The 69,231-nt window shown below is 42.8% G+C and overlaps 4 protein-coding genes across 11 annotated transcripts; 3 read left to right on the top strand and 1 right to left on the bottom strand.

The window, feature by feature from the left end:
• The first annotated feature begins 19,121 nt into the window (after positions 1 to 19,121).
• Positions 19,122 to 28,641, top strand: POLB (DNA polymerase beta). 3 transcript variants are annotated; one of them, XM_021535929.3, is made up of 14 exons: positions 19,123 to 19,458; positions 19,536 to 19,593; positions 19,668 to 19,734; positions 20,047 to 20,121; positions 20,637 to 20,695; positions 21,369 to 21,418; positions 21,826 to 21,877; positions 22,853 to 22,907; positions 22,993 to 23,065; positions 23,549 to 23,619; positions 24,364 to 24,450; positions 25,354 to 25,418; positions 25,964 to 26,103; positions 27,301 to 28,641. In XM_021535929.3, exons 1-14 carry the CDS (start codon positions 19,398 to 19,400, stop codon positions 27,393 to 27,395), a joined length of 1,008 nt encoding a protein of 335 aa, XP_021391604.1. In that variant the 5' UTR covers positions 19,123 to 19,397; the 3' UTR covers positions 27,396 to 28,641. The 3 variants fall into 3 exon arrangements, with proteins under 3 accessions (XP_077645400.1, XP_021391604.1, XP_077645401.1); XM_077789274.1 differs by lacking the exon at positions 20,047 to 20,121 and having other exon boundaries at positions 19,122 to 19,458; XM_077789275.1 differs by lacking the exon at positions 19,123 to 19,458 and having other exon boundaries at positions 19,554 to 19,593; positions 19,673 to 19,734.
• Positions 28,642 to 30,083: 1,442 nt separating this feature from the next.
• Positions 30,084 to 42,178, top strand: VDAC3 (voltage dependent anion channel 3). 2 transcript variants are annotated; one of them, XM_021535928.2, is made up of 9 exons: positions 30,084 to 30,162; positions 31,597 to 31,668; positions 32,775 to 32,824; positions 36,761 to 36,913; positions 37,971 to 38,023; positions 39,305 to 39,532; positions 40,386 to 40,536; positions 41,382 to 41,439; positions 41,690 to 42,178. In XM_021535928.2, exons 2-9 carry the CDS (start codon positions 31,602 to 31,604, stop codon positions 41,779 to 41,781), a joined length of 852 nt encoding a protein of 283 aa, XP_021391603.1. In that variant the 5' UTR covers positions 30,084 to 30,162; positions 31,597 to 31,601; the 3' UTR covers positions 41,782 to 42,178. The 2 variants fall into 2 exon arrangements, with proteins under 2 accessions (XP_021391603.1, XP_077645402.1); XM_077789276.1 differs by lacking the exons at positions 30,084 to 30,162; positions 31,597 to 31,668; positions 32,775 to 32,824 and adding an exon at positions 33,785 to 33,899.
• A 220-nt stretch (positions 42,179 to 42,398) lies between these two features.
• IKBKB (inhibitor of nuclear factor kappa B kinase subunit beta) lies at positions 42,399 to 52,911 on the bottom strand. 2 transcript variants are annotated; one of them, XM_077789273.1, is made up of 21 exons: positions 52,779 to 52,911; positions 52,613 to 52,707; positions 51,779 to 51,896; positions 50,957 to 51,026; positions 50,467 to 50,555; positions 49,911 to 50,000; positions 49,428 to 49,552; positions 48,994 to 49,101; positions 48,572 to 48,701; positions 47,918 to 48,112; positions 47,545 to 47,659; positions 47,079 to 47,202; positions 46,680 to 46,831; positions 46,505 to 46,566; positions 45,937 to 46,046; positions 45,607 to 45,677; positions 45,014 to 45,113; positions 44,682 to 44,829; positions 44,360 to 44,487; positions 43,541 to 43,631; positions 42,399 to 42,996 (listed from the first exon to the last, which is right to left on the bottom strand). In XM_077789273.1, exons 1-21 carry the CDS (start codon positions 52,881 to 52,883, stop codon positions 42,928 to 42,930), a joined length of 2,295 nt encoding a protein of 764 aa, XP_077645399.1. In that variant the 5' UTR covers positions 52,884 to 52,911; the 3' UTR covers positions 42,399 to 42,927. The 2 variants fall into 2 exon arrangements, with proteins under 2 accessions (XP_077645399.1, XP_021391594.1); XM_021535919.2 differs by having other exon boundaries at positions 45,628 to 45,677.
• A 39-nt stretch (positions 52,912 to 52,950) lies between these two features.
• Positions 52,951 to 67,533, top strand: PLAT (plasminogen activator, tissue type). Of its 4 annotated transcripts, XM_021535920.3 has the most exons (15): positions 52,951 to 53,083; positions 55,386 to 55,620; positions 58,945 to 59,046; positions 60,023 to 60,062; positions 60,466 to 60,597; positions 60,988 to 61,101; positions 61,468 to 61,642; positions 62,214 to 62,305; positions 62,569 to 62,743; positions 63,087 to 63,172; positions 63,601 to 63,796; positions 64,283 to 64,419; positions 64,508 to 64,648; positions 66,063 to 66,211; positions 67,057 to 67,533. In XM_021535920.3, the coding sequence occupies exons 3-15, from the start codon at positions 58,966 to 58,968 to the stop codon at positions 67,213 to 67,215; spliced, it is 1,677 nt and encodes a 558-aa protein (XP_021391595.1). In that variant the 5' UTR covers positions 52,951 to 53,083; positions 55,386 to 55,620; positions 58,945 to 58,965; the 3' UTR covers positions 67,216 to 67,533. The 4 variants fall into 4 exon arrangements, with proteins under 4 accessions (XP_021391595.1, XP_021391596.1, XP_021391597.1 ...); XM_021535921.3 differs by lacking the exon at positions 55,386 to 55,620; XM_021535922.3 differs by lacking the exon at positions 60,466 to 60,597.
• The last annotated feature ends 1,698 nt before the right edge of the window (positions 67,534 to 69,231 follow it).

Here is a 69,231-nt window from a genome sequence, read left to right as displayed (position 1 = left end):
TGGCAAAAGGTTTAATTTGATATTCCATCAACAAAAAACACTTCTGAGAGGATTAACTTGGCCCATTCAATTTCACAAACTCTAAGCCTGTTCTATTTAAAGTTAATCAAAATTAGCAAGAGGACAGAAATAGAAGAAGTAGACACAGAAAGAGAGAAAAATAAGACTTAGAGAAGCACACACAGAGCTACCAACTCCTGCATTCCAGTGGTGGTCAAATAGAAATTCCAAGAGGAGGTAGGGTCAAGATGTGTGCTTGCCTTGTGGTCAGCCTTAAATACCCCTTGGTCTACCTGGGCCCTTCCCCCAGGTGGGTCTTGGGGTCATTTTGTCACTCAGGAGCTGGGCAGGGGCTCCGGAGGTGGCTGTGGAGCATTTCCTGTGCTGTGCCAGGGACTGGCAGACACTGCTGGGCTGGGATAGAGTCTCTGTGGGGATAATGAGTTGTTGAAAGAGGCTCTGAGAGTTTACTTAAGGAGAGAAGAGGAGAAAGCAAGAGCAAAAGCTAGAATAATGGTAGTGGTAGCTCGGGAAAGCGTTGTGGCTGATAGTGATCCAACAACACAATCTCGTGGAATAAATCAAGAAAAACCCGCACCCTCAGGAGGGTGATATTGGGCGAAACCTGGACTTAGAAGAGATTGGGAGAAACCAAGAAAGATAGAAGGAACACTTAATGATAGAGCATGTTACTACTATGGGGAGAGCGGACACTTTAGAAGAGACTGCAAGAAGTTGCGGATAGATGAAACAATTGCACAGGAACAGTAGGCCCTGGAATGGGTCTTGAAAGGTGATGACTAGGGGTGTCAGGGGCTCTGTATGTTGGGGGATCCAATGAAACATCAGGAAGAGCCCCTAGTAAATTTTAATGTGGGTCCCCAAGATGAAGACTTTGAATTCCCTGTAGATACAGGAGCGGATAGATCAAGTATTAATAAACTACCTGTGGGAACCCCGGGCTTGGTCCAGGGGTCTTGTGTGTTGGTAAAGTCTCTCCTCCAACCTGTGCTTCCAAAGAAAAACTCTGCAGCCTCTTCTTGTTCGGTCTCAAGGCAGTTTATTGCTGGTTATCTAAAAGATTGTCCTCGCAGGCTGCGGCTGTTTGGTCAGCAGCCCAGGCAGAGACACACACACGCACCCTGACATCCTCTCTGTCTGCTGTCTTCTTCTTCTCTCTCCCCGCCCAGGGCTGCTGCTATCTTTTATATGTTACATTACGTGTTCCATGTTTAAAGTTTTTCCCCAATACCTACTACCTATGTTACAAGGTGCTTTTCTACTCTAAACCAATCCATAAGTGCCAGCATCACCAAGAACATGGAGGCAAGGAAGAAGAAGGAGGAAGAACAGGATCAGCCCACTTTCCTCTATTTTAGAACTTCTGACCCCCATGTACAAAGTAAAAACCCCCCTGTACAAGTGCTAAAACCCTCCTATACAATACTAAAAAATTTTTCCCTCTACTTTGAAACTACTTCTACTATACTATCTAACCCTTTGTGACTGCTTGTTCCACCTTCAAAGTTGGTAACTCATTCCATGGCTCAAACTCAAAATCACAGCTGTTTCCAGCTGCCTGCCAGGGTCTAAAAGGCTTCTGACCAAGGCCTGGAACCTTCAAAAATGTCTGAGGGACATTTTGAGTTCCAACACTACCAATGGGAACAACCATTGGGACTAAGACCTGTGAAATATTAGGGGCAGAAGGGAAGCCGTTTAGAGCTCCAGTTGTAGACAATTTAAAAATAGAAGGAAATTCTAGTCAATGCATAGCAGATATAATTTATTTGCCTAACTTGGAAGCCAACCTGTTAGGAAGAGACTTAAAAGTCCTGTTGGGAGTGGGGATTATACTGGAGAACGGGAAAATAGTGGTCAGACTTATGAGATTAACCCAAAGGGATTTAGAAGAGATTCACCACGAGGTGTGGTCAGAAGAAGGGAAATATGGATATTTAGATATTCCACCAATAAAGGTAGAAATGCACAAAGACACTCCTCCCATATGAGTGAAGCAGTATCCAATATCATCAGAAGGAAGGAAGGGACTGGTATTTGTGATTGAACACCTATTAAGGGAAGGTATTTTAGATCCATGTATGTCCCTACATAATACTCCCATATTAGCTATTAAAAAGGCTGAGGGAAAACACAGATTGGTTCAGGATTTAAGAGAAGTGAATAAAAAAAACTATTGCAAGACAGCCAGTGGTGCCCAATCCATATACATTGTTGAGTCAGATCCCAAGAGACCACACCTGGTTTACAATCATAGACTTATAAAATGCTTTTTGGTTATACCCTTTGGCAGAGGAGTGCTGGGATTGGTTTGCATTCGAGTGGGAACATCCAGATATGAACCGGAAAATTCAGCTAAGATGGACACACTTACCCCAAGGATTTATTGAATCCCCTAACCTGTTTGGGCAGGCACTAGAAGAATTATTAGATAAATTCCATCCTAAAGAAGAAATAAAAATATTGCAATACGTTGATGATTTACTTATATCTGGAAAACAAGAAAGTGAAGTCAAAATTGTTAGTATACAACTATTAAATTTCTTAGGGGAAAGGGGGCTGAAAGTATCAAGGGATAAATTGCAATTTATAGAACCTGAAGTCACCTATCTCGGGCATGTGATTGGAAGAGGGTATAAAAAACTGAGTTCTGAGATAAAAACAGGAATCTTGTCTATTTCGGCCCCTAAAACAAAGAGGAATGTAAGACAGCTCCTGGGACTATTTGGATATTGCAAATTTTGGATAGATAATTACACACAGAGTGTAAAATTTTTGTACAATAAATTGGTGGACCAAGAACCAATTAAATGGACAACAGACAATCACCAGCAATTACAAGATCTAAAGAACAAATTATCTTCAGCCCCAGTACTAAGTTTGCCTGATCTTAAGAAAGAATTTGATCTCTTTGTAAGTGCAGAGGAAGGAATTGCCTATGGAGTGCTTACCCAAGAATGAAGAGGGTCTCAAAAACCTGTAGCATTTCTATCAAAATTATTAGCCCTGTAGCTAGGGGGTGGGCCACCTGTCTGCAGGCAATTGCAGCAACAGTGGTTCTAATAGAAGAAGCCCAGAAATTAACATTGCAGGGAAAAATCAAAGTGCACACACCACACAATATTAGGACAGTTCTTAGCCAAAGGGCACAGCAATGGCTTACTGACTCTAGGATCTTAAAATATGAGATTATATTAATAGACACTAATAATTTAGACCTTGCTACTCTAAATGTCTTAATCCTGCCCAATTCCTTTCTGGGGAACCAGAGGACAATTTAGAACATTATTGTCTTAGTTAATAAACATGAAAACAAAAGTGATGGAAGACCTTGGAGATGTGCCTTTACCTCATGGGAGGGTGTTGTTCATAGACGGGTCCTCTAGAGTGATTGCTGGAAAAAGGGCTTCTGGGTATGCAATAATAGATGGTAAAGATATGGAAGTTCTGGAAAAAGGAAAACTGTCTCCAAATTGATCAGCCCAGTGCTGTGAAGTCTATGCATTAAAGAGGGGACTGGATCTGTTAGAGAGAGATTATGGCACTATGTATACAGATTCCCAATATGCATTTGGCATAGTTCATACACTTGTAAGATCTGGGAGGAATGGGGATATCAAAATTCTAAAGGTAAAAATTTAGTACACACAGAGCTAATAAAGGTAGAAGTCAACAGAAATAGCAATAGTGCACATAAAAGGACACCAGAACGGGGACACCTTAGAAATAAAAGGGAATAAACTTGCTGACCAAGTGGCTAAGGAGGCAGGTCTAGAATCTGGGGAGCCAATTAAGATTTTCAAGCTAGAAAAGAAAGCCGGACAAAAAGAAGATGAAGTAAGGCAAATATTCAGTGAAAAAGAACAAAAAGCAATAGAAGAACTTAAGTTACACCAAGGGGAACGTGGGAATGGTTAACCCAAGATGGAAGGAAGTTTCTAAACTGAGCATTGGCATGGAAAGTACTAACAGAAATACATGAACTAACACATTGGGGAACCCAGGGGCTATGCAACCACTTCCTCAGAGAAAACCTTTGTCTTGGAGTGTATGATCTGGCCAAATAAATAACTAAAGGATGTGTAATTTGCCAAAGGATAAACCAAAAGGTAATGAGAAAAGCAGAACCTGGAGGAAGAGAATTGGCTTTAAGACCATTTCAAAATATTCAGATAGACTTCACTGAAATGCCTCCGGTACAGGGATATAAACATCTATTGGTAAGAGTAGTCATAGTCAACCTCACCCATTGGGTAGAAGCTTTTCCTACCAAAAAGGAGACTGCAGAAGTGGTCGCAAAAATAATCCTGGAAGATATCCTTCCCCAGTATGGTTTAGTTAACACTATTGATTCTGATAGAGGACCTCACTTTGGTGTTCATGCCTTACAGCAGGTAATTGAAGCTTTGGGAATGAAATGGAGACTACATACTCCATGGCATCCCCAGAGCTCAGGCAGAGTTGAAAGAATGAATAAGACACTCAAAAATGTGTTAACAAAATTAATAGCTGAAACCAAATTAAATTGGCTCAAGTGCTTACCCTTAGCCTTGCTACATATTAGAACAAGGCCTAGAGCAGACATAGGAGTGTCCCCCTATGAGATGATGTTTGGGCTTCCCTTCTTACTATCCCCCTACAGTACTGGAATTATTTAGATGGAGAAGAAGCTACCCAGAAATATTTAGAAGCCATTGGAAAAACATTGGAGTTTCTTAGGAAAAGGGGATATATATCTCAAACCTCTCCCCATGATACAAATGTGTATGATATTCACCCTGGGGACTGCATATTAATTAAATCATGGAATACTACTCCTTTAACACCTAAATTTGAAGGCCCCTTTCAGGTGTTGCTGACTAAACACACTGTGATATGGACTCGGGAAGAGGTTGGACACATATTACTAGAGTCAAAGGGCCAGTACCACCTCACGACAAAGGACCCAACTCCCCTGCACCATCCGCAAGACCAGTAGACAGAACCCCATCCACCAGTTCGAGAGAGTGGACTATAATCCAGGACACGAAAGATTTGAAGGTAATTCTTAAGAAAAAGCCAGGAACTGATAAAGACTGAAAGTAGAACCCTAAGAGTGTGTTTTATAAGTTGTTATAAGCTGTTAAGAGATTTATTGTAACTAATGTTTTAAGTGTTAAGAATTGTTCCAAGTTAAAAAGTTGTGTTAAAGAGTTGAAATCCCCCATATAGAAAATCAGAAAAATTCTCCTACTGAGTCTTCCTAAAAGGGTGATAAAAAATAGCAAATAGTGAAGCAGCCCATGGTGAGAGACTCCATTGAATCCCTAGGGAGACCTCAGATCCAAGAGGCAAGACCAGGGGGAGTCAGCATGGGAAAAATGGCCCCTACCGGACTCTTGGGAAAGCTAGTGCTATTGTTATTGATAAGTGGTACTCTCAGCAGAGAGAGACCCCTGCACCAAATGCTATCATCCCATCTATGATGGAGACAACCTGAGATCCCTATTCAGAGTTCAAACTAATATAAACCCAAGATGCTTTAATCACTTTCAATTAATTACCTGTCAAGAGGATAGAAAAGTTTATTGGATTACCAGAAATACAGCCTCTTATAGGCAGAGCCTACTTGGGGAGTGTCCACTAGGAGAATCCTGGTTCTGTTTTGAGCATGAGGGACTGAAAGACCTAATAAAGGAAAAACAATTGATGTGGAAGAAAGATAATTCTGACATCCCCTTAGGGAGAAACCTATTCATAGATTTAGTCAAAAATATTAGCAAAGAGTTAAACTTGACTGAATGCTGGGTTTGTGGAAGTATCCAAATGACTGAAATTTGGCCTTGGGAGGGGATTAGTTTAAGCCCACTAGAAATTTTAAGATGGAAGCAAACGAAAACACAATATGAATTTTTGGCATCTAGTGGGAGGGAAAAATGGGATCTAAAATCAAAAGTACTAGGTGAAGAATGTATACTGAGAACGGGAAGGAGAAATAACACCCCTGTAGGAAAAATGGCATGTAAAAGATATCTAATAGTAAAGAATTTAGAGAACAAATGGGTCGCAAGAGAGCCCCATACGTACTGAGCCGTTGGGAGAACAGAAAAGGGATGCATATATCACAAAGGATATAAGCTCCACAAATGCACAGAAAAAGGAGTAAACCCCTTCTGGGGAATTAGAGAACTGTCAAAATTTTGGGAATTTCCAACTGAAACTAGGGATGGGTTCTGTTAAGTCCCAGAGTATCTATTCTGGATCTGTGGAGACATAGCATATACAAGACTCCCAGGGAACTGGGCAGGGAGTTGTACCATAGGAGTCATCAAAACAGCCTTTTTCCTATTACCTAAGAAATCAGGAGCACATCTGGAAGTCCCAGTATACGATGGTTTAAGAAAAGACAATAGAAAGAAAAGGGATATAATTGATATGGGAGGTACACAAATGTGGAAAAGTAAAGTAAGGACTCCAGAGGAAATCATACAAACTTATGGGCCAGCTACATGGGCTCAGAATGGATCTTGGGGCTATTGTGCTCCCATTTATATGTTAAACAGAATAATCAGGCTCCAAGCAGTGCTTGAAAATTGTAATGCTTCTACCAGAAGTGTTCTTAACACAATAAGCATTGATGCATCAGTAGAGGAAATGCTAGAGAGAATATCAAGGGTTCCTGCAGGTTCACAGACAATGTTAGTTGAGGCACTTAGGGATGTAGGGAAAGATTTGGTGCAAGCCCAAATGCAAGCTTTTGCTGCTCTGACTCCATTACAACCTCCACAAATCACAAAAAGCTGCCCTCACCTGGAATAAGCAAGGACAATGGAATCACATCTTAATATTAAAATCTTAATTGAGGCCAGAAGGACTAGCGTCAGATACTTTGCAGACACTGGATCTTTCAGCTATTGTGTGTGCATTTTGTCAATGGATGTACAATCCTATAAATGTTGTATCTATTTATATGCAGTTGGAGTAGTGCAGCGCATTGAAGATGCACTGCTGCGAGAAGTGCAAAACCAGCGTTTGAACACACTTTTTGCACAACTACAGTCTGCCATCAGACAAAGAACTGCTCCATATGCAATTTTTCACATCAGGAGTCATAAATGAATGGAAGGATTAGGGGAAGGCAATGCTCGTGCTGGTTGACTGGTTTCAGTGACTGCCTATGGACAGTTTTACAAAAGCACACAATGTCCATGCTTCATTTCATCAAAATGCAGAACTACAATGTTGCTTTGATATTACAATGGAGGAAGCCCCAGGAATTGTCAGAACATGTCCAGACTGCAGTCATCACAATGGACCAGGCCTCAGCCTGGGGATAAATCCCTGAGGTCTAGGCCCCAGTGAGTTGTGGCGAATGGATGTGACTCATGTAAATGAGTTTGGGCATTTACGTTATGTCCATGTGGTTATTGACACCTACAGTCACTTCATTTGGGCCTCTCCTCAAGCTGGAGAGAAAACAGTTCATGTTATTAGGTATTTAACACTGTGCTTTGCTATCTTAGGGGTACCTAGAGCTACCAAAACAGATAATGCACCTGCATATGTAGGGAAGAAAGTTAATTGTTTTTTGCAGTAATGGAGTGTTAAGCATGTTACAGGAATACCACATTCCCCCACAGGTCAGGCTGTTGCAGATGATAGATAAATATGATTGTTCATAAATAATACAGCTAGGATGAGAACAGTTCTCCCAGCCAGCCGGATGACACTCCTGCCCTCGGATGAGTCCTGGGGTGAAATGGGCTGTTCCATCCCACCCCCCAAAAGATGTATGGCTCATCCCATACCTCTGTACCTTCCCCTAAAACATCAGAGTCTGTGACCTATTGGCCCATGCCTTATCCCAACCCACCTAGGAGCCCCTGAAAAGGGGGCTCCGAGGGGCCACATGCCCTCTTGAAACCTCTTCCCCCCTCCTGAAACTTCCTCCCCTCCTGGGGCTTCCCCTCTCCTAAACCCTCCTTTTGTCTCTCCCCTCCCCACCCTCTCAGGCCGGCCATGTGCTACGCCTGGGAGCACGAGGCAGGACCTTCCTGCATCCCCAATAAACCTCTTCCCCCAAGAGCAAACCTCAGAGATCTCTGCCTCCATTCACCCACACAGTGCTGGAGTGTGATATCCCCACATTAGGCTATAGTAGATGACCCTACATTATTGTTATGAGCAAAGAAAGAAATTGATAACACATGTGATTTGTGGGTGCTCAGGGGCATCAAGTTACATTGTGATTGTATGTGGAAGATGTAGAAAGACAATTTGAGGTAGAGATTTTCACATATTTAATGTGTGTATTGATTGTTGGAGACCCCTAAATGATGATAATCCAGTTTTTGCTCTTCGCAGGTGGTTGAATCAACCTTGTGCTACACAAGCACAACTGAATTCTCTGTGGGAAAACCTAGAAGATAAAGAGCTAGCATATACAGCATTTAGACTGAATAACTCACTTAGCATTAGCAAGATTATTTGTGCATACTAAGGTAGAGTCTAGTCAATATAAGCATTTATGTGCTAAGCATAATCTGGAAGGGGGACGATGTCTGTAGACAGAATGTTACCTTTAATTTTGCTACTGTCAATTTTGTCACATGTTGCTGCTTGGGCTCCTGCACAGCCAAAAACAAACATATGGGTCACCTTGGCTAACCTGACAAACCACAGTGCTATTTGTTTATCCTCACCTGGAAATCCATTTTCTACCTGCCTGGTAGGAGTTCCTGTTAAAAATTGGCCTTGCCCTCGGAACATACCAACTTGTAATGTAACACAGCCCCAAAACAATGTGGCTAATTGGGATTCTTGGGTTCCTCACCTCCCTCTTGCTCCTCTTGAACCACAAGAGTTAGAGCTTTTGGGATCAGTTAAGGCTGATGCATGTATTATTTTCAATTGGAACAGTGTACGACAACAGAATCCCAACAATAAGTAGTCGGTGTCAGCAAATTCTAACTTCCCAATATATAGAAATTCTTCTTATTGGTGTAACTACACTTCAGCACATGTCTCAGTTTCTTCTGAATCTCCACTGCAGCTACCTACTGGGTACTTCCTCATGTGTGGGGATTGTCCCTGGTCTAAGTATTCCTTCTAGACTCAAAGGCAGTCCCTGCACCATTGGTCGATTGTCTTTATTGACACCAAACATGTCCATGATATTGAATGTATACTGACAGCATAGCCAAAAGAGAATGATCCATGCTTTTCAGAGTGACTGCAGGGGTGACATACAGTTTTGGTCCCAAGGAGCAATTGTAGCTGCTTCTATTTTTGTCCTAGGAGCTGCAGCAGACAAAGCACAAGCAACACTGAACAGATTAGGTTGTTGGCTTGCCAAACTAACGCTATATCTGCTGCACTGCCTAATCTTTTGCTAGATGTTGATTCTGTTCAGCATGCTACTTTGAAAAATCATGCTGCTATTTATTTTTTACTGTTGGCTCAGTAACATGGTTGTGAGGATTTTGAAGGTATGTGTTGCATGAATATGTCTGATCACTCCAAATCAATGCATAACCAAATTAATTAATTGCATAGGCTTACTACTCAGTTACAACATGAGGATGGATTTGGGTTAGATGACTGGCTAAAATCATTGGGCCTGAGACCATGGCTTCATTCTATCATTCAATATCTAATCATGCTTGGTTTAGTGATTTTGATGATTGTATGCTTTTTACCATGTATTTATGCTTGTCTTCAGAGAGTCAATCATCAAATTGCCACATTTGTCACCAATCAAGCAATGCTTGTGCAAAAGAAAGAAGGGGAAATTGTTGGGGAATGGTTGTTGGAACAAGGCCATGATTCTATGGAATACCTGTTCCAAAAAAACCTCTGCTTAAGACCCCAGAATCAGGCTGTGTCTGACTTGGGAAACAGATCTTGTGTTGCTTCTCTTTCGACCGCCACTTTGCTCTTGGGGGCTACTTGCCGCTGTCCCCGGCCCCTCCCCGGCGCCCCAGGACCCTCCGGCTAGCTGGCCCCTCTCGGGGCCGGGGTTTTCCGCGGTCCCGCTGCCCTGGGCTTACCAGGCAGCGTCTGGGTTAGCACGGTCCGAGCTGCGGCGCTGCCTCAGTCGCCGCTAGGATTCGAGATAAAGAGACCAAGAGAGACCAATGGTATGCTTGTCCAGAGAGATTGTATTGCCTGAAGCGTTGCAGGGACCAAAGGCCCTGGGCTATTGCCCAGATACAGTTTTATACAGCAAAATTAAGAGATAAGGTCTTAAACAATAGAGACAGTGTTCAGCTAAGGCACATCAGAACCACCCCAGGGGCCAGGTCCAATAGGAACTGCTCAGGGGTGGGGAGAAGGGGGTCTACAGAGGAATGCTGTAGACCCCCTCGGGACTTTCCCGAGACAGTGGAGCATACATGAATGTATCTTTTACCTCAGTTTACCATTCCCAAGGCCTTTCTAAAACCTTCCTCCACGCTACCATGCCAGCATGATAACAACAATTCCCCGCTTTTCAATTAATAAGATGAACGGTGCCTTGGGAGAAGGTAAAACTGTGGCTCTTAAACTGCAGTGTCTTTCTGCTTGTCATCTTCCCACCAATCGCTTTCCGTGGCAGCAGCAGCGATGAAAACCGGTGTGGAAGCCTTCGGCTTCGAGGTGATGACCTTGGAGATGATCCGCTTCAGAATCCCGAATGCTAACAGAACTAAAAACAATGCAACTAGAAAGTAAAAGATGTCTTTTAAAAGAGACACTGCCCACCCAGAAAGGTCCCAGTCTTTTGAACAGATTTTTAAACCAATCCTCATTTTCTTGCTTCACACTTCCCAATGAGGCTTCTCATTTCCTGAATGGACAAGTGGACACTCTGACCTTTAGATGACAGATCAAAACAACACAACCCATCAAATTCTTTACATCCATGACCATGTGCCAACAGCAGGAAATCAATAGCTGCCCTATTCTGGAGGGTAGCCTTTCTGGTTATTTCCTCGTCTTCTAGGAGGTCACTCAGGGCTGCTGATGTTAAATTTGCCTGCTTTGTCACCCAGAATTCTAGATTGCCTAATTCACTCAATGCTTTGGCTGCCGCAACCCATGGTAAAAACACAGAGACGGCAATTCTTTTGGATTTTGCCCAATGATAAATTTCTGCATCACAATGTTCATCAAATTGACTTGCACTCCGCTTAGTAATTTTTTTCCCACCTTTTGCTTGCCCAATTGGAATTTGGGTCATGTTGGGGGAAGCAAGGGTCAGATGCCCAAGAGTGCATGGACCTCCAATAAGACGAGAGGGGATTCCTGGGTACGCTCTGTCCCCACAGATAAGAAACATTCCCTTGTCCAGCTTGCGTGGACGGAAATCAGTGGTGGATGTAAATTTCAGCTTGTAGACAGCTGTGCACCATTGACCTGCTCTGAATTCTACCTTGTACTGTTTGACATGCTCATATAATTTTACTTCTTTGGTTGGGGAAAAATCAAATTGAATGCAAAATTCAGCTTTTGCAGAGCCTAGGAGTTCTAATTCCTGGGGCTCCTCCTCAGCAGAGGGCAAATGTGAAACCCACCCTTGCCACAAAATGAGGGGATTTCGCACTTGTACTTTAACTTGTCCTGCACCTTTAGGTATTTTATTTTTGTTCACCTGCTTTTGCAAACAGACCAGATCAATTGGAAACTCATCCTCCTTACTTGGAACCCCTATTAAACATGTGGACATCGGATTTTCTGCTGAGACAGTGGACAAACACATATGATCCTGTTGCAAGGCTTGGGCTAGCGTGACCCACACATTTTTCTTGGGCTGTGGAACAATCCATGCATCCACCGTGGAAGGGTAGATGGCCATTCCCTGGAACCAAGCGATGAGCAGGAATGTGGAAATTGACATTCTGCTAGTCTGAAAGAAAGATAAAATCATACAACAAAGTGAACTAACTCTGATAAAGATACAATTTGCTCTGCCAGTATAAAGGAAAATGATTCTCCCCCCTCCCACTTTCCCCCTTCGTTGAGGAGGCCCTGCAAACCCTGGAGTCCTCGGGGTTGCTGCTGCTGAAGCAACCACCCTTTCCCGTGATTTTATCACTGAGTCCTCTGTCATCAGCATAGCTTTCCTGGTGCACTCCTCGATGAGCTGATCGAGTGTGGGGGGAGGCAATGATGGAAGGGCCAGGATGACTCGCTGACAGGCTTCATTTGCATTTGTGGTGACAAGTTCTAATGTAAGTTGGTCTTGGAGCTCTGGATTTTGCACCCTTTTTTTCCACAGAGGCTCGCACTCGATCCACAAAATCCATGAATGGTTCTGAAACAGACTGCTTTAAAGCGGTATATGAGACAATAGGGTCTTTAGAAGGCATGTTAAAAAATGCACGTTCTGCTGCATCCCTGGACACGTCCAACACTGCCCTGGGAATGCCTGCTGCTTGCTTTTCAGCTTGGCTCCAATCACCTTCACCCACTAGATGTTCTAAAGTGATTTCCTCATCCTCTATATCTGTGGAATGGCTTGGACTTTGCAGAATCTCTGGGAGGAGATCTGCTGAAAGTCTTTTCCACGTTCTTTCCCACAATCTAAACTCAGACTGAGGGAGCAAGCAACTGAAAAGACGCCTCAAATCAGCGGGGACAAATGTCTTGGAGCATAGAGTGGCTTTTAAAATGCTCTTTAAAAATTCACTTCTTTCCCCAAACTCACGCTTCGTTTTGCACAGCTCCCTAATACTATCATACGAAAGGGGCTCCCATTTGGCGTTCTGTCCCCTGGTATTATAAATCACAGGAGCTAAGAACGCAGGGTCGGTGTCTCTGACCGGTTCCCGGTTTCCCGTGCTGACAGCCTGGGCGCTGCCATTGCCAGGGACACCGGGAGAGAGGGAGGGAGGAGGGCCGGCTTGTGTGGGAGTGGCCGCAGCCGGCGGTGCCTTGTGGAGCGGGGCTGGGGCAGGGGCAGGGAGTGGTGATGCAACTGCGAGGGGAGGAGATGAGGGCTGAACCGGGGGCTGGAATGTGGGCTGGATCATGGGCTGAACCGCCACAAGGGAGGAGGGGTTGGGATCCGGAACGGGCGGAGGGAGGAATGCGAGGGCTGGGGGTGTGTTCTGGGCTGGCACAGGGAGCAGGGAATGCTGGGATAGAGAAGGGAACACCGCGTGGCCGCCTCCATCTTGTGGGGGCTGCATGAGGGGGATGGGGGGTGCAAAGCATGGATTTTCAGCTGCGGGAGCGAAAGCAGGAGGCGGAGAAGGGTTAGAAACTAAATCTACATCTGCACGGTTAGTTTTCTCACCGCAGGGGGTGCGGGGGGACACAGGGGACGCAACGGGGCTCTTTTCTGCTTCCCGGGTGCCCTGAGTGTCTGCACTCTCTTTCACAACATCGTAAACGACCAAAAACATTCTCATAAAACCTTTTTTCACTGAGGGATCTCCTGCCTTTGTCCTTTCACTCAGCACTGCACCCACATGCTTCCAAAATCATCTTTCACTACTTGCTCTGTTACCTCCAGAACACTTACTGATAACCATCTGACAAACCCTTTCACGAGGCTCTTAGGAAATTTGACACCTGCACTCTGCAGGGGCTCCTGAACTTGTTTATAAATCTTTTTCTGCTGTTTAGTCAGCCTAACACCCATGGCTGGCTCCACAGCAAAATCTCAACCAATTACTGCAGCAAACCCAAAGTTCTAAAGCTACGACGGAGACTCCCGTCACGCCTGCGCGCTGGTGTGTCCCCCCACGGGCACACAGGAGCCGATGTCTCCTGGCCGGGCCCCTGCCCCCCAGAAACCGAGACTCACCCACCGCCGTCCCTTAGACACCACTGCAGTAACAGTTCCCGAACCCTCGGGCGGTCTCCCTGGTGTAGGAAAGTGCCGTCCAACCCGTGAAGACCTCGCCGGACAGAAATCGGTGTCTGTCTCCACGGCAACAGTCCCGCTGGGCTGTGTGGAGAGGCAAATGCCTCACCACCAGTGTGATCCCAGAGCTTCTCCCCGCACAGCTGACAGCCTGCGTGGCGACTTATTCGCACCGCTCTCTGCTCTGCTGCTCGCGGTGACACTGCAAAGTGTCTGGAAAAGCTCCTAGCCAGTTCACTGTCCACGATGGCTGCGGCTCGCTTGTTCAGACCAGTGCAAAGCCGCACATTGGGCGCCACTTGTTGCTTCTCTTTCGACCGCCACTTTGCTCTTGGGGGCTACTCGCCGCTGTCCCCAGCCCCTCCCCGGCCCCCCGGGACCCTCCGGCTAGCTGGCCCCTCTCGGGGCCGGGGTTTTCCACGGTCCCGCTGCCCTGGGCTTACCAGGCAGCGTCTGGGTTAGCACGGTCCGAGCTGCGGCGCTGCCTCAGTCGCCGCTAGGATTCGAGATAAAGAGACCAAGAGAGACCAATGGTATGCTTGTCCAGAGAGATTGTATTGCCTGAAGCGTTGCAGGGACCAAAGGCCCTGGGCTATTGCCCAGATACAGTTTTATACAGCAAAATTAAGAGATAAGGTCTTAAACAATAGAGACAGTGTTCAGCTAAGGCACATCAGAACCACCCCAGGGGCCAGGTCCAATAGGAACTGCTCAGGGGTGGGGAGAAGGGGGTCTACAGAGGAATGCTGAAGCGGGACTTTCCCGAGACAGTGGAGCATACATAAATGTATCTTTTACCTCAGTTTACCATTCCCAAGGCCTTTCTAATACAATGGGGCATACATGAATGTATCCTTTTCCTCAGTTTACCATTCCCAAGGCCTTTCTAAAACCTTCCTCCACGCTACCATGCCAGCATGATAACAACAATCTTGGGAACCAATCTCTGTTTTGAGGCCTGGGAAACTGCATAGTTGTACAAGGTCTGGAAACGAGATAATAAGGACAGGCATAGCCTTGAAGATATGCCCTGTCCTTGGAAGGCATGACTTAGAGATGACAAACTTGGCTGGGAGAACTTAGCTACATGTAGGAGAAGTAAAACAAAGACCTTTGTAAATTAACCAATCAGAGCTTACTGCTGACTATGCCTGTAGAATAACCTATATAAGCTAAGATATCTTTGAATAAAGTGGGAGATTGCTTCTCAATCATATTGTTTGGTGCTTGTCTTCCCTGGCGCCCACATCAGTGGCCAGTTTTCTTCCCCAGAGGAAAGGGCCGGTGTTTATGCTCCAGGGCCTGTGGCCCTGAGTGGGCAGATGACTGCAAAAAACCTGAACGTGAAGGATGTGTCCCAGACCCAAGCTGCCCCCACCACAAACTTGTGCTGCCCTGACAGTCCCAAGCGCACCCTGCAAACTGACATCAGGAACCTGTGATGGCAAATTTTCTTTTCCATGAAAAAGGACCAGTGTTTGTACTCAGGGGCCTGTGGCCCTGAGTGGGCAGCCACTTACAAAAAATCCAAACAATGAAGGATGTGTCCCAGACCCAAGCTACCACCACCTCAAACTTGTGCTGCCCTGACAGTCCTAAGCACGCCTTGCAAACTGACATCAGGAAACTGGGCTGGCAAGTTTTGTTTCACAAGCTAGATATCCCTCATGCATGATCAGGGCCCTTCACCCCTACCAGGATGTCAGGCTCCAAGTGGCCTTTTGCCTCCTCAATTTCCAAACAGTGCAGGATTTCTCCCAGACCAAGTCTGTCACCCCCAAGTATTCAGGGATTTTTTTTCATGCCAAATGCCTGCTGCAAACTGACAGTATGACACCTGGGGCTTGATTTTTTGTGTGCTGGATTTCTCCTCGAGAAAGCTGACAGCCTGTAACCCTAACTACAACCACTTAACTGGGCCCAGAAATCACAACCTTCAGACCAGCAGCATGGGACCTGACCCACTGCCCCTCCACTGGCACCTTTCCTAAGCATTCCACTGCATTGCAGTATTACTCTGCATTTTCAGTGGGCATCCTGTATGACCCTCATCCTGACCCTAAAAATGCACCAAGGAATTCTAAAATAGCCATTAGGAAGGTGTAACAATACTCCAAAAGACACCAGAAAAGTCTTAAAAAGCCTTTAAAATTCCCCTAAATATTCCTAATAGTCCTGTAAAAAAACTCAAGGAAGCCTGCTCGGCCTCAAAACCCTTCCTGTTGCTCTCTGGCCCACAGATGTCATCCCTACCTTTTTGCAGTGGGTTCTGTTGTCCTCTGAGGGTTCTGGCATTGTCCTGGTGCCAGGGTCGCTGCCCTGTCCCAGCAGGATGCTTCTGGTGTGGTCTCGCTGTCAGGCTTGCTGTGCTGTGCTGCTGTTGTTAGGGGTGAAAAGGGAAAAGGCTGCTTAGGGTGAGGTTAGGGCTGGGTGAGGGGTGCTGCACCTGTACCCTAACTTGCCTCCTAAGCTGTACCCTGTAGCCCGGATCTCCACTGGACTGTCCAGCCCTCAAGCCCTCACCCTTTACCCCTAACCCCTCCCTCTGCCCCCCAGCCCTCAGGCTCTGGCTGTCACCCTTGAGCCCCCCTTCGCCCCTCAAGCCCCCTCTCAGCTGCCCCTCAGCTCCTGTGTGCCACCCTTAATCCCTCTCCTTTGCCCCTCAGCCCCCAGCTTCTCCGTGTCACCCTCCAGCTGCCCCTGCCCCCCTCAGCATCTCTCTGTGTCACCCACTGTCCCCTCCCCTGTTCCTCCCTCAGCTCCCAGCCTCCATCACCTTCAAGCCCCCACAGTGCCCCTCAAGCTGCCCCTCAGCCTCTGTGTCATGCCCTGAAAAGACCCTGAAAACCATAAAAATGCCCTAATAAACGCTCATCTTCAAAATGTCCTAAAAACCCAACACAAACATAAAAATAGCCTCAGAATACTCTTAAAATACAATAAAAATACCCTACTTTTAAAAGAACCCTAAAACACCCCTAAAAATTTCCAAAGAACCTTTAAAAAAAATCCATAAACATTTCTAAAACAGCTCTAAAAATACCCCCAAAATCCTTAAAACACCCTGTTAGAACCTAAAACTTGCCTCAAAAAACCTAAAAATACCCTAGTCCTAAGTGTCCTCCATATACTCCCAATAGTCCTAAAAAAGCCCTAAAATTTTCAAGCAGTCCTGAAGAAGCCCCAAGAACACTCAAAAAAAAAACCCTAAAAATTCTAGTTACCAAGAAAGCCCTTAAAATACCTTAAAAAAAAACTTTTTAAAGCCCTGAAAAGGCCCTAAAAGTATCGCAAATATTCCCAGAAAATTAATAAAAAAGCTCCTGAAAGAAAACCTCTAGAATATCCTTTGAAAGCGCTTTTAAGAACCCTAAAAAAAAAAAAAAAAAAAAAAAAAAAAGTGCTTAGTCCTCAACCCCTACCAGTCACTCTCAAGCCAGCAAACATCATCCCTGCCTTTTAATTAGGATAACTGCCTGCAGCTGCTGGGAGGGGTCTGGGGCTGTCCCATCATTAGGGTCACTGCCTGCAGCTGCTGTTGGGGAAAACTGGTGTTTCAGGGTTGCTGTTTGGGGTGAGGGCTGCTGCTATACCCTAACCCTTCCTGGTACCCTGTGTCCTGTCCTTTGTACCCCTAACCCTCAGTGTCAGCTCTCCACCTGTCAAGTCCTCCCTTTTTTCCCCTCAGCCCACAATGTCTGTGTGTCACCCCAACCCCTGAAACTGTCCCTTGGCCCCCTAAACTTCACTGTGCACTCCCCACCCGGGGAGGGGTGGTTTTTAGGGTGAGGTTAAGGGTGGTGTGAGGCTGGTTCACCTGTTACCATCAGGCACCCCCCACGTTGTCCCTCAAGGCAACCCCTGCCCCTCAGCCTCCTTCTGTCACCCTCCATTCCCCCACCACAGTCTCTCAGCATCTCTGTGCCACCCTGGAGCCCCCCTTTTTACTCCTAAAGACCCCTTCTGCCTCTCAGCTGCCCCCACCCTCTATGCCACACTCCAGCCCCATCCCCTCAGCCCCAGGTCCCTTTGTGACACCGTGCAGCTCACAGATATCATCCCCGCCTGTTTTATTTCAGTGTTGTCCTGCTGCTGGGACCACACTATCCCAAGTTCGGGCTCCCATGTGGTGCTGCTGGGAGTCACAGGTGGGCGGTGAGGGATGGGGCAGGGTGGGGAGTGGTGAAGGGTGGAGAGAGTGGGGTAGGGTGGGCTGGAAGTACAGATAGAGGTGAGGGGGGGAAACAGGGACAGAGAAGAACAGGGGTGAGGGGAGGAGGTTGAGAATAGGAGGGGGCACCACATATCTCCTAAACCAAAGCTGCAGCAAAATACAATTCTGATTGCTGGGGCAATCAGCAGTTTGCACCTGCTGCAAACTGACATCAGGAACTGGGAGTGGCGAGTTTTGTTTCACAGGGAAAAGGGCCATTGTTTGTGTTTCGGGGCCTGTGACCCTGAGTGGCCAGCCACCTCCTGAAATTCCGGATGTCAAGGATGTGTCCCAGATCCAAGCTGCCACCACCTCAATCTTGTGCTGCCTGACAGTCCCAAGTGCACCCTGCAAACTGACATCAGGCACTGGGGTGGCAAGCTTTGTTTCAGAGGGAAAAGGGACGGCAATAGTTTTCAGGGGCCTGTGGCCCTGAGTAGGCGGCCACCTCCAAAAGTTCCGGGTCTCTAATTAGGGCTATCTACATTTTAAATAAAAATGTGGAAAATAATAGACTACCAGGTAGCATTAGGGTTAAGGAAATGCCTTGTCTGAGATATTTGGTCCTGGGGCATGGATAGAAGTGCCTTGAAATGCAGTTTTAAACCCTTACAATGCTGAAAAAAAGCAGTGCTCCCTTCAAGTGAAGCCCTTAAAATGAGGAAAATGGGGCAGTGCGTTCTGGTTTAGAAATGCTTTTCCCCAAAATTATCCCTGTGTTATATTATCTTAAACCATTTCCATTGGGTAGGTACAACTGGGAGTGCTCAAAGACCGGGAATGCTGACCCATTGATCACTGGGGAAGAGGAAGAGCAGGAGGTGTTGGTTTTACAAACTGGGTGTGTGGCTGTATTTTGGAGTGTGAAATTCTGGTATTGTAAAACTGGATTACCTCGGTATTTTGGAACTCAGTATTCTAGTGTTTTGAAACTGGGCTACTGTGATATTAGACCATAGCTGCCAGTGCAGCCTGAACAGTGCTGCTAAAGCAGACTAGCCAAAAATCTCAGATAAGGTGGGGCAGATGAATGCGTGCTGTGCGCGGGAAGAGGCGTATGAGTGGGCTGGGTCGGTAAGTACGGACATTCGACACCCAGGTGATGTCACCTGAAGCCCATGATACTTGGCTACTTGGGCAAAAAGAGCTACTATGGCATCAAGCCGTGAGGAGGGCCAGGGACACGGCAGACTAATGTCGAGCAGCACACCGACCACCGGCCGATGCTCCACCCGCGCACCGAGACCGGACGCGCCGTGACGCCACTGCCGGAAGCGCCTCCGTGCGAGCGCTGCGTGCAGCTCCGGCGGGCGCTCCGTGCCGGTGCCGGCCATGAGCAAGCGCAAAGCTCCCCAGGAGAGCCCCAACGAGGGCATCACCGACTTCCTCACCGGTAGGTGTGTGCGCTCGGTCTGTTCTGTGGGTGGGGAAGGCCGCAGCCGGGCTGTTCTCACCGCGGTTCTCCTGCAGAACTGGCCAACTACGAGCGCAACGTCAACCGGGCCATCCACAAGTACAATGCGTACAGGTACCGCTTCCCTCCCGCCGCGCCCCCGTCCCGGGCCCCAGCCCGTTCGGGCGCTGACCGGCAGTGTTCCGTAGGAAAGCGGCCTCGGTCATTTCTCGGTATCCGAGCAAGATACAGAGCGGGGCCGAAGCCAAGAAGCTGGTAGGTGCTCGTGTCCGGGTTGCGGGACACGGCGGGAGGATCTGGGGCAGCCGGAGCAGGGACGAGGTGCCGGGGGTTCCTGGGAAGCGTGGGAACAGCCCCGCTTCTGCCAGCGCCTCCTTCCGGTACCTGAGTCAGAGTTGGGGGACGCGGACGAGGTGTGGCCATTGTAGGGGTTTCAGAGCTGGAACTGGGCATCCCATCTGAGCCTCTGCCTGTAAAAATAACTTTCCACTCTGCTCTCTTACTCCACATGTAATGACTTTAAGTGATTTTTAAGTTAACTTGTTTGTACTCACCCCCAATATTTAGGATGGAGTGGGTGCTAAAATAGCTGAAAAGATAGATGAGTTCTTATCCACTGGAAAACTACGTAAATTGGAAAAGGTGGGTTTCTTTCTCGTGTTTTGTATCTCTCAATAGCTGCTTTTCTTGATAACTTGCAAAGTAGCCCATTTGTTCTGCACATTGCTGTTGTTGTCCCTGGAGAGTCTTAGGAGTGGTGAACACAGGAGTGTATGGTAAGTAGAAATCAAAAATTGAGAAGCTCAGCCAAAGCTTCAAAACTGTCTATTTATTAAAATATTTTAACTTACATAATCAGCATGTGCAGCTCCTCTGTCAGAAGTGGAAATCTGTTGCTGAAAGGCTTTGGAGTTCTGTGCTTTAGGCCTGCTGTTTGCCTTAGTGTGGCCAGTTGGGTGGTTTTCAGGCTAGTTACATTTGGCATTGTGATGCGCCACACTGCCCTTGGTACTGTTTTGCAGTGACTTACAGTGAACCTCCAAATCAGAGTCTGACTAAGCTATTTTATCTTCTCAAGGCTTCTTTTTATTTGTTTGCTTATTGCAAATGGAGTAAAGAAGGATTTGGGTTGCACTGTTTTTGCTTTTTTTTTGTAGATTCGACAAGATGATACAAGTGCTTCTATCAACTTCCTGACACGAGTCACTGGCATTGGGTAAAAGTTTCTTGGGGTGTTTTTTGGGCTTTTTTTCCCTGTTCCTGTTCATTTGGTAGACTTAGCAGAATTTGGGTAATTGCACATAGTGAAGAGAATAGGCCTGAGCTGATGATGTAATGCCCACACCGACACACTGTAGTCATGATTATAGGATGGAATGAGGCAAAAGGGTATAGAATGCTGATCTACGGACTTTGTGGTACAGGAGTGGAAGTGGGAAGCTTCCTGAGAGGGGAAGGAGAGAGATGCAGGTCAAGAATGGAACTGTGGAAGTGAGACTCTGGCTTCAGGGTTTTCTTAAAAGGAGAAGCAGACCCTCGAAGGAGGCAACAAAACAAAAACAAACAAAAAAAGCCCATCAGAACTTTGCTGCAATGTTATCACGCATTTGGTATTACTGTCTGAAGCAATATTGCCTATTTGCTGTGACTTTTTAAATTTCTTATATATCACTGTGTAGTTATATCAATGCTAAAAAATGTGCAGGCCAAACATTGGATCTCTGCTGACCAAAAGCGTAAACTGAAAATGAGTATGCTGAAAAGATGTAAGCATCACAAGCAACCTCAGTCTTAGCCTTTAAGAACCTACACAGCTATAAATCATTCTAATGTTCAGTGTTGTAAGATTCTTGCTGTTCCTAATGCCAGATTGCCTTGTCTCTTTGCAGTCCTGCTGCTGCTAGGAAGTTTGTCGAGGAAGGAATTAAGACTTTAGAAGGTAAGTGAATATGGGGCCTTGGTTCACACTCCAGTAATCTTTTTTCCTGTCAAGCTGCCTCTTCTACAGTGGTCCTGTGGTAGCATATATGCCCTAGGCTTTAAGGAGGGCATGTAAGATGCTAAAGCTAGTACACAGGCTTAAGGCATTTCATACATATCCAAAGTAAAGTACGTGCAGGTTACATGGAAGGTAACAAATATTTTGGTGGTCTATTAAGTCTTTGTTGGAAGTGCTCTGTGCATTTGTGGTCATCCTATCAGCTGCTGTGTAGGTAGTTTGAAATTCCCTCATTTGAGGTTGTATTCTCCTTATGTATTCTTTACATGCATCATCTTTGCACTGATGGAAACTTACTGTAAGATTTTTAGTCCTCAGTTAACTATTTTGTTTGAATTTTTTTCTAGATCTAAGAAAAATTGAGCACAAGCTGACCCATCACCAGCGAATTGGGTTGAAGTAAGCTTTCTTGGGTACAAGTGCTTGGTGTTTCTAATGACTCCTTCAGACACCAGGATGTAATGTAAGGTTACACAGACTGAGTAAGGTTCTCTTCTCTCTGTGCTCTATATGCCTTTCAGCAGTTATTTAGAGTTTTTGTTTCATTTGGGTTGGAAGGCTTAGTCTCCAGAGGTAAGTTAATAACAAATGGCTTCTTCAGTTAGCTCATGGATAATCACTTTAGCGAGGTTGTGGAGTTGTTTCTTTACAATCTGCATAGAAGTGGCCCAGGCTGGTTTTTTATGTGCTGTGAACAAGGTAACGTTTGCATGTCTGAATGTGAGAATGCTGTGCAGAATGTGTGTTTGTCCCTCAGTATTCATCAGCTTGATTGCTGTTCGTTGATTGTCTCTTTGGTGTGGTAGTTCTGGAAGAACTATAGCTGTGTTTGTCAGAAGCTGCAAGTGAACCAAATAAAGCCAAATGGTGTTTCACATGCCCTCTTTTTCTCCACAGTCAAGCAGCATGTTGACAATTTGAGTTTTATGGTGGAAGGCAAATATATCTGGAGCTGTGTTTGAGTTGCAAGCTTCCATTTAGCTCCTTCCAACACAGGTCTCCTCTGACTATGGGTGGGAAACCTGTTCCTATTGCTCGCAAGTGGGCTGAGTTTTGTCAGGAACCTTCTGTATTTTCAGGGGCTATGTAAATATTAAGCAATTGGTTATATAGTAATACTTCTCCTACCTCATAGCAGCTCTTCACATACAGTGGAAATGCTGAAACAGTGTTCTGAGTATTGTCAAACTTGCAGTTGTGAGATTTTACTGTCACCTTGCAAGATGTTTTCTAAGATGTTTGATGAGAGGAGCTTTTTGTGATGTGACAGTGGTGTAAGTTACTATTCTTTCCTCTGATAAATGTTTAATTGACTAAAATTTTAAAATGCTGCCCCTGCCACTCTTTCAGATACTTCTATATTTATATTTGCAGATACTTTGAAGATTTTGAGAAAAGAATCCCAAGAGAAGAAATGCTCCAAATGCAGGTAAAAATCTCGTTAAGGATGTGATGTGCTGATGGCCAGTGAATGACTGGCCACCTCTAAACACACTTCTTTCCTTTTTACATAGGAAATTGTGCTCGAAGAGATAGAGAAACTGGACCCAAACTATATTGCTACAGTCTGTGGCAGTTTTAGGCGAGGTTGGTACTCTGTGATCTTGTTATCTTTATTTTGGGATAGTAAGCAAGACAAGTTACAATGTATGTTGTTGTTCTTGACAGACTGTGCTGGAACCTGGCCTTTCCTGTTAGTATTGTCTTGACTAGCTAGTTCAGTGATGAGATGCCTGCATAAATCCTTGCTCCTCCATCCTTACCCCATAAAGAGTAGAATCTTTTAACGTGAATTGTTTGCTTTGTTTTGACATTAAAAACATTTGTGTTTCATTGCTATAGAGTGCAACAAGAAATTATTGGATATTTTCTTATGTATGGAGAATATAAACTTTTATTGAAAGAACAAGATTCTTTTACTTTAAGATTATTTTTTGTTTTGCTAATATCTCTAATAGTGACCATTCCCTGCTAGAAAAACATGTTTACAAGAAGAGGTAAGATATACATTCACCAACATTAGCATACTTTGCCACACACAGGATTTTTCTTTGCTTCTTTCTTGCCTAGGTGCAGAGTCAAGTGGCGATATGGATGTTCTCCTAACCCATCCCAGTTTCACATCCGAATCATCCAAACAGGTGCATTTCTCAGATGCCACCGATCAGAACTGTACATTGCATATAATCTCAGACTTGTGTTGCAGCTTTTTGTGGTTTTGTATTTACTGTAATATTGAACTGAATTACTGAATATTGAATTTCTCTTGGATTGCCATGTTTATTTTGAGGAGTTACAATTACTTCTCAGGTCCGTATATTACGTTGCACATCTTTTGCGGAACTAGTCAATATGCTTATTTTTACCCTTCTCTCCTTCCTTTTCCTGTCACATATATTCCCCCACCGCCGTGAATTAATGTGCTTTAATAATGCAGAACTGTAAAGCTAGCTGGATTAAAGGTAGACTGACTATTTGTTTATGTAGTCATAATCATTTAGATGATAAGAAACTGTCCTGCTGCCCTTGCAATCTTTTGGGACTAACACTGAAGTAGTATTAATGATAGTGGGTTTTTTTCCATTGCGTTCCTTCTATAGATTTGTTGTTTAAAAGCTGAATTAGATTTGCCTTTTCCAACTAAAGGCGATCTCACTCGGGGGTATTGATAGAAATTTTTTATGTTGCACAATTTTAATTTTATTAGCTTTTTTCCAGTATTATTGTTACATTTTTTTTGTTTGGGTCAAATTTCATGTTGTAGAATAGTACATATAATTATGATGATGTCCTGTACTTATAGGAGTCTCTATCTAGTAAATAGGTAAGATAGTCTTGTTATCTTACTTGTGAAGTAATTTCTTCTTTGTTACCATTGTTCCTAGTCAAAACTTTTGCATCAGGTTGTAGAACAGCTGGAAAAAGTCCACTTTGTCACAGATATGCTGTCTAAAGGTGACACAAAATTCATGGTAAGAGCTTTTTTGGTGGTGAAGGATGTTGTGGGGGGATTACTTTTCCTGCCAGAAGCTAGGATGAATACAATTGCTTGGGTTGCTGGAACTGGGGATGATGTGTGTTTGTTTATTTAACTCCCCTGCTTGTATCTCATAAGAATTTCCTGCAGTTAACTTCTAGGGAATACATTATGGTAAGATTTCAGTATTAGAACATGTACAGGTATTTGTGTAGTTCTAAACCCTGCTGACATAACCTTTATCACATATTGTCAATTGTGTCTGTATTGCTTGAGGTTTCCTGGAACCTCAGCATAACAGCACGTCTTTAATTGCACCAGTGACCACTTCTGTAATTGTGTCCTCAGGATCTTGGAAATATTTAGCTTTGATCTCAGAGCTATGTTTACCTGTTTTTGTCTAATATATAATACACTTTTGTCTCCTTTTTTGTCAGTTTTGCTGTAGAACAGATTTAATGGATAAGCTACTAAACTTAGGATATAATAGGGATTATGTGGGATGCCTAAAGCAAGTAATAAATCACAAGAAAATTATTTTTTTAGCTCCCATGCTGACAGTGCAGAGCTTTTTTTCTTTTCTTAACCTGCTGATATTTGTACATCCTGAAAAGCCTGATAATAATGAGGACAGGGAAATTAGGACTCTTCCTGGTGCAATAAAAATTTAAGCAGTTGTATGCTACAACAGTACTCACAACAGTGTAAAATAGTGATTCACTGTATTCTGATATCTGGCCGTTCTAGTAAAATATTTATTCAACTCAGCAGGAATTTAACTTTGCTTTCCTGGATGGCTGAGGATTATTTAGAAGTTGTTTAGGGGTGGGGAGGTAAAGATGGTTCTCAAATCTGTTTAATTTAATCTGAATTTCTCTCTTGCCTTAATTCCTGATAGGGTGTCTGTCAGCTGCCAGATAAAGAAGATGGAACTGCTTATCCACATCGCAGAATTGATATCCGGTACATGCATCAAAATCCCCCCACCCAAAACCCTAGTTTAGCTGTCTGCTACAGAGTAGGCATTTGCATCATTTTTTTTTTTTTTCCATTCAAATCTGTAATTCCATGTTCAGAACATGGCATTTACTAGGTTTATAATGCTTTTGAGTATGGCAGCCACTGGGCAACTGCCAGTAATTACAACAGGTTATTAGCAATAATGCTGTGCTTCAAATCATGATATTCTATTCAGATTCAGAATTATGTCCTAATTTATTGTGCTGCTTTGACACTGATTCTTGGCAGAAGTGCAAGCACCATAACCAGGTAGTGGCTGAGCACCAGTAACTTCTGGGTAAGGGTAGATCTGTTGAACCTTTCTTTCATACGCAGTTCCTTTCACTTTCACATCTGGCTTGTGGGAAAATCAAATGTACGGAGTTGCACAATGTAAATGCATAAATACAAAGTAAACCTACAAGTGTCGGAACTACTGAATTCTAAATGGCTTGTTACTTCTTTGTTGTATATTTGTTCTAAGTCTTCACTTCTCCTTTTTATTCTAGGCTTATCCCGAAAGATCAGTATTACTGTGGTGTACTGTATTTCACAGGAAGTGATATATTCAATAAGAACATGAGAACTCATGCTCTGGAAATGGGCTTCACAATCAATGAATATACAATACGCCGCTTGGGTGTTACTGGTCAGTCTGAGTTTTTGCACAGGGTATTCTTTTGAGTTACGCACTTCTTGTGATCTCATTCAATTGGTTGCAGTTGTTTTGGAAATACTTCTGATAAATGCTATTGTTGGGGAAGATGAAATAGGAAAGCCTTATAAATAGAATTGCCTGGCAAAAGATCTAGAAAATACAGATATTGAGATGATAACAAGTTTTGAGATACCAAACCTTAGTTACTGAACAACCAGAAAACAATAGTACAGCCAGTTGAAAGCAATTCCCCCTTTCTGATTAAACAATGCCCTTTACCTACAGTTAGGTCCAAAAGTCAAATGGAATGTTCTGTCTCACCCCCCCAATGTAAAGTTCACCCCACACCTGTAACCCTCCCCTGAAGCATTGGGTATCTGTAACCCCATTGGCCTAAGTCCTGTTCCAGCCCACCTTGAAGCCCTCTGATAAGGAGTGCCCAAAGGACCAGACCCTCTCTTGGAACTTCCTCTTGGGACCCTCTCCTAGCATCCTCTATCCCTTGCCTCTCCCTGCCCCCACTCCCTAGGGCCTGCCACGAGTTGCACCTGGCAACTCCAAGCAGGGCCCCTCATGCTTTATAATAAACCACATATTCTAAGACCAGACTTCAGAAATCTCTTGTCTCCATCCATCCAAACTGTCCTGGTGTCCAGCGCTCTTCGCATACTATACTTTGTGAAATTTTTCATGGTGTCCTTTTTTATATTGGGCACCATTACAGCAAGAAGGGGCAGCCTCCTTACATACAGGCAGCTCTGTGGCACAAAGTTACCTATTTGGATCTCCTCATCTATTTAAAGTCTTAGTTGATTTAATGATTTTTTTTTTCTGTGCTATGCACAGCACATATTTAGTTTCCTACTCTTTTCACAGGGTATGTTGTGTCCTTCAGTTGCTTTGCTTTAGAGGAGATGTGATTATATATACCCATGCACAATTATAAATGTATTTAACTGTGTAACCACTTGGCCCCAAAGTTAATTCATTACCTTATTTCCTTTGACACTAATAAGAATTAGTATGTAAACACTATGAAAATTTCACGGAGGGCAGGGATGTTGTTCTGGGTGGGTTCTTCAGGGTTTTTTACCTACAGAAGTTTTGTCTTAATCTTGTAATGCATTTGGCATTTCTGAATGGTATAAACTTTCCACCTTTCAAATACCCTGTGTAATTTGCTTGCAGGGGTTGCTGGAGAGGCCCTGCCAGTAGAATGTGAAAAAGACATCTTTGACTATATCCAGTGGAAATACCGAGAGCCAAAGGATCGGAGTGAATAACTAACTGCTTGTCTAGGTTTATAGCCTACAGAAATACTTTCATAGCTTGTTATGAAGATGTGAAAATGCGTAGTCTTACTTTGAATGTTACTTGAAAAACTGTATATTACTGATATCTAAAGCAAGTCCATGGCACTTGAACAGAATACGCAGTGAAGATAAATCCTGTGCGATTTCATTTTCATATAGTCACAGAATAATTTGGGTTGGTAGGGACCCCTAAATGTCATGTCGTCCAGTCCCTCTGCCATGAGCAGCGCCATCTTTGACTTGAGAAGATTGCTTAGAGCCCAGTCCAATCTGACCTTAAATATTTCTGAGGATGGAGCATCCAGCATCTCTCTTTGTGTCTTATATATATGTAGATACCAAATGAAAAAGCAGGCTATATCGTGAAGTACTCCTGAAGAGTACTATTTTCCACTAGTCTCTGTGTCTCGTCATACCTGTGTTAAGTGTCTTGGTGCAGTGCTGAAGCTCATGATGAGTTGCTCCTATGTACTGATTTCTAAAACCTTTCAAAATATGGGCGGTTTGCTAAGGTGGCCATTCTCCTCTTGCATGTGAACTGAATTTTGTTACTAGATATGTTGTGGTACTATTGATTGCAGTGCTCTGTGTTTTGTTCAGTTTGGTCTGATTAATTGATGAATTGGTACTGCTCCTGTAGATTCAATCTGCCCTTTTTTATATGGAAATCTGTCAAATCTCATTTTATACCCCCCCTTTAATTGTTGGGAAAGGTTATGAGTATTTTGGATGTGAGACAAAGTCTCTTCAAGAATGCATTACTAATTGTATTTGGACAGGGATTCTGTTGGTTAACTTAAAATTTTCAAAGTAGTAAACTACTAGCCTCCATGTGTTACAGAGCATGAGCATGGAATGTATTGGTGCTACTGTATTTGAATACTGTTTGTTATTTTCATCTTGCTTAAGCATACAGAACAACTACATTTTCAACTTGTTCTTATGCAAGGAGAGTTGATCAATCTTAGTAATGGAGATTACAAGGTGATGCTCTTACTTACCCATTTATTTTCTTCCATTTTTCTTGTTAGGAGTTTTAATTATTTTCTGGGAATGTTCCCCATTGCTAATGCATGCAGTAGTATGTAAGAAAACTAGAAGTTAACTTGGTACTATGTGAAGTATTTTGATGTCTCATTGTAAAAATATATATAGCTGATATATTTAGTATTTTCTTCAGTAATCAATAGGAATAAACAAATTGAATATTTCATCATTAATGTGTGATATGTTTTCTCCTCGAGCCAGGTCTTATGAGCTCTCAAGAGAACTTGTCACACCTGAGATAGCCCAGCTACCTCAAATGGCATAAAATTAGCAGGGTGGCTTCTGAGGTAGTGTTGGAAACAGAAAAGTTTTAATGAAAGGCAAAATAACAAAGCTCTTACAGAGAAAAACCCAAGCCAGGGGCAAGAGGTTCTTGCTCCTGCTAAAACACCCCACAAAAGCAATTACATATTTTGTTCTCTTCTTTTTCAAGTGAATTACGTAGGCGGGACCCTTTGGCTTCTGTCCAGTTGGCAGCCCTAGGTTTGAGGTGAAGTCCCAAAGGTCCTATGAGGTGTCTTTTTACCAAATTGAGGAAAGAAACTTCTGGGCTTTTTTCCTTTTTAAGGAGACAAAGGATAATTTGGCAACAGGGGGCACATTCCTACAAATGTATAGTGGTGTTTAATTATTATTTTATTCACTGTAATTTTAGAAAATCAAAAAACAGTTTACCACGTTTGTAAATGTTTCCTGGACAGCACATAGCATTACAGTGATGTATTCTCCATCATCTTTTAACAGGTATCCCAGAAGACTACTTTGTTTTGGGCCATTACACAGTATTAGTTGGCTTTGCAGTCTCTCTCCATAATCTGTGAATTCTACTATGTGTAAAAAGAGAAAAGAGCTTCTTCAGAGAGTTTGCTTGTTTTTTGTGAATTATATAAATATACATTGTGTCTTTTTTTTTTTTTTCTCTCTCTCCCCACTCCCTATATCTCAGTTCGCTGGCTTTTCATCTAGACTTGTACTAGACTGCAAGATGTCTGGTAATCATGAGAGGCAAAAGTTGTGAACCTTATCACAGGGAATCTGTGTAATTTGGCATGTACTATACTCTTGTTTGGGTGCACAGACAACCTTATTTATGTGCAGAATAACAGCTGAGCTTTGTCAACGACACTAGCTGCACTATTATGTCAGTGTTTGGTTTTGCCCTAGTTGGAGTCTTACCTTCAGATTGGGTGGGCCTGTCTCCTTCCTTTGATTCAGGGCTATAGTGGCCCTAAGGGGTTTGTCTGTGCAGAAGTTCCCAACGGGGCTGACAGTGAGTTAAGGAGGTTTGGCTGATAAGGCAGGTGAAGGGTTTGAGACGACCTTTAGTGCCCGCTGGAGTCTTGACAGGCTGGGTGAGGCGGGGCTGCCGTGCAGCTCCCTGGGCGCGGGGCCTGTGGCACGGAATACCTCTGCAGGCCTCCCCCGTCCCTCCGAAGCACAACTTGGTATCGCCGAGAGCGGAGGCGGCTCCGGCTGCCGCGCAGCCTTTCTCCGCTCCGGCGGGAGGCCAAGCGCACTCCCACGCGCGCTCCCGCCACGCTTTGGCCGCGCGCGGGACGGAGCGGGGCCGCGCGGCGGCAGCCGACACGGGTGGGCGGGGCCGGAGCCTGGGCGCATGCGCAGTGGTGGCGCCGCGCATGCGGACGGGGGGGGGCGCCGAGAGCCGTACCGGAGGCAGCGCGGGCGGCAGGTAGCACCGGGGCCGCGGCGGGGGCCGGGCCGAGCCGGCGGGGCGGGGTAGGGCCGGGACGGGCCGGGCCTCGCCTCGCGGTGCTGTCCGGCTGGAGCCCGGTGCCGTCCTCTGGACCTCGCCGAGGCGGAGGCGGGCGTCCCCCGAGTCACCTTGCCGCGGCGGGGCTGGGCCAGAGGCCCGAAGGGGCGCCGGCCGCTCGCTCTGGCGGCAGTTCCTCGCCCGTAGGCCCCCGGGCTGCCGAAAGGGCATCCCAGGGACGCGGGCCGGCTCTCTCTCTGACACCAGGCGGCCGGGGTTTTTCCAGCTGCTCCGCTTTCTCGGCCGGGAGGCACGAACTTGTGCGGCGGCTGGGACCGAGTGTTCCCACGGCGCCGGCATTTCAGCGTGGAGAGGAAGCGGCGCCGGAACGCGCCCGCTCCGTTACCCGCTGCGTTACGCGGGCAGTGCGGGGCGGGGGCGACGCTCGCGCTCCCGGGGCCGCGCAGCCGCCGCCCTTCTGGCTCCGCCGCCAAAGGTGCATGGCGGTGGTCGTGGGCAAGGCTCCGCCACATCCGTCAGGAAACATGAAACCGGCCTCACGGTTATTGTTATTTATTTTGCAAGGTTTCTTTTCTTTTGCGGGGCGGGGTGGTGTTTGGGGAGGTTTTTTTTTTTCCGTAGACTTATTTTAGAAGAGAAAGACTAATTTTCCACTGGGGAAGAGTTTGCCTACTTTTTTACTGTGGGTTTTGTGATGCAGAATCCCTAAATTGTGATAACTAATAAATAAGGTATCATTTGTCCTGCAATATTACATTCCCATCCGTTTGAGCTATGTTCTTCTATGTAGTGGTAACAGTATTAGGAAATGTACCCCCATTAGCAAATTTAGTTTTTGCTGCTCTGTGTGCACAGTGCAGAAATACTCACTGATGGCTACTGGATAGTATACAGAGATCTCTTTCCTGTTTTTCACATCTCTGAAAAAGCTTTCTATGAAGTCACAAGTGCAGATGGAAGCGAGACCTGTTTTCCTTTGGAATTGCTAAGTGTTGACATTGTTTGCTACTTGAGGTCCCTTTCAGAATGGGTCCTGTCACAAAAGCAATGTTTCCTCATCATCAGAACAGCAATAAGGCTCCTGTGAGTTCTTTTTGCAATGTAAGACTGTGAGGCCAGCATGCATAGTGGAATGTAATAGCTGGGGTTCAGTGATTCTAAATTCTTTTTTTTTATATAATTTTTTTTTTAATTTGTTGAATTGAAGCTTGTTTTGGACAAAGCAACAGTGATGCAAGGATGACTTTGATGAACATTCTTCAAAGATCTGACAGTTCTGTATTGGTGATGTATTCAAAGACTACTAATCATAGATGTTTATTAATGCTTTGGACATAGTTTACATTTTATGCTGTTAGAGCTAGGATTCTTACAGTGTTGTGTGTGTTTCAGATCCAATGGCTGTCCCACCGTCATACTGTGACTTGGGAAAGTCTGCCAGGGACGTTTTCAACAAGGGATATGGTAAGTAAGATAAGGATGGTTTGATCACCTTTCATAGTTTTCCCTTAGGCATCTTGAAAATCCCTGTAAGAACACAAGTACCTCAGACATTCCCTAATACCTTAGCAGCAGAGCCCTGGAGCATCTAGCCCCTTCTGATTCTGAACTTTGGACATGTGTTATGATAATACTGCAGTGGCAAAGAGTTCGAGGGGAAGATTATAGGTTTGATATTAATATGCACTCCAGAACAGTCTCTGAAAAATGCTGCCTTCTTTTTTTACCTTCTGATTTTTCTATTTAGAGTCATCAAATCAGGGATACTGATGTGGATTGCTGTAGGAGACCACATGTGGCAGTAAACAGGTTTCTGAGAAAGAGTGACCTTTATGTTAATCAGAATAGCCTATTAAAGCTGGTGTGCAGATATTTTCACAGTATTTGCATTTGTCCCTTTTCTGGAAACAGTACTAGAAAGCGTTAATTTTTTTTTTTTAATCTGAGTTTGTGTGCAATAAAGATTTCATTTGTATTACAAATCCATATGCTACATAAAACTAAAATGCACTGTGGTCTGGTCTCTCCCACCCTGGAGTTCAGGCTTTCCTAAGAACTCAAATTCCCTGCTTTAGAGTCAGTTACTTCAAGCTTTTTTACTTAGCGCGAGGGCTAGATATTTCCCTAGATTCAGAGCAGACAGAAAAGGAAGAAAGCAGTAGTACTTCTGTATATGGCACTGATTGAAGTAAGTTGAAACATATTGTTTTGGAGTAGAGAAGAAAAATTTCCTGCCCCCAAATCAGAAATAAAATGTAAACTTAAGTAAATCAGAAGAGATGGTTAACTGTATTGATGGGTCCTAGACTGCTGGTAGCTACAGAAGGTGGAGGTACTTCATGGTTGGTATCTGTTATGACTATAAATTATGAGGCGAATTGCTTTGAGTTGTCAGAATTCCTTCAATCATTCTTCCCATAATCCTTGTAACCCTCAGGATGATCAACAACTGTTTAAACATGAAAACTGATTCAGGTCAGTGTACCCTAGCTGACATACTTTGGGTGTGTTGAAAATAAGCCTTGTTTATATCTTTCAGTGAAACAGGTGCTGTGTGCTTTTATTTTCAGGATTTGGAATGGTCAAGTTAGAGTTGAAGACCAAGTCTTCCTGTGGGGTGGTAAGTATTTGGGACTTTCAACATCACCAGCATAGCAGTGGAAGGACAAATTCCTGAACTGATAACAAGCATTAACTTGCTAGCAGGTGTTGCTTCTCTCTTTCATTTCTCATTTTAAAACTCATAGCTGACTGAGAAGCTGATGTAGCAGTACTTTTTTTTCCCATGGCATGCAAGAATTTTCATACACCTTGTAGTTACTTTCCTGCCTGTTCCATTGATGCATCCCAAACATGAGTTTCTTCACCTTGCATAGCTCTCATTTTTACTTATGAATGCAGCTGAGTTTCTCTGTGGTTACTGTTTTCATAGGAATTTTAGTCCAGAGGGACTTTTATCCAAGAGGTCAAGGGTCAAGTAAGCACTGGAGTTTAACTTAACTGTGTTTTCACTCATTTCCACTGTGCTTAAAATTCAGGAGTTAATTAAAACTGAAAACAGACCTGCAGTACCCTGTATGTAGAATCTGAGAGCTTAAGTGAGCTTTAGCATTCCAAGTAACAAGAATATCTTTTGATCCCCATTTTAACGATGGAGAAATGGAGCTTCCTCACAATTTCACAGGAGGGCTGGCAAAACTAGGAATGGGTGTCATAATTTTGGTCTTTAACCACAGGCATAAATTATTTACTAGATAATATTTTTCTTACACTGACTGAGTTCTGCATGTCTTACTCTCAGTGCTGTTCTGATTGGTAAGACAAGTTGCTTCTCAGCCTACTTTGTAACCGTATTTGCCTGAGCTCCCTCCTTCTCTTGCATTTATGTTGTGCAAATGGTGTAAGTCCTTACTTCTGTATTACTGCATTCTGTCTTGATTGAGCTATTGACAATTACTTGCATTGTGCACCAGGAACATGTGGACACAAGGAACTATGTGGTCTCCATACTATGGCTACCTCTGCTTACTGATGTCTCTTCATAGGCAGTTTTCCTGGCTGGAAGTTTTGATTCTCAAATAATGTGCTGTTAATTATGCTGTCTTCTGATTGTGATGGAACATGAACAACTGTATTAAGTTCTAAAATGGGCTTTTTCTTTTCCATGCAATTTTCTCTGGATGTTTATCCAGTTGGTAAGAATGATGACTGTTTTGACATGTTGGTTCTTCATTGCTTTGTCTGACAAGACTTTCTGTGCTGCATACTAAGTCATTTGTAAAGTGTTGAATTGTTTTTAGTTGTGTTGTTATTCACGTTGTACAGTTTGACTGTGTCCATAGCCCTAGATCTGTTGTATGATCCATGTATGTAAAGCCATTTGCAATCTTTGTCCAACAGTCCACAACAAGAACACTGTAAAAACAGCAAGAGAGAAAACAATTTAGATATGGTATTGGTACAGTTGTCTGTTGCTTCAGGTTTTGAGCTTGTTAGTGATTCTGATGCAACAATAATAGAGTTTTGGGGATGGAGATGAAGTTAGAAACAAAGCGTGAGATCTAATTCATACATGGATACTAATAGTACCTCAGATTGTTCTGACACAAATGTTTGGGTGTTTTTCCTGTGGACTTAGAAAACAACAGTGATAGTGTCTATTGATTATAACGGCTTCATAGATTGCAAGTGGTTTTGCCTACTAAGGGCATGGCATTCCTGTAGATGCTGGGCACCATAAACTAGAAGGACAATGAGAAGCCATGCTTAACTGCTGATGCAGACTCGCGTGTGACATGGAGCCAGAATGAGTTTGATTTTTCAGCTACAAAAACTTCAAGAAATTATGGTTTGGTGAGATGTTCTAATTTACACAGATAAAGACTGATGGCAGCAGACTTCTCTCTCTCAATCCAGAAGCAGATTGAGTTCTTGACGCCTAACAGAATGCTCTGGCTTTTGATCATATGACAATGCAGGGTTTTTTATTTCCTGTGGCTTTGAGACAAATGTTTACAGTCTGTCCTTTACTTGATCTGAGAAAGAAACCAAGCTTTTTTAATCAGTTTCCTGTTCTAAGATTAGAAGAAAGTTACTTCCGAATTGTGATGCCGGTTTGAGACATCTTTACACTGAATTTGTGGAAGTGACATTAGAACACTATAGCAATTATGTCTTAAAGTAGTCTTAACACATCCTGACTTCTGTCACATGTTCTGGTAGCTGGCTAGATATGTTATAATAACTTCTGTGCTGTTGCAGGAGTGCATTATCTTAAGTAAGTGTCTCCTCTTGCCCCAGCATCCCTCACTGCCCCAAACTGTGTGTAAGGAGTGTGACCCAGCTCCCCAGCACTAAACAACCGTTTAAACACAGTCTTTGTATCATTGTATACTCTGCAAAGTTCAGAAATGTCAAAGTAATGTACATCCAGGAATACAGTCCTGGAATGAGAAGGATATGGAAAGTCAGGGTTCCAAAGCTTGTATATGTTGGAAATGGATCCTGCCATCTCTTAAGCACTGTATCTTTCAATACTTAAGCTTCAAGAGAGAGAAAATTTGTAAATGTAGTGAGAGATTATTTATCTTCCTTCAAGGGAAATATTGGAGAGTTGAGGATAAGAAATGAGAGCAGTTGTCAGACGCTTCTTACACACCTTGAGCTTACTACTATAGAAGTGTGCCTATTCACTGCTTAATATTCAGCTGTGCATGAAAGACTGAGTAGCCTACCTCTTGACCTATTCCAGGAGAGATGTATATTGAGATTTCAAGTCCAATAAATAACAGGAAGCTCTGGTGTGTGAAGAATTGACCGAATAGCATATTACAAAATACATGTTACACAAAATTCAAAGTTGTTTCATTACACTACTGAATGAAGGACCAGCCTGACAGAGCAATGTCAAGGTGCTCTGGTCAGGTTACTGTCTGATACTGTAAAGGAGAAAAGGTCTGCAATTTGAAGGTGCCTTATGAAGGGTGACTTAACTTCTGAAGTGGAGTTACTGGCTGAGGGAATGAAAGAGAAGTTGTGAGGGAAGATACTAAAGTCATCACCACAGTATATGAAGAGTCTAAATGACAATAGCATAAATGGTAGGGGGAACCACAATGTTAGGGTGCAGTAGTTGGTATGAAAAGCATCAGTTCTCCAGAAAACATTTTCACTGCTGAAACATGTCGGGGGGAAATGACTAAAATGCAGATACACAAAAGATGTTTGGAGAAATGTGAGAAAAGTCTTTTTTTCTTTTTGCTATTCACCTAACTTGAATGTAGGATTGCTTTTCTTAAGGGGGAGTGGATTTCTAGGACTGCAACAGATGCTTTTCCATCCACAGTTGGGACAATACTAGTAAGACGATAAAGGGAATTAGAGGAAATTGTGAAGAAAAATCCAGGAATATATAGAGCTTTGTATCCCAAGAAGTATCTTTTTATATCTGGATATAGAGTCACGTGAAGGTACAGAGCAAATTGTGGAGTGTTGAAATAACTACTGCTTTGACAGTGGAAGTCAGAAAAAGGATTTTTTTGATGCATAAGCTTGGGAAAAAGTGTGGTAAAGTTAAGATGCAGGGTAGCAAGTAATCAAACTCGCATGATGAGAAGTGAATGAAGGTGTCAGGTCTTGGTGTAACAGGGCTTCTGTCAACCTAGGCAAGTTACAAGGTTCTATCAGTACACCTAAATAAAAGAAATACTCAGAACAGAGATGCCAGAAGGAGTATCATTTTGTGACGCAAATGAAATAATTTTTGGTGGGGATAGGGAAGAGGAAGATGATGATTTTGAGGGTTCTGTCAAAAGGCCTAAAGGTGTGAGTCCTGGCACTTGACAAGTAGCAAAACTGAATGCAATTAAATATAAAGATTCCTAAAAATCATGATTAGCTACTTAAACCCTTTGATTAGCTCAGTTGATTAGAGCATGGTTGGTGCTAATAACGCTAAAGTTGCGGGTTCGATCTCCATATGGGCCGTTCACATACGAGTTGGACTCCCTTCCAACTTAGACTGTTTTGTGATTCTGTGATATTGTGCTTTTGACAGGAATTCACTGCAGTTGGTTCTTCCAACACAGACACAGGCAAGGCTTCAGGCAGTCTGGAGACCAAATATAAGGAGAAAGACCATGGACTTACATTCATTCAGAAGTGGAACACAGATAACACACTGGGAACAGAAATTTCTGTCGAGAATCAAGTAAGACCAAATGGATACTTTGGAAATGTGTCTGCAACTGGTATGAGACTGTATTGAGATGAACAGAAAACACTAGAGAAATGAAAATTGCACAAAAGTATCTGGAGTATTAAAAGAATTTACATGTATTTGCAGAACACACAGGCTGGGAGTGGGGGGTGCTAGGTAATGATTTGGGGGTATAGTTACTGCAATTACAGGTGTGTAGAATTACCTAGCTAATTGAATGAACCTAACTATGTAGAGCTGTCACTGCTGCAGCCAGGCAGAGAAACCAAAGACAGGACTCATAATTTTAAATGCTTTAATGTATAAGAACTCAAGTTTGGCTGCCTTGAGACTGAATATATTTTGGAAGGTTGAAGAGAAAGGTGAATGTTTGCAGCTTGGCACTGCTTACACAAAGGGTTGCTTGCGTGCAGCACTCTCAAGACACAGTTCTTTTTGACATTAATAGGTTTATGCCTTTGACTTAATGCCTCAAGTATAAGGTAATGATGCCAAAGATAGTAAAAATTCTGTAGTGCCATCTGCCATGTATGGCCATTCATGTTTATACTTTCATCAGTGCTTTAAAACGGAAAGTGCTGTCTAGCTAGTAACAAAGGTGGGGGAAAATGAGACAGGTATGTGCTTTAGCCTGTAAAGAAGTACTGTGTCTTAACAGAGTATCTGTAGATTATGAGAGAGATTTTTAGCTACAGTATGGACTGTTTGAACTATAAAGAGTAAGGAAACATGACTTGAGCAGTTTTCTTTGTGTCATCATTCTGTGAATAATTTTCTTGTTGTCAGCGCTAGATGCGTCATCTTCCTGTATGTAAAAACAGGAAGGTTTTACAGAGTTTGTGCTGTTAAAGGGCTTCCTTGTGGGAAGAAAAAGTCCCATTTTACTCCTTCATCATGCAGCATCTTCAGATTTCATTGTAAATCATGAGGGAGACATAGTTCTATTTATTTTGTTTTCTCTTTAGACAGGAAGTAAGAATTCTAGTAGTGGAATATAAGAAATTATGTTTCAACTGATTTTTGAGCAAATGTGTATTTTTCTTTGCAGTTGGCTGAAGGGTTGAAGGTGGCTCTTGACACTACATTTGTACCAAACACAGGGTAAACATTTTCTATTACCTTTATCTACAGACTGCTAGAATTTCCCATAACTTCTAAAAATACTTACTTTGCTCATTGTGTAAAAGCTCAGCATTTATTGGAGAAGATTCTGCAGTCACTGTAGAATCTTCTGCAGGCAGTGGATAATACTTAACTCAGAAGGACAAGTTCTGGTTGAAAGCATTCTTCAGCTTTTTGGCCAGTGGTAAATTTGTTGTTCTGCAGTAGGTACTAATCTCTGACTCTCCCCTTAAACGACTAGGTCTTCATGTTCTTGGCAGTCTTAAGTCAGTAAACCTTTTTTTTTATTTTTACTGATGCTTTTGGCCAGATGTCTGTGTGGAGTTGAATGAGGAGGTAGAATGGGCAGTGGACTAGCACCTAGTTGTCTTTCTCAATTCTCATGTACTTAAATTTGGTATGTAGTAGAGCAAAGGAGTGGTGTTTATGTCTGAATAATGCACAAAGATTGAGACTGCTTTGCAAATAAAGACTGGTATTTATTGATGGGGCGAGCCTGTCAGAAGACTCTTGAGTTTGAAATACTGCTTGGCTATGAGGAATTGGAAGCTAAGTCAAAAATGAGACCCCAGACCTAGGTGTGAGTGACAGGCAGCACAAGTGTTCTGCCATGTCTTAAGTGGAAGAGAAAGGAGGCTGGGGGGAGAATTAAAGAGGTGGTAAAGTTTTGTTGTAGTTGTATTTTAATTGGTAGCAAAACCAACAGAGACACATGTCGGAGGGAGGAAGAGGTATCATGAGAGGGACAGAAAAGGCAGACTAAGTGGATGATGTCTGGAGGATGAAAAAATCAGGTTTTGGTTGAGGAGACTGGTACTCAGCAGTGAAGAAAGGAAAGCAGGCACTGCACAAGGAAGGAACAGTGGAGAGAACCAAACAGACAAAAATTCATTGAAAGACAGCCATTGATGCAGGTTTATGGATGCTCCTGAAAAAAACTGATGATGCTATAATGCATTACACTCACAGAGAAAAAAAAAATTGAAATCACATTGGTTTTAAAGCATTAAGGAGAAACAAATTTGTCTTTCTTGCTTCTTTAGGATTGTGTGGAGTTTGAGGTGGTAGGGGAAAAGCAGCACCAGGTGAATATACCTGATACCATTATCCTTATCCTGTGCCCTCTTCAGCAGCAGTTAAGTTTTGATTAGGGAATACAGTAGTTTCATTAACTGGCCTTAAGGAACATACATATTGGAATCAAACTACATATATTACATACTTGTATACTACTGCGGATAAAACTGCGTGTTTCTGCAGGAAGAAGAGTGGAAAGTTGAAGACCACCTACAAAAGAGATTATATACATGTAGGCTGCAACGTAGACATTGATCTCTCTGGACCAACCATTTATGGCTGGGCAGTGGTGGGCTATGAAGGCTGGCTTGCTGGCTACCAGATGGCTTATGATACAACCAAGTATAAGCTTTCACAAAGTAACTTTGCCTTGGGATATAAGGCAGGAGACTTTCAGCTGCACACTAGTGTGTAAGTATTACTTGAGCCTAGAAAAACAACAGAGGAGCCACAATATAGGAATAGTTAGCAGTAAAGGCTTTAGGTCAAAGGTGAGTGAAGGGAAGGGGATGCTGATTTGTTTCCAGTTAATTTATATTCAGTGTTTTCATTTCCAGTACAACTAAAATACGGGCAACTTCCCATCTCTTGGCTGTCTTGACACCTTGTTTCAGAGTAATTTTGGGGTTTGTATATCTAAAATGGTGATGTAAGGGCCCTTTATGGGTAATTCGTAATTAACAACTGTTAGCTTTAATTTCTGTAATGGCATGAGACAAAAAAAGCCTTCAGATAAACTATTGTACCGTCTCACCCTCTCCATCAGACAGAAAGTTTCTCCCTCAGAAATGGCCAAGATGAAGGAGAAAGGCAGCTATAGCATTGTTTCCAGCTGTCATCTCTGCATAGCTGTAGTCTTGGCATTCAGATGGCCTGAGATGCTTTGAAGATGGTGTATTTAAATAATTGTAATGCAACAACATGGTTTTCAGTCTTTTCATTCCCGTAACTCCTTTATGTGTTACTACACAGTGGCAGTAACCACTGCCACTTATCTGGGTGGGTTGGTTTTTTTGGTCAGAACCTCAAACTAGGTCTCTGGCCATTGCAAAGTCGTGTTCCATTCTGCAAAGCAAAACATGTTTTGTGTAAAATATAAGCAGTCTGCCAGCTCCAGCTAGGAAGTAGTGAGCCTGGGCTCAGGGAAGTATTGGATCTCTTGGTTCAGTTTAGGAGATAATGATCAAATGACTGTGGGGAAAGGTTAATCTAAGGAGTTACTAAACAAGGCAAGGCTTGACACACTTGCATCTGTTACAAACAGGAATGATGGCACTGAGTTTGGTGGGTCTATTTATCAGAAGGTTACTAATAAGGTTGAGACATCAGTCAATCTTGCATGGACGGCTGGCAGTAATAACACACGTTTCGGTATTGCTGGAAAGTACCAAATGGATGACAAGTCTTCTGTTGTGGTAAGAATTTTGTTACAAAAATGCTCCCCTAAATACTGAAAATTCATGTTACAAAGCAGTTGCTTTAACTAGTTACTGAGCAAGTATGGTAGATTGCAAATTGGCTTCTGTCGTGGTTAAAATGTAAACTGGGACCTCGCACATCACACTTGTGAAATTATGGGGGGAAAAGAAGTCCTAAATATAACTTTGTCCATAGTGAAATAGTCTGACTAGTGTGCTTGGAATAGTGTGCTAGTGTGCTGCAAAATGTATTTTAAAAGGTAGTGAAAGGACGCAGTGTCCTTTTAATTCTGAAATCCATAATGTAAAACCCTATTAAGGTTACAATGGTGGAAGTTCAGCTGAGCTTACAGCCCTCTGCAAACAATTAAGTTAACCCTTGAAAGTCAGCTGACATGTGAGTGTTTTAATACTAAAAACTGAAGTAACAAGCATTTATGTTTCAAAGCAACAATTAGTTCCAGGACCATTGAACCAAAAGCAAAGATGAGAAATGTAGTAATTCAGAAAGGGGATTGCATATTCATGTATTTCTTGCTCATTTGAAGAAAAAAGAAAATCACTCCTGAGTGATGTGAACAGGCTCTGAGGGACTGTAGTAAGTAGCTCTTTAAAGGATATAAAGACGTAATTGAGGAGGCAGTGAAGAACAGCATGGCATTCTGTGTAGGCAGAATTGGTGTAGGATTACCATTTGCTGAGAAAAGATTCTAATAGAGGTTCATCTACAAGTAGCTGAAGAGCGTTAATGCCTAAGCCCCCTTCTCAGGGCACTGGGACACTTCTGTAAAAATACGTAAGTATTCAGTTTATAAATGCTATGATTTTTTTTTTTCTTGTAGGCTAAAGTGAACAATGCCAGCCTTATTGGAATTGGTTACACTCATGTCCTCCGACCTGGTACGTAATTCTCACTGCAAATGGGCAAACAGCATTAAGTACTACATTATGGTTTAATTCTCTGTCATCCTAAGAACAGAATAGATGAACAAAGGAGCTAGAAGTCTTGACACAAACTCAGAAGTAAAGGATGTCTATGTATACAAGTTCCTGTGGCAACTAAGCCACGTTAGTGAGGTCAAGTAGCTGAGGCAGAGAGCACTGTACAGGGATCTCAGTGTATGATGGTTCTCATGACTTGCTTTTGTAGGTGTAAAGCTGACACTCTCAGGCTTGGTTGACGCCAAGAATTTCAGTGCTGGAGGTCACAAACTCGGGCTGGGATTTGAGCTGGAAGTTTAGCACAGCTGTAAGTAAAACAACTGGTGGTGCTCTGGAAGATGAAGGAAAAGTGTACCCCATGCATTTCAGCCTTAATATTACTCTGAAATTTGAAGAAGTGTGAACTTTCTATTCTTCCCAAGAATGACTTTAACCCAATGCTGAAGTCCAGAGTGTGCCAGCACAACAAAGGAAGACACATGAAGGCATGCATAGAAGTTGTGATGTTTGTGCCACATTTCAGTTTCCTGTATTTTAAATCTGTTTGAAAAAAAACAGAAGAAAATCCAACCTCTCCCCACTATTGTATTGCATTTTGCATGTCCTATACTTCACGGCCTTTTGTAAAAGGAGGTCTCTGTGCTGTAGTGGAAATTTGGGGTTACCTCAGAATGAAATAAATTGGTCACGGTCAGAACACAGGGTTGCCGTGTGTTGACTCTTTACCAGGTTTCCATCCAGCTGGGTTTTTTGGTCTTTTTTTTTTTTTTTTTCTTTACATGCAACTGTAAGCACAGTTAATAGATAATCTGCAAATGCTTTGTTACAATATACCTATACACTGAAATTTCCTTCTCCTGTGGTTTCTAGGGTAGCATTCTTACACCTCACATGTTTTAGAGACCTGCACAGTGAAAGCAACTTTTTCCATTATAGTGTTATTGAGCGCATCAAAAAGAGCAAACCAAAAGTTTACATGTTTTAGATAATTCCGTTCCCATACAGGAAACAAGTATTAGGTAAGTACAACCATTACACATAAAGAAAAAAAGTGCAAATCAGCAAAGTTAAGAAATTAAGTTCACAGTTCATTAGGAAGGTGAAATCTACCAGTGACTGGGTGTATGTCCATTGTTCATTAGAGAGCCTAAAATGCAGCAAAACAGCCACAGGTGATTGATGCCTAAGGGAAGATTGATCAGGACAGAGTATCTGCTGTCTTAAGGCACAATTAAGAACATTTTCCAAGCAGTTAAGAGCAGGCATTCCCTACTGTATCTTTGTGAAAAAGTGTCTCACAAGTGGATACTAAAAACTAGGCCGTATGTATCACATAAGCAATTGGTGACAGTAGAAGAAGGCAGTTGATACTCCCTTCTCAGAGGCAGCAGCTTTTCACAGTTGGCTTCCCAAAGTAGCATGGCTTCACAGGCAACCAAAGTGATTTTACATCTCGGTTTGTCCTGGACTGTTTGTTTCTTCTACCTGAAGCTGCAGCCAGCTCCAGTCTAGAGCCTAAAGAACAAATGAAATTCAACACTAGCTTACAGTCAAGCTTTCTCTAGGATAAAAGTAAAGCATTTTTTAATGAGTCTAAAAAAATTCACTGTGAACAAGTTGGTCAATATAATTTCATGATAAGCCACATGACTGCCATCAAGGAAACACTTAACCTACTTTACTTGCACTCTAGTATTTTACAATCTTTTTAATATTCTGCATTATTAAATTAAGCATCCCTGCCCACCACTGTACTGCCACCCAATTATCTTAAATTTGTGTGCAGTTTTGCAGTATTTTTGTACAATGGCTAAGTGCCATCCTTTACTGTTCAGCACAAAAAATTCCCAGCACGTGGCTCCCAGTGTAGGCAAGCAGAATATGTCAGTCAACAGATTATGAGGGAACAGGTTCTTCCTATCTCTGCAACTCCTACTTGCCTCTTGTCCAAGAGTAAATAAAAGATTTCAATTAGCTATATTAGTGGTAGCAAAGTTGGAGAAGCAGAACTTTGAAGCCATGTACTTCCCCAGTCCATTTATAGAAATTAATACATTACCAAGAAACTCTGTTCTTGATCCTTCATTGTGTCATGCATCACATTTTCTAGTTGGCTACAAAGTTTCCGAGATTCCAGCAGTAGCTCCTCACTGAAAAGGGCAATTATTACACTATTAATTTCTATGGGCAGTTTAAAGATATGTTGCCCCTATCATCAAGAAATATTTCCTGCAGATACGCTGCAGAACACTGAAGTCAGTCAGGTCACAGGCCTGTAATTCATACTGCAACTTGAAAAGTTGGTGGCAGCCCCTGAGTTACTACACAGGAGAAAGGAAATGTATTCCACGATGGGATTGGGTTCTCATTATGTGGGACCACTGTTCCTAGAGAAAAAGCTGAGAAACCTATAAACTTAAGGATGGAACAATGTGCAAGTAAACAAACCAAGGTCTCTCATTCCAAGTGGTGACCCAGTTCATTTAAGCAAGCCAGAACTACACAAGCTTGGTTACAGCAGTCTCCTCAGTGATACAGCTCAGCTACTATGACCTTACATGACAATGCTGCAACAGTTCTTGCTGGCAGTGTACTTCCAAGTGAGCCCAACCATCTCAGATTAAAGGAAGAAAACAAAAAACTACTGCTATTACTGAGGCAGGGGGAAGTGAAGCTATACATGATTCCCTGTTTTTTGTAAGGAAGATTTGCAAGCCCCAGGAAGTCTAACTACTAAATAAACCCAGACTGCTGACAATGCAAGCTGAACATGAAGTGTAAAATATGAGAAACCCTGTGTGCCATTATTTCATAAAGCAGGAAGCCCAGCTTTGTAGTGCTGGCATTAGCAGCTGAAGAACTCCAGACTTTGCCTCACCTTTTTCTTACAGAGTCTGATAAATTGTATGTTCCAGAAGGGACTTGCAGCAGCAGCTGACCCGAGCTACCGAGACGTGATGTGTTCATGCTCTCTGGACTGCCAGTAACAGGACCACGTACTTTACTCTGAAGAAAACACAGAATATTCAGAGTGCAGTTATTTCCACTAGTTTTCAGCAGCCAAGAATATGAGACAACCTGGAACTTGGCTTTAATATGAATTCAGAATAACTATAGGACATATTCAATTTACTATTATTTCAGTAACTTATGCTACAAACTATAGTCTTGGGTTAAAGTGGAGTTTTTCTTTTACTTACACAAGCAATTTTCAGCAAGTTCCACAGTTCTTTCTGTCGTTTCTCTTGAAGCCTAACAACTGTTTCCTCATCTTCACTCATCAGAGTCATCACTTTCTCCACTCTGGGGAACAATTCCAATGCCTTCTGTTTGCAAACTACAGTTTTACTATTAAAAAAATAAAAACTTATTAGATCACATTGTGGGCCACTGTAGTAGGACAACATTCTGAAAGCTACTTATTTCCTGTAACACTGCAAGATCTCATTAGCTACATGCATTGAGTTTTAAACCTTCTCTCACTGGAAGAGAGAATGCATTCTCTCAACTGGACAAAATCTACAAAACTCACCTGAGCTGAGTATAAATGACTCGAACCTTTTTTTCAAAGGTCTGTATTGCCTGTAGGAGCAGTCGTACTATTTCCTGGCTGTCACCGCTTGTCCTCTGGTCTGGAATGAAGTCAGTATTACACAGAAAGGTAGGTTTATAGGACAGAATGAGAAGATTCTTAGTGGCTTGTTTCCACTACTGCTTCAATCCTGAAGTATCCAAAGTTCAGGATATGCACATTTGCATGGGATGAATTACACTAATTTTTGACCACCTTCTTCAAAATGTAAAAAATTTGAAACTGAGAGTTGGGACTGTATCAAAGGAACAGCAATGTCTTTTATCCTTCCTACACAGAAGCAGCAGCACATGCTTGTGGCAACAGCCTGCTCTGCGAAGAGCTCCAGAGGATTTTAGAGAACAGCTTACAAAGCACCAAGAAAGGAAAGCTGGCCTAATGTGAAACTGACTCCCTGATTTCCCTCTGGAGAAAAAGGCAAGTCCAGGAGAGCCCATGTGCTGCTAGTGTCTGGGCAGGTCTAGGAGGCAGACAGTTTTCTCAATGATCATTACTACATCTCCAAAGTTACTATCCACACAAAGCAAGCTGACCTTGAATAAAGTGTCTTTTACCTCTTGGCTTCTCTCTTAGTCTTCGGTAAAGCTCTCTGGCTTGTTCTTCTCTAGAAGAAAAAAGCAGGAAAAAACAAAGAATTTCCAAAGAACCAAAATTAAGAACAAACAATTTGAGAACTCAAATCTTTTCTATACTTTTCTGCCACTTCAGACCAATGACAGATTAATCAAAATGCCAACTTCAGTACTCAAGTCCTCCCAGTCCCCAATAATTTGGGTGGAAGTAATAGCCCTTTCATTGTCCTGTAATAAGTAAGCTTAGCTAGAAACACTCCTGCATCTGAAGCTCAAGGCAGTTAAACTCACAAATCCTCCAGTGTTCCTCCTTGTTTACGACCTAGTGGGCTTCGCTGCAGGTCCACAATGTCTGTCTGCAGTGCCATCATCCTTTTCACTAACTGGTCCACATCATCCTCCTGAAAGCAGGGTAGAACACAAGCAACAGAATAGTCTCAGATACACTATCACTCATATTAGTTCTTCTTTTCTTATTCATATTTCTAAACACATATTTCTTGCTGTTTGCAAGACACAAACAGCAGCCTTGGCCAAAGACAAATGAGAATAGGAGTCACTTCAATTCAAGGAAATTAGGTCAGTGCTCTTGGATAAAACAACTTCCAAGACATTTCTGAGGTTTCCCCCAGACCTCCCTCTTTCCCTGAAGTCTTACAACAGAATAAGCTTCAGGTAGTACTAGTAATGGACAAAAATGGTGCCACACAAACCAAGGCAATGTGAAATTTGGAATCAGTCCAAACACAAGGAGTTTCTATTTAAGGCAGGGACAATGAAGTAAAAGGGGGAGTAGGGGAGAGAAAATAAAAACAAGCCTCTTTTTCTTTATGATAAGCTGTTAGATTTAGAAACATACCCGCCCACAAAGTTCCACAGCTTGCTCCATCTCTTTCCAGGCAAACAGCAGCTTCTCAGAAGCTACAGGAATCAAAGAAGAGTGACTGGCTTTCTCAGGTTCACAGAGAAAGGGGTAGGTGTTTTTGTGAGGATAAAAGGCATGAAAAGACCTGTTTGCCAGATGCTATACTCACTAATTCCAAATTCAATCTGCTCTTTATACTTTTCCAGATCAATTTGGATGCTTGTTTTAAAGAAGTCCAGCTTTGCTTTCAGCTGCTGAGAAAGGGAGGCCATTGAATTCTTCATCTTTGAGAGGGTACTATTGTAACGCAACAGATTCATCCTGCATGGACAAGAAGGTCCGATTAGCCTCTAAAAATAAAAATCCACCAGGCTTCCTCTTACATCCAAAGTAGACACTTGAGATAGCAGTGAGGACAAATGCAGTTGTGCCAAAGGGTTAACTCTCAGCTTTTCATTAATTGCTTATAATCATGGGCTTCCCCATTCCAACAAGGTCCCATTTCTGTCTTCCCTTTCACCAAAGCACAAAGACAGACATAAGTATTTTAGAGAAACTGCCACTGTACATGGCTGCTCGCTGCCCCTGCTGAAGCCGGTTACAGTCCTCTTTCAGCATTCGGATTGTGTGCCAGATCTGACCCCACACTTTCCGCAACTGGAAAAAGTGGAGATTCTTCTTTGGATCCTGAACTGAAAACAGAGGAGGTGGGGAAAAGAGAAACATATGTATCAACATGAAGCCAGAAAGTTGTGTTATCACAAAACAGACCAAAACATTGCTCCTTTGAGGGGTATGTTACCACCTGTAAAGCCTAGAGCTGGATAACCCCTGTGCAATTCCCCCAATATACCAAAATCCAACACTTCCTTTTTTCAGTTATTCTGATAAATTGAATTAATAACAGTCTGTTTTACTGCTTCTTGATGTAAGAGCTCCCTCTACTCTTTGTACATGACACAGACTGCAGAACATGGACACTGCTCTCAATACAGACCGCCGCCCTTCACATTCATGTCAGAGAAAGTCCTTACGGATGCAGTCAACACTTTCTGGATGAGGACGCAAGGCCACCTGAGCCTCATAGGAAACTTTCTTGTTATCAAAGAGGAAGAGAAGGTCTGTGTCTGCAGCTGCAGTATCATTCACCTGCAGAAGACAAAAGACCCAACTAGGTTTTCTCAGGAAAAGCAAGCCTTGGTAACACTGTACAAAACAGCCCTCCTCAGCTAAACAAAGAACACCATAGGCAACAGGGTGCCTATGCACCTGCATAGGTACCTATGCTACAATGGTTGTCAGGTCTGTGAGGTTACCATGGCAAAAGCATGCAAGTCCTGTGATCCCAAAGTGAGAGAAGTGTCTTCTGATTCACTCAAAAGCAAGAAAAGGACTATCCAGACTCACCTTGCTATCAGCTATATGTTTAGTGACCAGCTTCTGAGAAAACAATGCAAGTCCTGCTTCCTGCAGTAGTTCCTGGTCCTGTTCTGGAATTCCTGTATCTGACTGAATCCTGGCCTTTACACTCTGCAAAGTCTCTTCCTCTGTCAAAGAGTAGGTGTGCACAGTTCCCGTAACCATGTTCAAAACATGAAGCAACTACAACAAGAGTAGCATGGCATGAGAAAGGCTGACGATACATTGGTCATCTTAGAGCAGAGATCAAGGGACTGGGACAATGACCACCAAAAAACTTCTCAAAGTACTTAGCAGACTCAAGAATTCACTCTGCAGCTACTTCCTAACATTATGGCAAAGTTCTTGTCCTCCATCAAGTGAGAGGCCACATGGCAATTAAATACCTTCACCTGTAGAATCCTCTATCAGAATATGGAACTAAGCATTCACGGAAGCTATTCACTACTCCTAATAAGCTCAGCGAGTATTTGTCCTCAAAGAAGCAAGAGAAAAGCACCTGTCACTAGCTGTCAGGAGACAGTTCTGCGAGTTTCTGCCTCACTCTTCCTCCTAAGTCTATGATTCAAGCCTTTCCTCTCACAGAATACAGGCAACTACTCTCCAGAAAACTTTTCGGGGTAATATGGACCTACTGCTTACCTTCAAGTTCAAAATGTCATCCAAAGCTTTGAAACACCCATTGGGTCCATACATAGGATCTGTACCTCTCTGACGTGGGTGCCACATTAACATGAGTTGCAGCCATTTCTCCAGCCTCCCAGACAAAACACTGAGCAATAAAAACCAGGAGGAGATCAGAAGAGGTAAAAGTGCATTTGCAATAACCATATGGCCTGTTCTGTGTGGGAGGACTAACAAAACTCCCCCCCACTTCTCTCTATCACAAATGTAGTGTTTTGAAGGCAGAAACCAAGACTATACAAGTCTGATAAGTGATAATAGTACTGCCTGTGTCATGCACTCAATTTATTCACAGATTAACACAGTAGAGCATATAACATAATCTTGGTCCTTTTGCAGAAGAATCAGTTTATCTCAGCACAGCAATTTCTAGTACTTACCTGTTCAGATTGTTTGGGCAGGGCAGACGGCTAGAAAACTTGACTTCTCCAGATAAGTCCTCTGAAACAACAATATCCAGCTCACTCTTCTGACGGACTTTTGTATGCCTAATGTAAGCAAGCACAATGGTGAAATAATTGCCTGCCTTTCCCATCCTGTAAATTAGTAGGCTCTTAAAGCTATTCTTGATAGACATAATACAGATGCCACTTTGGTTTCTGTTATCTGCCTTGCAGGAGTCAGCCCTTATCCCATAGAGCAAGTATCAGGAATGTTGAACTTGCTCAGGTGGGTCAAACTCCTGTGAAAGGGGTCAGTTTCCATAAGGGCAAGGAACATAGGGATATTATCCTCAGAATCAAGGGACACCATACTTCCTGTTTACAGGAAAGTCACATCATGCCCACTTATCACCCAGCCACAGTTCACTCACCATTGCACTGGCTGCCAGTTGGGTAGGAATGGTCGGAAGCCTGTAATGCACTCAAAGGCAAGCGTGCCAAAGCTCCAGTAATCCACTGTCACCGTATACTTCTGCTGTTCCAGCAGCTCTGGAGCCTGGTACAGTTTACACACATGAGAAAAAGCCACCCAGCTCTAAGCTTTCTCTATCCCTTAACATCTCATTAACATTTGTACAAATTATTAAAGACATTACTGAATGCTGCCTCTCACATGCTTTAATTCCCTCTAGGAGTGAGCAGTATTCCTGGTTACTGGCACTTCTGCTTATTCATAATAGAAGCAACTAGCAGAAAACCCAGTGTCAGCAAAAAACAGTCACCTTCACTTGCTTCAGCACCACAAACACACCCCATACCATGCAAGTACTTAATCCCAGCCCAAAACTTGATAACAATTAATTCTACCCCACTAGAAAGCAGTAGCTGCTCTTATACCTGAATTCCTTTCTTACCAAGTACTGCAGAGTCCCAACAAAGGATGTGCATAGGCTACCCTGATCCAACTCCTTAGCATAACCAAGGTCAATGATTTTGTGTATTAACTGAAACACACAACAGAGAATAAGAGTGCTAGACCGAAATCCTGTTAAAAGCACATCATACAGCAGAAAGAAAATGTTCAGCTCTTCAAAGCTATACAGGAAAGGTGCTAGTGAAGAGGCAGAAGTAGAAATGGGAGGCTACTGTAGATTCCTTAAGCCACAATGAATTTGAAGGTGTCATAGCACACTTAGCAGTTATGTGTCTAGTTCCTTCCAATCTTAGGTCAATCAGTACAGTGTGGCTCTCTCCTTAATAGCTGAAAGTCGAAATGTCAGGTGTTAACAGATGTCTAATACAATGTCTTAGCTGCACACAGAATACTATTCATCTGACATAGTGGCCTGAGACAGGTGTTATCCTGGGCTGAGTGCTCTTGCAGAGGGACCATGTAACTGCATGAAGCACATGCATGCTCCTTATAAGCTTACTTGTCTGTGCAGGCAGAGACAACTGCTTCCTGCTTACCCTTTGTTCTCCTTGCTGCAGCACAATGTTCTCTGGTTTCAAGTCTCTGTGGATGATCCTGTTCTCATGAAGGTATCTGAGAGCAGAAGCTGAGACACACATAAAGGAAATTTTAAGAGCATAAGTAACAGTACCTAGACAAGATCAGTAAGGACTCGGTTCTATTTATGGCTTTCACATCAAACCTTGTACAATGAAACATACCATGAAACACTAAGTGTAAGGTGTAAAGTTAGCATCATAGAACTCTGGACACAAACTGAGTTCTCTCTCTGAATGTTCCCCCACATTCTTCCTTTAAACTGTAGTAACACTGGCTAGCTTCCAGTAGGCAAGGACCTCCCCAGACTCCCAACACTTTTGGTAGATGATCAAGATCATAAAAGGTCAGTCTAAAACTGAGTCACTAAGGTCACTGCTGTATATTTGGAGAGTTGATTCAGGACTAAAAAGGTTTCTATAGCTCAGACAACTGAAGGCTACCACTTACCAATGTCAGATAACAAGATAAGAATAGCTTCTTCCCGCAAGCCACAGCAATTCTCCAGCTGGTTCAGGTACTGCAAGTAAGCAACACAAAATGCAGTCTTTCCTTCCTCTATCCTGAGTGAAGCCCACAGTCCCGCAAATTCTCAGGGATACAAGAAATTTCAGCAACAGCAATTAAATTCTCCAGAAGCACAAAATTCTATGGGGTGTGACCTGTGACAGCAGCAATTACAGCTTCATAATTAAATCAGCCTTAGCTTAATTGCATGGGAGAATAAAGGAGTAGGTGAAAAGTCACTGTCATCCCATTCTAATCCTTCTGTTTGTTCCATCCCTCTTTGCCATTTCCCCTGTGCCTGCCAATATCAACTCCAATATGAGGCCTAAAGTCTGTGTTTTAGCTATGGGCAGATTACAGCAAAGGTCAGAAAAGCCTTAGGATTAGAACTATCATGTGTTATTTCTTCCTACAACAGACAAGAGTTAATCACTTTAAGGAAGGGTACAGCCTACAGATGCACCTACCCTACAATGGTCTTGGCCATACTCATATTCTGTTGCACATCCCTTACACTTGCCCTCATTATTTATGTGCAAACTCCTCACAGTGTCACTTGCATCCAAAAAACCAAAAGAGTTTCACAAAGCACTTAAGTCTTCAAAAGCTGAACATAGTATCAAGGACCAATCCACCAACAACTGGTGATGCCATGATAGAATTAGGAAGCCTCAGGATGTGAAAGCAAAGGTTCTAAGAGAACAGAAAACCCAGGATAAGATTAGAAGCTGACCCATTCCTTGGTTACCACCCCAGGGACCTCACCTTGCGGAGGTCTCCCCCTTGGCAGTACTCCATGGCCAACAGTGGCAAGTCATTTGGTGCGAGCTTCTGCATCCCTTCAGGGACATCGCGGGCAGCCACCACATTGGGATGGTTCAGTCTGCGGAACAAAAATTAGGCAAGTAGGCATGATGTTCTGCAACTGCTATACAATTTCACATGCTCCTGGTCATCACCTAAAGTGATCACAAATCCTTTTAGAAATTAAATGAGTGAATTCTGAAGGTTTGCATATTTCACGGATCTAGCCTCATTCAAACTCCTAGCATTTCACGTGCAAGACAGTGTGTTTCTTCAACACACATGCATTACAGATCTGTCTAGAAGGTACAGCAACAACTCTTGCAAGGAGTGCAAGGCAGTCTGTTGCCACCGTCCAGAAAAGACCCAAACTGCAATCAGACCACTACACCCGAAAATGCTAATCCAACACCCCAAGGGACAGACGTTAAGGCAAGCAAAGCAGCGGCTAGGTAGCAGCGTTGTTGTAGCGCTGAGGGCACAGCAGACGAGCCGAAGACGGCAGTGTGAAACCCAAGAGTCTCACGCAGCACCGTATGAAGTTTTCTTACGCGTGAACTTCCACCCACCTGCCGCCGAGCGGACCGGGCACCTCCCGGAAGGGGATCCCTTGGCGGCCAGCGGCCGAAAGCCTCTCCCACCATTTCCCTCAGCGCACCCGTCAGATCCGCGCTCCAGGGCCGCCTCCGCCACGCGTCCCGGGGCACCGACGCGACACCGCGCAGCGACCCCTCCGCCCGGCCCGGCCCACGCGGGCACCGGCCTCGGCCCGAGAACACCGCCGCCCCGCCTCACCTCTTCATGATCTGTATTTCCAGCGCCCAGCGGTCGCGGTTGCGCGGGCTCAGCTCCTGCCGGCACTGCTTGATGGCCACCTGCTCGCCGGTTTCCTGTGGACATAGTAAGGGTGGGCTGAGACCGGGTCCGGAGCCGGGGCGCCGCGGGCCCGGCTACCGCCTACCTTGTTGTGCCAGCGGATGACGTTGCCGAAACCGCCGGTGCCGAGGCGCTCCCGCATCTCCCAGGGCCCGCAGGTCAGCGCCTGCAGCGCGGGCGGGCGGCTCATGGCGGGCCCGGCTCCGCTCCGCGGGACCTGCGCTTCCGGCTCCGGCGCCAGCGCCCGCCCTTCCAGGGGCCGCGCCGGGCCGGCGCTCGGCCCGCTCGGGGCCGCCCCGGCGAGGAACGGCGGAGTCGCGATCGCCGTGGCCGCGATACCGCGTGGAGTCAGGGGCTCGGGATGAGAGGCGAGAACAGCTCGTGGACTGTGTAAGTAAAATTAAAGAGTTGCCGTCTTCTGCCCGCAGCATCTCCAAGATCTGCCAATCCGGAACGCACCATTTGCTTTTCCCACCGCACCGCCCGAGCCAAAGCGCTATTCTGGCTTTACATCGGGTTTGGCTATTTCTTCCTTCTGGGCTGGCTGGCGTGAGTTGCTTTAATACCACTGCAAAGATGCACAACAGTACGGGGGTGGAAACTGCTCTCCAAGATCTGCCACAACTCCAGTCGCCTGCGCTGGACCTGCCAAAGCCACCGGCCAGAGAGGGTCCCGCCGAGGTGACATGGGCCTACTGTGGGATGTCATGCTGTCACACTTCGTCACTGCCATTAAATAGTCCTGCTGAAATTATCCCAAGGATCAACGTAGAGAAAATCCAGTAGGTGGTGCTTGAGAGAGCAGACACTTTATTGCTGGCTTTCCTAAAATATGTTAAGCCCTACAATGGCACCACAGTCTGTAGACAATTATAGTTGTCCTTAAGCTCTGAAAAGCCAGGAAGTAATTTCTGAAATCTTCCCCCATGGCCATCAGTTTGTTAGCATCCTTAATCTAGAAATCAAATGGCTAGTATCTTAAAAAATAAAATAAATTAGCCCCTGCTCTCTCAGCAGTGTTCAATCTCAACAACTGGAAGTCCCTTCCAGAAACAGTCAAATGCAGCTACACATCAGATTTATGGCAGTAATGTTATCACTAGCACTGTGACTCTTGGAGAAATAAATTTTATAATCTTGACATAGATCTCCACACAGATAGAGTACGGGTGTTTCATCTTTACCATTATGCAAAATAACCAGTGCTGTGTTTTCCAAACGAGGTCTCTATGCACCTGCTTCTTAAAATAGAAGTCACTCACTCCACATACTGGTTCTTACATCTTATACTAGATTCTGTCAGGAGCTTGATTGCTAGTGTATCAGTTCCAAGCAGGTACGACACATTCATCACTGTAACAATTGCAGCAATGACTGTTTTCATAACAGTGCCCTAAGTTAATCACATTTGTCTGCCACGCTTTGATAACTGAATACTCATGACCACATTCTGGTAAGTAGATCTTCATTTTCTAGGGTGAGTAATATCAGTGAACATTTAACTCTGGCCCTCAACATGCTGTTCCTTATTTGTATCTAAAGTTCTAAGAAGTTTTGCTCATTTAACTTGAAAACTCCCCTGTTTCTTCTCCTGTGGCTCTGTTCAGGGCATGCTTTGCTCCACAATTGGGTCAAGGCCTCTCTGCCTGTGGGAACTCAAAATGTCTCTCAAACATTTTTAGAGGTTCCAAGCCTTAGTCAGAGGCATTCTAGACCCTGGCAGACAGCTGAAAAACAGCTGTAACTTTGAGTTGGGGCCATGGGGTGAGTTGCCAGCTTTGGAGGTGGAACAAGCAGTCACAAAAGGTTAGATAGTATAGTAAAAGTAATTACAAAGTAGAGGGGAATTTTTTTTTAGTATTGTAAAGGGGGGTTTTAGCACATATACAGGGGGGTTTTCACTTTGTACATGGGGGTCAGAAGTTCTAAGATGGAGGAAAGTGGGCTGATCCTGTTCTTCCTCCTTCTTTTTCCTTGCCTCCATGTTCTTGGTCATGTTGGCAGTCACAGATTGGTTTACAGTAGAAAAGCACTTTGTAATATAGGTAGTAGGTATTGGGGGAAAACTATAAACATGTAATACGTAATATATCATATAAAAGATAGCAGCAGCCCTGGGCGGGGAGAGAGACGAAGAAGACAGCAGATAGAGAGGATGTCAGGGTGTGTGTGTGCCTCTACCCAGGCCGCTGATCAAATAGCCGCAGTCCAAGAACATAATCTGTTAGATAACTAGCAATAAACTGCCTTGAGACTGAACAGCTAAAGCCTGTGGAGTTTTTCTTTGGAAGCACGGGTTGGAGGAGGAATTTCACCACCATATGAGACCCCAGAGCAAGGCTGTGGTTCTCACATCTGCCAAACATTTTCATTAGGAACACAGCACACTACACTTGTGTGTGAAACAGGAGTTTCTTGTTATTAGGACTAAGTCTACATACAGCAGACTTCTGATTATATTATAAATAATACAGCTGTGCATTCATTCATACTCCTAGAAGTATAATGGGACAGGACAGTTCGTTGTAAGGGATACATACTATTTTGTCATTGAACAATAAGGTATTCAATGGGGAAGAGATTGTTTTGAGAACTAAATCTGCTCTCTGACTGGAAAAGAGAAAGAACAAAACAAACTGGCTGTAAAATCCAGCAGCATTCCAGCAAGTAGCTTTCCTCCCGTCCTGCACAGGGCTCCCTCCCCAACAATCCGGATGCCAGCCGCCTGCTTGGACCATCCCCTAGATGCTCGGGAAGGGGTGGGATGCGGACAGCACGCCCCATGGCCCAGCTCCATCAGCACGCTCCACCCCCTCAAGTGGTGCTACAAGTAGGACAGAGAGATCAGAGCAGAGACACAGGAAACACAAACCCAGACTGGTCTGGAAAGAAAATCATCAAGACTACAGAAGAGAAAAAGCAAAAAGGTAGGCACTACTCTGCACCTGTTTCAAAAAGGGCATTTCCTGTTTTCAACATCAATGGCATTGTCATTAAATACTATTAAATATTATTATTTAATAAATCCCAATTTAATAAATGAAGTACCATGATAGTTAACTAACTGAACTATTGCCTTCCTGCTTTTGAAATAATTCATAGCGTAGGTAAAGATGCTAACTTTCAGTTGTTTCAAGAAAGCTGAAGCTTTCCAGGGAAAGGGCTGACATGCCTTTTTGTTCACATTTGATAAGTGACAGCTCTTTTTTAGGTCTTATTCCACATAGGTAAGATAATGCTTACATTATTACTGCTTAGGCTGTTAGTAATAATAGGTTAATATGTGGGATTTTAAGTGTTCCTGTTGACGATGCTTCAGCAAAAAGAGACAAATTTAAGGTATAATATAGTGTTCTATCCTAATGTATTTGAAAGTGTAGAATCAAAATGTCAGAACATCACATCTAGGTCTTTGACTTATTGGTCTAGTATTTTTGAGAGGCCTACCAGATGCACACTGCTTGCCGGTTTCTGCTTGGAGCCTTGTAAGCATACTTTTCAAACAGTCAAATTATTTCAATTTGACGGCTTTTCATTCCAGTTGACTGGCCTAAGTTGTACCTTTCCCAAAACTGAAAATAAATGTATGGCAACATCTGTTACCAGTTTTCCATGCATAGTGGGACAGCAGCTATCAGTGGATGGACAGGAAGAGGTGGGGGAAATGCTGCAGCGCTATAAGCTAAGATAGCCTGAACAGGGGCAACAGAAATCAGTGGAAGACAGGATGTGACATCTAATGTAAAACCACTTTAGAGAGACTATCTACAGCATTTTGCAGTATAAACACTTGCTGTGTATGGCTAGAACCTACTTGTACAGATGAATATATGAGTTGAACTTGATTAAGCCATGCAGGTGCTTTTTTAAATAGAGACTCCTCATGTCAGTCTTCCAGGCAAAGAAAGTATTAAAAAGACATTTTTAAGTTTAAACTACCTGCTGGTTTCAGGTACGTAGGACTTCTTCCAAGATATCAGTTAGGCCAGCTGTCCTCCCAGACAAAAAAAAAAACCCAAAACAAACAAAAATACCCCTTATGTTGTCTTGTTTTGGGGCATCTTAGCAGGTACCTCAGAAATAAGGTCTCAACAGTTCTTTACTGTGCTTCCCAGGCAGGAATTCTAACAAGGCAGCTCAGCTGTGATCTAAGTAGTTTCACTGAACAAAGCTTTTCTTGAAAACAAACGCCTTAGCTACCAGAATTCTGTTTCTTGCAGTTGTAAGAACTTCAAGCCTTTTCCACAGATAACAACAAAGATCACCTGTGATACCAACAATTAGCAAGTTAAAACATTGCTACTGTGGGATTCAGAACACAAGCCTGCATAGATGTAATATGGAACCACAGCTGCACGGAGTAAGGATACTACGCAGGGTTATGGCAGAAACCAAGCAACTGGATGGCAGTTCAGATCATTCACTTTGACTTTGGGAATGCTACTGATTTAGTTCAGATTGAATTGAAGTTGAAATTGAATGCTGAAAGTCAATTAATTGAAAATCACTTGTACCATTTTTAAAAAGGCGTGCCATACAATGCAAAAAGTTTCCTAAGAGCTGAAAATAGCTTGAAAATATATAAAAACTGTACTGTGAAATCTACAGACCAATACAAATCACTGAGATATGTGCCAAATTTTAAGGATTTTATCATTAATATGTGACTCAAAGATAAAGCATTGGGTAATTAAGGTCCTTGGAGGATGTTCTTGGGAATCTTTTTAGTCTGACTCACAGCTTAAGTCCCATCTTTTTGCAGCCTGAGGATGAGAAATCACATCCTAAATTATCCTGCTGTATTCTTGATTCTGCTTCAGAAACTGGACTATTTGTGCCTTTTGCTTTGAACAAATTTTAAAACAGACAATGAAAGAAACCAAATGACAAAACTACTAAAAAACCACAGAGTCTTTCTCCATACTAGCCTTGAATCCCAATTTATGACTCATCTATCATACTTCAATTTCAGCAGCTGTTATCCAGCTGCCTTTTCTGGCTTTATATAAATAGAGTCTGAGTTCATGATTTCTGAAAGTAGTAGTTTTCTCAAATTAATTGGGTTAGCTTTCTGCATATAACATAGACAATAAACAGGTGATAGTGTGGGAACAGTGCCTGAATATTATTTCAAATATTTGGAACTTCAGGACAATCCTAGAGACTGGAAATTAAATTGTATCTTCTTGCCTGTTGTGCCTGCTTACTGTATCACACTCCCAGATCTTGGTTTGTAGAGGAGGTATCATATTTTAAAAGGAAGAGAGAAAATGGACTTCTGGTGTGGGACTTGTTTAAAGGTGGGGGGCTCCACCACAACTACATCACACCTTCACAATCTCCCACTAGGGATCAATGAAAGTTCTCTCCCAAGAGTACTGATATAGGAGTCAGACTATGTAAATTGATTTGGAGAAAGTAGAAACTCTTCCTGGTGGACTGAGGAGGGCTTTGAACTGTAAAGCTGCTGAAAGGATTAGGGGGGATAATTATAGTTGTGACTGCGTAGAAGTGACATACAGAAAGATGCTGCAACAAATAAATGACACTATCATAACAAAAGCTAGCCTGCCAGACCATTGCCATACTCTGCCTTTTTTAGCAAAAGCATATGATAATAGTAAAAACTAAAGGCTTATAAGACACACAGCAGTACTGTCCCCACCTATCATCAAGCAAAATAATTTTGCCTACACATCCTCTACACAAGAGCAAAGCCTTCACTCTCACTCAAAGCAGCAGTCATACAAAAAATGCAAATCCTCTTAAACTACTGTTACCATATCACTGTTACTGACCCTTCAGCAGATGTCTGTGTCTCTGCAAGAAATCTCTTAAGTAGGTGTCAGTAATCTGAATTTCAATCAACGCATTCAAATCACCATCAGACAAGCCCATCTCTCTAATACTGCACACAGTACTGTTGGCATCCTGCAATTTAGGGAAAAAGTGCTTGAAATTTACTTCTGTCTTATTCCCCAGGAAACACCCTCTCAGTTTCCTCCAGACATAAAAGAGTGTGCTTTAGCTTATCGAGTTTCTAAGTCTATCAAGTAAAAGCACATCTGGGTCCAGCCTGGCAATTTCCCCAGGAAGACCAGGATAGTTAGACCAGACAGCTGAAAAGCGATGGGTTGAAAATGTGTAAAAAGAACTTCTGTAATTTAAAATTTTCATTTAAGGCTACACCTTGAACTCTGTTCACACTGTAAAACTCGTTTTTTCAACATCTTTTTTTTTTGTCTCGACAGATATTTTGAAATTTGGAACTGATGTGGAAAGCACTCAAAATGGAAGGCAAACTCCCATGTGTCCTTCTGCTGATGGGAGCAATCATGACTGCCCAGTGCCAGGTAAGAGGCTAATGCATCAAATAATTCTCTTGCCATCTTCCTGTATTTTCAGCAGCACTTCCCTACCATTGACTCCAGCTGTCTGCATCAGGCAGAAGGAGAATCTGCTTAGCTCACTAGAAATCAGAGGAATAAATGTTTACCTTTTGTTGCGGATGTGTTATGTGTTATCCTGGCTGGTTTTCATGTCAGTAAGCAAGTCTTCTCCAGATATTCTTCATGTATCTATTCACTGTCACCTTTTTTTGTTAATAAGAATTCCACTGTAACCCACCTTTCATTTTCTATGGTCATCCTCTTCATCACTACTCTCACTTAAAACTGGACATCAATGGTTCCTTGTCCCCTCACTTTAAGCCTCACACTGCACACAGCTTGAGTAAATGCTACACAATTGTAAAATGCTTACTCCCTTTCTCCTTCTTTTTTGTCTTCTTTCTTTTGTGGCCTACTCAAAGAAGCTTTCTAAATTGGTTTCTTCCACAAAACTTTATGCTAAATATTTCATTTAATTGACTGCAGGAAATACATCTCTAAAAGATAATCAAGCTGCAAAGTCATATGGGGAAACTGCATGTCAGTGAGCAAAAGTAACTGGTGTTTGACTTTACTTTGGAATTTGCTTGAACCTTCTTCAAATAGCAGAAAGCTGACAAGCTTTAGTTAGCATTTGCAATGCCCCAAGAGCGCATAATGACTTCACACACAACGTGAGTATAACACATCCCAAGTTCACATCACTCAGATGAAAAGCAATCACCTGGTAATCCATGGCAACTAAATGTTTACAATTCTTAGGAACTTATACTGAGGTATTAGAGGCAGTTTTCACCAGACTGTCTGACAAGAGGGCAGACAGTTCCTCAGAGCTTCCCTGATTTATATGCCCTCAAGAAAAAGACTGACTCTTTAAAGGTACTTGTTCTCTCATATTTTTAAGAGAGCAGTTACTCACATAATTAACCTTTGCTTGCAGGGCTTACACATGCGTTTCAAACGAGGAGCCAGATCTAGAGGTAAGCCAGGCTAACTAAAACCATGTTAGCTGGAGCAATATGAACATAGGAGGGGAAAGTGAATGATGTTGAAGAAACAGCCTGAAAGCTTTTTGTCACAGTTATGTGGATGAGAGATTCAGAAGGCAAAATACCAGACCATTAATACCGTCCACAACAAAGTTTTCCCCTCCCTCTGCTCTTCCTGAAAGAAAAAAAGGGTAGTCAATAGTGGAATAGTACATCTGGCAGCATAGCAGAGAGAGAGATGGGACAGTTGTGGTCTGAGAAGGAAAAAGGGCCACCCATGAGACAGATGCTCCCATCACAGATACTTTTCTCCTGGAAACAGAAGGGAATCCTTTTGCTCAGCCAGGTCTTTTCCCTGAATCTCTAAAAGAGGATTTCCTTTCTCTGATTACAGCTGTTTGCACAGATAATTCATCCACAGAAATTTATCAACACAGGGGGACCTGGCTGAGGCTTTCAGGGAGCAGAATAGAATATTGTAGGTGCAACAGTGGTTGGAGTCGTTGTCGCACTGTGCCTGTCAGAGGTATGTATGACAAAGAAAAAGGAAATGGTGATTGTCCATCTAATCATCCTAAAGAAAAACTCCACAGTCATGGTCAGAGTTACTGCACAGAAAATTTGTCTGGGAATAGAAGAGGATAGAAATGAAAACACTGTACACTGTCTCAGGCAGGACTAAGTGAGAGTGGGCATGGGGCTGAGGAAGTCTAATAAAATATATGGAGAAAATGAAACAAAGAAAGAATGAAAGCACGACATAAAAAGGCTGCAAGAACATGGCAATACCAGGTGGGTAGGGAAAAACAGAATAGGCTAAAGGAGATTGACAGGAAAACGGAAAATGTGTATACATTGCCAGCTTCTTGCTTCTGTGAAATCTAACAGTATTTCCTGGCTTTTGCTTATTCCACAGTCTGCACTAGAAATAAATGCTACAATGGGGGCCAATGTTCACAGGCATATTATTCCCCACAGCTCTTCATCTGCCAGTGCCACCAAGGTTTCTCAGGGAAGCAGTGTGAAATAGGTGAGTATATCACATCAACTGCTGTGAGCAATGCTATTGATGTTAGCAATGCAGTGCACAAGGATGAGACACCCAGAAGCTCCTGCTGTAGGCTAGGTTCTCTAATAAGTTGTCTTTTTTTATTCTAAAGCTAGAATAACCAAAGAACTTTTAAAGACACCTGGGTTTTTCTTGGTGTCTCTTAATAAAACTGTGAATTGTACAACTGAAGACCTTCATGTACACTTACAGTCTGCCTGACAGAGCATTTTCACTGACTTACTGGACAAGATATCCGTGAGCCAAGTTTAAACAGAACAGAGACTTGGGAAACTGTCTGGGAAAGAATTTGGATGCTGTCCTTACATTTTGTTCCCTTTTGTTCAGATACTGAAGTTAAATGCTACAAAGACACTGGAGTAACATATAGGGGTACCTGGAGCATGACAGAGAGTGGAACTGAATGTTTAAATTGGAATAGCGATGGCTTGGTGAACTGGATGTACAGTGGCCAAAGAGAGGATGCTGCTGAGTTGGGATTGGGCAATCACAACTATTGCAGGTGAGGGGCTGATGGCACACAGGTCAGAGCCACAGGAATCAGCCCATTCAAAGAGCCTGGAGCAAAATAATGGCTGCTTGCTGTAGTCTGATTTCAAGCAGTGAACATTCTGCACAGGTGCAGGTACTGTGCAGCCCATGAGCAGTAACTGCAACATCTGTAGATATATCTGAACTTCAGATCTTCCTAGACTGGATGTTTATGGCAAACTACAAAATGCAAGTATCGCTCACCCCACAGGCTTTCCCTTACCCCTTCCCAGCCCTCCCTAAACTCCATTTGTAATTCAGTTTCCTACTGCTTCAAATCCTGGTCAAAACCATAAAAACATTGTGTTTCCTGTACATGACCTTAACTACACAAACATGCTGTCCACTCCTGCTAGCTACTTGCCATCTCATCTTCACTTCAATGTATTCTAGTTTTAAAATTAAAATAGGAATTCTAGCAACTTCTGACAGTTCAGTCCACATCTTCACTGCAGAGCAGGATTAAGTTAGCAAAGCAGAAGGTCTGTATGTCACTATTGGCAATAGCTTTATAATAATGCATAATATTGTAACTCTTTCAGAAACCCAGATGAGGATTCCAGACCTTGGTGCTATATCTACAAAGGGGGAAGGTACACCTGGGAACACTGCAGTGTGCCCTCCTGTTCAAAAGGTACGTGCAGGGTACAGGGAATAGACTTTGGAATTTCCATTATTCACTGCATATGTAAGGGTTCTCTGTGAACTTGGACTATTTCTGTAGCCTAAAAATGTTAAGACTCCCATATCATATTTAGGCTTTTAGTACTTATGACACTGAGAGAATGAGATATGTAGAGGTAATATATAGATGCCTTGATAGAAATCCCCCCTAGGATTTCTATCTGAACTGACAGGTTCACATCAATAGGTTAATGTGCAGCTTTCTTACTGAAGTTAGGAACATCAACTGCAGATCTGGAAGAGGTACAGATTACCGCGGCAGCCACAGTGTTACCAGTTCTGGAGCTACCTGTTTGAAGTGGAATTCTCGAATCCTTGTCAACAAGCTGTATACTGCTTGGAGAAGAGATGCTTATCAGCTGGGCCTTGGTAGTCACAATTTCTGCAGGTATGTAGTTGGTTATAGCATAATAAAAAAAAAAAACATCAAACTGCCTTGCAGTACTCTTAAGGCAAGGGTCTAGTCTTTTACATGGATTAGTAAAGCACAAGAAATACATTACTAGTGACAGTGAAACTCACTCCCAGTAGTAACTTTATTCCACCTGACCTATTTATGCTTCTCTAAGATCAGACTCCACAAGTGCAAATTTCATATACCCTTAGGGCCCTCTGAATCTCTAGAAAAATCAAAAATAATACACTTGGGTCGCAGTCTGACATCTTTAGCTCTCTGCATACTCTCTGCAGATCTGATAATAAAAATAGCTCTTCTCTCTCCTATGCTGCAGGAATCCTGATAATGACAGTAAGCCCTGGTGCCATGTCCTGAAAGGAAATCAGCTCACATGGGAGTACTGCAATGTGCCTACTTGCTGTAAGGATACCAGCATTCCTGATTCTTCTCTTTCTTTGAAGCATTACTGTCCTGCATGTCATCTGTATTAAAATAAGATCTGGAAAAAAAAAAAAAAAAAAAAAGGCATCTTCCAGTTAAAAAAGAACTGGAGTTAAACAAGAAAACCATTTTGGAGCAGAAAGAGATTCTGTAGCTCCACTCTCATAGAAGTGCCTTTTGGTCTGCCAGAAGAGAAAATTGCAGAAATGGAGAACAGGAAAGGCAGGGTTTCCTTACTGTATTTTTCAAATCAGAATACAAGTTTCCTAGGAAACAGGGATGAGTCAAATACTAAACAGTTTGTGGCAGGCTGCCTCAGCATGGACTGGTGACTAGGAGGCTCTTAACCCTAACTCAAAGCAAGAGTGCCTGAACAAAAAACCTGTTTTTGGGTTTGTCATCCACAGCCACCTGTGGCTTACGGCAGCGCGGAGTACGCCAGTACAGGATTAAAGGTGGTTCCTACGCAGACATTGCGGCTCACCCGTGGCAAGCTGCCATCTTTGTGAAGTATCACCGAGTGCCTGGAGAGCACTTCCTCTGTGGAGGAATTCTGATCAGCTCCTGCTGGGTTTTGTCAGCTGCTCATTGTTTTGAGGAAGGGTAAGTTGAAGATTCAGTACTATCTGGGGAAAAAAGTCTGGAAAACAGAAACATTCAGTATAGCTTTACTGGAAGGGTATAAGACTTGGAAAAAAAACCCTTTTTATCCCAGTAAGTCTGCACTAAAGATTATAGCTAATTGTGCTGAGCATTACAGAGAGGCATTTAATTGGGCAAAGTAGCAGGATGGAATTAAGGTACCACAGGAGAGTACCAGATGCTTTAAGAACAGAGTTTTCAATACACAATGCAGAACCATCTGAAACTTAAGAACAGCAAGGGGCTGGCAGAGGAGCTTTGCCCTGATGGCTGTTAGCACATAGAACAAAAATGAAGGCAAATAAGTTACTTTGAACTCAAACTGCCTGGGTAACAAACTAGTAATAGATCTAAAATAAATTAAAATAAGCAGACTTTCCAATAGCACATCTTCAAGGGAAGGGTCCACTCCATTAAACACAGGAATAGACACTCTCTTTTCTTCAGCTTTAGTACAAATCAGCTGCAAATTGTGCTGGGTAGGACTTCCCGAGCAACTCCCGAGGAAAACGAACAGAAGTTTCAAGTGAAGAACTACACTGTGCATCAGAGATTTGACTCAGAAAATTTCAACAATGATATTGGTAAGAACTTCTCTGACTCTATGACTGGAAGGTCATGGTTGGCTCAAATTTGTGATTAATGAAGTGGGGATATGTTTTCCTTGTTCAGCTCTATTGCAGTTGAACTCAGATGCAGAAGACTGTGCTGTTGAAACAGGCACTGTCCGCACAGCCTGCCTCCCCATGCCAGAGCTGCAGCTGCCTGACTGGACTGAATGTGAGATCTCTGGTTATGGCAGAAATGAAGAATGTAAGTAGAAAATGTAAGTCTATGTGCCCAGAGCTTGAGTCCTCTACTCTCAAAGAATTCAAGCCTTTAGCATCACTGAATGCATAACGTATCATATTGGCTTGTATGAGCACTACAAAATGTACATAGGGGTTACTCAAAATCAAGTGTTGCTGTAAGTTATTCATCTCAGTTCTGTCAGTTGCAGGGGTTGGTCTGTCAGTAGTAGAGTCTTCCTTGATACTCTCCACAGTACAAAAGTAAAAACAAAATGGCACAATGAATAAGGTAGGAGAGACATAAGATTTGCAATCAGGGCTGCCACATCTGCTGAACTCAGTACATTTAGATATTGTAATTTGGACAGAAATCCATTTCTGTCAAGCCTTGATACACCATATAGTTGCAGATTGAGGCATTATTCTAAGAGACATTGGCTATGCAGAGATTAGCAAAAAAAAAAAAAAAGCTAAAGAAATAACAATCCCAGATATACATTAAAATCTGGTTAAATTGTTTTTAAAGTGAACTATAATGAACAGAAAAAAAAAGCTGTCTGAAAGTGTATACAGGCAGACCTGTATTTATAAAGTAAACAAAAAAACCCCAGCCCTTATTTTACTTTCTTCCTTTTCCATTTTCTTTAAATTCTCTAACTTGTAAACTTAGTAAGACAAAAACTGTAAAGCATCCATCATACAAGACCTAATCAGAGTTTGGATCCATAGGGGTTTTGGAACAGACCTAAAGACACAGCATGTAAGGAGGGCCTAAAGTATTTTTAAAGTACTCTTAAAGTTGGTCCTCAGCATTGTTTACAGGGACTACAGGATAAACTCTGAGAGGGAAAAGATGCTGCAACTGTAATTCAAAACTCTACTGAATAACAACAATCCTGCCAGCTTTCAGTTTTGTGCAATTGTAGCTATACAGGAGAATAAAACCACTATCCAAAACTGACTGCCCAAATCTCTTCCATTCCAACATAAGCATACCAGTTACTCAGTATCATGTATGACAAAACATCTAATTTTTATTAGTGCAAGTCTAATACGAAAAAGTTAGGATCCTGTTTCATACAGTTAAGGTGTTTTCATAGACATTTCCCGTGACTTCACTTTGATTGATGTAACTATGCAAAGATGACTTATCCACCCAAGAAACCTGGCAGTCTTTAATTTGGGGCCTGCATAAACCTCTCTAGGTTGCTGAAAAAACAGTATTGTTTCTCAACTAGATTTAAGCTGTTCTGATTACTGAGGTAGAACATCCAAGATAGAAAAAGACCCTTTTGCAAGGAAATTTTAGTTTAGCCACAGAGCTACTTCTGTTCACTCTCCCCTAAACTATGGAAACAGAATTGCAACTTTTAAAAAACATATATATGCACATACACAGACTTATATATGTATTTATATTGTCATTTTTCTTCCAGTTTCTCCATTCTATTCAGAGAACCTGAAGGAAGGCCATGTCAGATTGTTCCCAGCCAGTCGGTGCACAGCACAGTATCTAGACAACCGGACAGTTACAGACAATATGCTATGTGCAGGAGACACAAGGAACCTTGATGATGCCTGCAAGGTAAACACAACTCTGTTCTTTTTTCTTTTCCTTGTCTCTTTTTCTTTTCTCTGTACTTTGAGCTAACAAAACAGAAAGCTTCAGAAAATAGTTTAAAGAAGTTATGCATTTGCCTACATGGCAGTTCTAGTAGACTTTTCATGAACAGAACTGGTGGCTTCTCTTTTATTTCTCTTCCCCCACCACTCACAGGGGAAGGCAGGGAACATTTAAGCAATCAAACCAGAGCAACACAGACTGAAAATCCCAAATACAGGAAATACCACAAAACTGAACAGGAAAATCCACCCCAACATTTCCTAGTATTTTCTGTTATGTGAACATGCAAAACACTCAGCAGGAGGTTCTGTAGAAGGAAGGGGGTGCCTCTCAACTGAAAAGTAGAAAAAAGGAGAATAAAGGCTGAAAGATGGTAGAGGGCAATGACATGAGGAAAAAGGAAGGCGTGCATTCAGTCCACATCCTTTCTGTTTAAACAGCTATTTAATAATTTTGCTTTACTGTTACACACAGCAGTATAAAACCCCTTGGATCTTTATAACTTGAATAAAGGCCTTCCTTTCTTTGTTATTTTCAATATTTTATCTGCATTTCATAAATGAGCTCCATACAAAGTTGGACACTTTAGTGTTACATTTTTCTGTGTCTCTCCCCATAAGAGTAGCATTGAGGGAGTCTGGAACATAAAAGTGACTTAGGTAAAAGCACTGTTATTAAGAGCTCTTGATTTGTGAGCATACTACATAGGGTATTTCTGTAAACACTACTGCACCCTTAAAGGGGGGGGGGGGAAGCAATGCAAAACCAAAACAAGAGATTAATAACAATCTGCTATTTCTCTGTAGGGCGACTCTGGAGGGCCTCTGGTCTGTATGAAGGATGATCGTATGTATCTGATTGGAATCATCAGCTGGGGAATAGGCTGTGGCCGCAAAGACATACCTGGTGTTTATACAAATGTGACTCGTTATCTTGACTGGATTCAGGACACCATGAAACTCTGAGAAAGAAAAATGAACCCTTTCCAATCTGGTGACCATGCCCTCACAGCTTCCTTCTGGGTGCTTTAAGTGTGCTGACAGGGCTTCCTGTTTGTCCAGATGCTTATGACTTCTAGTACAACAGGAGGACAAACTGCAGTGTGTGGGAAGGGCATGTTCTCATAAGACTCTCCCTATTACAGGTTATTAGAAGTTAATCATCCTTTTCCCCAGCATCACCAAACTTTCATCTTGCATCAAACCACATAAATATGATAAAAAAATATTTCTGGCCATGAGTGAATAAACCAAGAGAGATCATGCATCTCTTTAGCAGCTAAATTGTTTTAGGAATGGGTGTGAACTGAAGGGGACGTTTAATTTCCTGAAAGCTTCATCTCCCTCCTTACTTGGCTGTACAACTGGAAGACATTAAGCTCTGTCCTTATACCATCTGACTTTGCTAATTTAAGCTGGTTTCAATAGCAGCTGGTTCCCAATAGAAAAAACAAAAGCTGTAGGCATGGGCTGCTTATTTCCAGATTAATATACTACTTATGTCTTCAGTTTGGAACCAATTAATTAACTGAGTTTGAGCTTAAACTCTCTGAGCAAATTCAGGATGGCTTGGTTATTAGGACATTTTATTCTTTCACTTGGTGTTGTTCCTGGTAATGGAATAGGTAAAAATTTTAACACTGGCTTGATCTGCCACAGAATCGATGCATATTTTTGACTATTAAATTTCTATGCATTATCATCTGCTTTGAAGAAAAAGCTTTCTCTTCTGTGCAGCAGTGCAAAACAAAGGACAAGTATATTGGTAGCTGTTTTAAGTGTCTGCTAGATTTCCATCCACAAGTAAAGGCCAAATCAGGTATCACAAAGCTGTGTTTGTTCTTTAACAGAACACAGGACAGTTACAACCAAGTCACCATGAACCAGAATCTTAGTAATCAGCATTATTTCCTTGCACTGCAGCTGCTACATGACACTAAATGCCATCTATGCACATCCTAAGAGTGAAACCTCTGAGAGCTTCTCTTTTGTCCCATTGTTTTGTAAACAGGTGTAACTACCATTTTACAAAAGGAAAACATTGTATCAAGGTTACAAAAGTAATTTGGTTTTATCATCAATCAGTAGCTAGAAAACTACCCTGTTGTATTTGGGAAAGTCAAAACATTGTAACTCAAAATATTTACTCTCAGTTTTTAAGAGCTCTCTGATAACCTAGTGTAACAGCTATTCAGATAAAGAATCTAAGCAGGTATATAAGAGCAATTTGGTAAGATGGCCATTACAGCTGCTCATAAAATGTAACTGAACCACACCTGACACAGATCTCTTTTAGAAAAATAGAACCTACAAAAATGTAAGCTGCAGATATCAGTTTTACCTCACAGCTATTACCAATTCTTAGAAAATACCATTAAATGAAATATCCAAGTTGACAAAAAATGCTAGATAAGCCCTAGCTGCCATCTCTGTACTTGCTCCTTCCTTTCATCCCAGTCTGTCTTCCGAGACATCTTCTCTGTAGCTGACTAAAAGAATGGCCCAGAATCAACCCCAAATTTTTACAAATGCTTCCTTATCCTTTATTTTTAAATAGATCCTTAATCTGGGAGATTCACCAAATCCTTGTCCAATACCTAGCATCTAGTATTCTCTAGCCTTACTTTAACTTGCATTTTATTTCTCAGAAGTTGCTGCAACCTAGTTCAGTGTGTTTAACTGCCTTTCTCTGGCTTCTTTACCCATTACATCCCTCCCTGATAAAAAGAAATCCCTGAGATGGTTTCCATCTTTACATCAACTTTCCCACTTCTTACAGTTTTTATCCCTACTTGTCCTCTTTCAGCAACACAGTAGCTCCATCTTGAGACAAGGCCTAAGAATAAGGACTGCTATCTGCCTGCTTGCTTCCATCTGACTTTGCAACTGACATTGTCATATTCAAGTTGTTTCAGAACCCTAGTTGACATCAGCTTTTTTTGTAACTGAAGTACACAGCTGCTCCTCATGCTTCCCTTGCAG

Source organism: Lonchura striata, chromosome 32, assembly GCF_046129695.1.
Source record: "Lonchura striata isolate bLonStr1 chromosome 32, bLonStr1.mat, whole genome shotgun sequence".
Classification (NCBI taxonomy): Eukaryota; Metazoa; Chordata; class Aves; order Passeriformes; family Estrildidae; genus Lonchura; species Lonchura striata.
The sequence above is the reverse complement of the archived record's forward strand: the minus strand, read 5'-3'. Positions and strand labels throughout refer to the sequence as shown.

Bases quoted from the DNA above. Each gene is read 5' to 3' on its own strand.
- PLAT (XM_021535921.3), top strand. From the start codon at position 58,966: ATGTGGAAAGCACTCAAAATGGAAGGCAAACTCCCATGTGTCCTTCTG. The intron at 59,047-60,022 runs GTAAGAGGCTAA...CTTTGCTTGCAG, and splicing joins TCATGACTGCCCAGTGCCAG to GGCTTACACATGCGTTTCAA. The intron at 60,598-60,987 runs GTATGTATGACA...CTTATTCCACAG, and splicing joins TCGCACTGTGCCTGTCAGAG to TCTGCACTAGAAATAAATGC.
- IKBKB (XM_077789273.1), bottom strand. From the start codon at position 52,883: ATGAGCCGCCCGCCCGCGCTGCAGGCGCTGACCTGCGGGCCCTGGGAG. The intron at 45,114-45,606 runs GTCAGCTTGCTT...ACTTCATTCCAG, and splicing joins TAAAAGACACTTTATTCAAG to ACCAGAGGACAAGCGGTGAC. The intron at 43,632-44,359 runs GTGAGGCAAAGT...TGCCCTTTTCAG, and splicing joins TCAGACTCTGTAAGAAAAAG to TGAGGAGCTACTGCTGGAAT.
- VDAC3 (XM_021535928.2), top strand. From the start codon at position 31,602: ATGGCTGTCCCACCGTCATACTGTGACTTGGGAAAGTCTGCCAGGGAC. The intron at 31,669-32,774 runs GTAAGTAAGATA...TTTTATTTTCAG, and splicing joins CGTTTTCAACAAGGGATATG to GATTTGGAATGGTCAAGTTA. The intron at 36,914-37,970 runs GTAAGACCAAAT...TTTTCTTTGCAG, and splicing joins AAATTTCTGTCGAGAATCAA to TTGGCTGAAGGGTTGAAGGT.
- POLB (XM_021535929.3), top strand. From the start codon at position 19,398: ATGAGCAAGCGCAAAGCTCCCCAGGAGAGCCCCAACGAGGGCATCACC. The intron at 20,696-21,368 runs GTAAAAGTTTCT...GTCTCTTTGCAG, and splicing joins ACACGAGTCACTGGCATTGG to TCCTGCTGCTGCTAGGAAGT. The intron at 23,620-24,363 runs GTGCATTTCTCA...CATTGTTCCTAG, and splicing joins CATCCGAATCATCCAAACAG to TCAAAACTTTTGCATCAGGT.